This window comes from Lissotriton vulgaris, chromosome 2_1, assembly GCF_964263255.1.
Source record: "Lissotriton vulgaris chromosome 2_1, aLisVul1.2, whole genome shotgun sequence".
NCBI classification, from domain to species: domain Eukaryota; kingdom Metazoa; phylum Chordata; class Amphibia; order Caudata; family Salamandridae; genus Lissotriton; species Lissotriton vulgaris.
In genome coordinates this window covers 426,578,759-426,650,847 of record NC_141687.1, presented here as the reverse complement: position 1 = coordinate 426,650,847, position 72,089 = coordinate 426,578,759, and positions in this window count along the sequence as shown.

Sequence of the window (72,089 nt, the reverse complement as noted above, 5' to 3'; positions counted from 1 at the left end):
TTCGCCAACCGTGCAATCTTAGTTAGCTACACAGACAGACTAATAAGAATAATCTAGTAATACCACAGGGAGTCATAGTAGAGGCAGGATAAGAATGTAGATACAGTCAACAAGAAGAGCAAAGACAATTTTGAAAAAAGTCAAATGAGGAACGCTAGGAAAAATAGGTACTAGTCTAAAATGAAAACTTACTGGGGCCAGCAGAGGAGCCCTCGCCTGCCCGATCCTGGCCCTGTTGAACAGCATCCGCCGCCTGCTGCTCCTGTGTCCTCCTCTCGCCCCTGGGGGGAGCTGACGTACAACATGAAAGAAAGAACAGAAAACATGGATGATTGTTGCTTGTCAATGTCAACCAAATCAAACATTTCAAAAGAACAATAACAAAATATTTCCGCGAAATTATATTGATTAGGGTTAGTTTTCATTTATTTGCGGACCTGTGACTTCGAAAGTCACGTAACTCACTAAACAAAGTACTGAAACGTTCACCTAGGACTGGCAGGCAGCAGTCCGCAGGCAAGACGCAAAGTGACAGACAAACTCCATTGTGATTTCAGTCAGATCAGTGACAACACTAACAGTTGCCTGCTACATTACCAGTCATTTAAATAGTCTAACTATCAATCCACCGCCACTATTTTTCTTATTGTCAGGGGTACAAAGGAAGGGGCAGATTTAAGCCCCTTGCGGCTCTTTTGCACCGTTCTTGCGTGACTTTTGTGACGCAGCAGCTAAACAAAAAAGGGCGCCATGGTGCGGCGTATAATATTATAACAACGTGACGCATTTGGGAGATGCATCCCGTTATAAAGCCCTGCGCCATCAGGGGGCGTTCCGGCGCAAGGGAGGGCATTCCTGCGCTGGAACACATCCTAATAGTGGCTGAGGGAAATCTACAAAATTTCAATCAGTCACCTTTAGGACAATGATGCGTCACACAAACCCTGCACCTGCTTGAAGCAGACGTACGGCTTGACCCAGCATTGGGGAGATAGGGTACCCCAGAGCATTGCTGGAGCTGCGCCATCGTTGCGACGCAACTCCAGCAGTAAAGCTTCGGTGACGTTTTGGGCCCATGGTGCGCCGCATTTCAAATAGGGCGCACCATGCTTGGTGGTGGTAGCGGGCCGCACAATTAATGGCGCATCCCTGCTACTTTGCAGGGATGCGACGGTAATTGCAATTCTGCCCCTTAGGGGCATACTTACTTACGCGTTCTGGCGCATCTCCAGAGATGCGCCAGATCAAATGCGTCACGCAAAACTACCCTTGCGACACGGCAGATGCGCCTCATTTACAATGCGGCGCGCCCTGGCGCAAGGGTAGGCACTTGCGTGACGCATCTCGTCACGTAAGAGCGGCGCATCGCTGGAGTCACGTCGCCAACGCAATGCAACTCCAGTAATGCTCAGGGCCACCCAATACTTAACATGCTGTGTCAGTCCTTTCGCCTGCTTCGAGCAGACATAAGGAATTGAATTGACGTAGCAGCGTCGCAGAAGTGCCTGCGTTAAATCTTGTAGATTTCACGCAGGCAATTTTGCGAGGCGCACAGCCGCCGGACCGCCCACCCTGCGTACTAGGAACGCACCCATTGTGGTGCAGGCCCATGGCTTTATAACGTGACGCATCTCCCTAGATGCCTTTCCCCTCGGCAGGCGGGCTTTCGCCCCCTCCATTCCACGGAAAAGGTAGTGGTCTCAGTCATGGACAGCCTACGCGAGGGCATCGACACCAATCTCCCTCAGGCCCTCATTCTTTTAGATCTGTCCGCCGCTTTTGACACGGTGGACCATTCCACCTTACTTACCCGTGTCAAGGCGGCGGGCATAGAGGGTCTAGCCTTCGCTTGGCTTGAGTCCTTTCTAAGCGGCAGAGCTCAGGCAGTCCATCTTACCGGTTTCACTGCGGCCTCCCACAAGGTGACGTGCGGGGTCCCCCAGGGTTCCTCACTCTCCCCCCTTTTGTTTAACTTATACATTTTCCCCCTCATTTTTATGTTACAGCAGCTCGAGGTCACGGTGTACAATTACGCCGACGACCTCCAGCTTATTTTCAACCTTTCTCATTCCCCTTCATCCTTCCAGAATGTCCAATCTGTCATGTTGTTCATTCAGGATTGGATGAACTGCAACCACCTCAAACTCAATCCGGACAAGACTGAACTAGTCTTGACCGGAGGTGGTTGCAGTCCTTGGTCCCCTTCTCACTGGCCCTCCCCACTCGGTGCTCCCCCACTCCCGGTCCCCAAAGTCAAAACCCTTGGTATCTTCCTTAATCCTTCACTTTCTGTTCACTCACAGGTTAGTTCTGTTGTCTCCTCTTGTTTCTTCTCCCTCAGAACCATCAGGAAGATCTCTTGGTTCTTTTCACTCCCCGCCCTAAAGATCATAGTGCTGGCAATGGTGTTGTCGCGCCTCGACTACGGCAACATCATTTACAATGGCGCGCCTGCCTACGCCATTCACCGGCTGCAACTAGTGTAGAACCAGGCGGCCCGACTTATCTATGGCCTGCCTAAATATCATCGGGCCACCCCTTTACTGCAGGCACTGCACTGGCTGCCGGTGAAAGAGCGGGCCCTGTTCAAGCTTGGGTGCCTCACCTTTCAGGCTAGAATGGGCACTGCACCAGAGTTCATCTGCTCGGCTATCAAGCCTTACACCCCAGGGAGAGAGCTTCGCTCCTCTCACCTGGCCCTCTTAACTGTCCCCCGATTCAAAAAGAAAAAGGCTGGCGGCACCAAGTTTTCTGTTCTGGCCCCTGTGTTTTGGAACTCCCTGCCCGCGGCACTCCGCACAACACCCTCCTACACTGAATTTAGGAAAAACCTCAAAACCTTCCTTTTTTCTCGTGCTTTTGCTGCCTAATTTCTCCTCGTTTGCCATCCCCTCGCAATCTGAAGCGCCATGAAACCGCATGGTATAAGTGCGCTATATAAATGTTTTTAAATTCAAATTTAAATTCAAAATTCAAATGCTGTAAATGACTCGCAGGGATGCGGCACGTTTACGCCGCTGTTGTGTCACGCAAGGCAACGTAAACGTGGCGCAAGGGGCTTGTAAATGTAATCTGCCCCTTAGTGTCTAGCATTACGCAGTTCTGTAAAGTACACTCATACATAATAGTTACTCAGGCCAATGAGACCACGAAATAGAAAACAAATAAGCATAGTAGCAACGCCACTGAGAAGGAGAGCAGTGCACCTGAAATGCACAGAAGATTTTGAAATATAATTTAACTACAATGTAATAGTCATCAGCGGCATTATTGGCTTGCTCCATGTAAAAAACAAATATTTGCAATACAACAACACAGAGCAGGAGAAAACATCATAGTAGTGAGTGATTAAATGGCTACTACTACTCACCAAGCCCGGGGATCTCCAAGCCGAGCTGGTCCAGCAGGTCGCGCTCGCGGTCCAGGAGGTCCGTCCAGCGATGGGTGACCTGGCTGTAGGTGCGCTGGACCCCGTAGAGGTGGGATATGGCCCAGCACACCTTCTCCCACCGCTTCCGGCGCTCCCGCATGTTGTAGCCGCCGGCCGCGATCCTGCCGCCTCCCGCGATGGTCCTGGGCAGGCGGCGCTGGACGAAGTAGACCAGCGCGCCCACTTCCTCCGGGCTGAATATCTCCCGTCGCGTCACCTGCTCCCCCCTCAATCTCCCGCATGCTGTCCTGGCACTGGGTCCAGCACTACTCCCCGCCGCCGCTGCGGCCCTCAAGTGCCTGGGCAGCTTCACGGCGCCTGGCTTGACCATGGTCTGGGCAGGTAAGGTAGGAAGAAGTAGAAAATTAAGAAAGAATAGGATAGGGAAGAAGAAAAGAAAAGAGTTAAAAAAAGTAGTTTAAAAGTAAAGAAAAATAGCAGAAAAGACAAAAATATACAGCTAGGAAAAGAGAGGGATAGATAAGAAGCAAAATCGTAAAAAAAAAACTGAAAACAAGCAAAGGATGGCAAAGATACCAAGAGGATTAAACACCATGCCCAGACACAGGAAATGAATGAAAAACAAGATGGCCGGCGCCCGTTCACGAGCGCGAAAGTAAGTTCGCGCAAGATTTTCCTCGCGATCTCGTGCGAACCTCTAGATTTCCCGCGCGATCTCGTGCAGACCTCTACTCGCAATGCGCTTACTGCGCGAGATTATACATAGCGGGCGGAAACGGAAATACGTCACGCAAACAAAATGGCCGCGCCCGTACTCGACCTTGGGGTAAATTCGCGTGTTGCGCTGCAAGCGGCTCGCGAATACTGCAAAAAAACTCGCGAAACAACAAGCCGCAAAAAAATAAAATGCACATTCGCACGAATTGGCGGCTTCCGCGGTCGGTTTCGCACAACGCCGCGCCCCGCGAATAGCGCGAAAAAAACGAAAAACGATTTCAGCAAAAACAAAAGCAATGAGCAGGTGCAAAAGGTCAACCTCATGATTTGTAACGATTCTCTGTAGTGCTTCCTGAGGGGGCCCTCCAGAATTCGGTTGCCTGCTTGCAACTTTTGTGTGACCCTGCTCTGACCTTAACTGTATGCCACAAAGGTCCTGATTTACAGCTAAAGGAGCAGACAAGCAGGTGCCAGGCTGGAACTTGAAATTCTTTCAGTGACACATTAATTAGCCCCTAATTCATTATTGTCAGTTGGGGCAGGGCAGGTGTTGTTAATAAACTAACCCCAAATTAATTCATGTCAGTTCAAGCAGGGCAGGTGGGCTTGCTTTCCCCCCCCCATCTTCTACAGTGATGATGAACCAGAGGGTGGCATTGATGTAACAGAGGGTGGCATGGGTCAAAGAGAGGGTGCCAGTGGTGAAACAGAGGGTGCTGAGAGGCTGTGATGATGAACCAGACGTAGAAACAACATAGTCGCGACCGTCGCGAGCCGACAAGTAAGTTCGCAATTGCGAACTAGTACCAAATCCCCGCGAACTGGCAGAAACCCTTGCGAACACAAAAAAAAAAAATCCGCAAATTCGCGGGAATTCGCGGATTTTGCGGATTGCGAGTTCGCAAATCCGCAAAATTCGTGAACGCGAGATCCGCAAAATTCGCCCATGCTTAATCCAAACGTGGGTAAGAGTCAAACTCTCACGTGAATCAGCCACAAAAAAATATCAGCACCAACCACGGGCTAAAGCAGGGCTGCATCCTGGCCCAGCTTCTTTTTAACTTATACACGGCAGATCTGGGCAGCGCATTGCAGGGGGCAAACCTGGCGACTCCTAGGATCGGGGGAGTTAGAATCCAATTGATTCAGTACACGGATGACCTGGTCCTCTTGGACCATACCAAAGTTGGCCTTTAAAAAGGCTTAACAGCATTAGCAGTGTACAATGCTGAAAACAAGCTGGTCGCAAATCCAACAAAATCCAAGATACTTATCTTTGTCCGTTATCCAAAAAAGAAGCTAACAAAATGGAGACTGGGACCACTAGTATTATCAAGCACACAATTAAATAACTACCTTGGAGTTTGGCTCAGCGAAACTGGTCGGCCACAGGTTCATCGACACAAGCTCCAACAGTAAGCCAAAATGATTCCTTATGCCATTTGCAAACTCAACGCCACTTTGGAAAGCCCAACTACTATGGCAATCCGACGAGTTCTGAGTGCAAAATTACTACCCTCCCTCAATTATGCCACACAGCCGTTTCCAGGTAAATTGGGGTAAGACCTCGAAAAAATCAATTGTGCAGCCTACAAAAAGTTATTTTGCCTCCCGTCTTGCACAAGGAACACTCTAATACGCTTAGCATTCAATCTTAATCTGCAATCTTTGGTAGAACAAGCAAGCCTAGCAAAATATTACTACCGAACCACCATGGCACCAGAGAACTCGATGAAGTTCATTATAAACAAAATATTCAAAAAGCCTGGCAACCCGTGGTCAGCCGGCCTAGCTTCAGCCAAAGAGCTCTTGAATTTAGCGACAGAGAACTGGGACCCCAATACAATAAAACACACAACCATCAAAACAGTTATAAAAAAACAAGTAAGATCTTGCTCACGACAACTGGACATTGAAGCTTTGACAGCCAGAGGCTTCCATGAGACCCAAAGTTCTCCTCACACTTTAAACGGCCATAAACCACACCTTGTACAGCCGTTGGGCAGGCAAGCCCTTCATTGGATTCTGGCTGCAAGACTGCATGCGCTCCCCTTGAAATATCTGTATCCTTCTGTCAAATTAAGCCCAGCAATCACGCCACTACAAGCGTGAAACATTGTCTCACATCCTATTATGCTGCCCGGCCCTGTTGTTAGTCCATAGAATCCACCTAAGGCCCATTCTTCTCCAACTGGGAACACGAACCGTAAAAGAGGCAGTTTATCAACTATATTTGCTGGACACGGTGAAACACATGGGCAACTTCTCCAAATTCATCTACCATGCGCGACAAGCCCTAAGGAACAGTCCGATCGAGGTATAACTTGACTTTTAACAGGTGGTAGGTCCCATGTTGCACATGCTTTCTACACATACATTATTTTACTCAATTTTAGATATGTTTTTATACTGATTGTTCTCTTTTTGTATTCATTGTTATTAATCACTCAAAATTAAGTACTCACTCACCCATTCCATCAATTACTCAATGATGATGCTCAGTGTTGCAATATGGTCTGTACAGGATATATCTTTGCAGAAGTCAGCTTGCTGATCTCGCAACTGAGCATCGACTTGTTCCTTTATTCTGTTCAGGGTTGAAGTACTCTGTTTAACACTTTGCCTGATGTTGATAGAAGAGTTATGCCTCTGTAGTTTGTGCATTTACTCAGGTCACCTTTCTTGGGAATGTTGATGAGATATCCCTCGTTCCAGTCCTACAGCACCTTTGAGGCATGAAAAGCTGCAGACTGGAAGGAGATTGGTAGGTAGAGGAGTTAAAAAAGAAAAATGTTTTCCTAATGAAGCTTAAGTAACTAGAGCATTTAAGCTGTTTAAGCTGTTCTACAAAGCCAATGCTTGCAGGTTACTGTATTGAACTATAGATGGCTAAACCCAGTGGACATTCAAACATGAGTAAACATGTGTTGGTTAAATAAATGTGAAAATATACCCATTGCAGCTTCATTTTTTAAACTGAGCACAATATAAATATGGATAAAAACAGATAAAATGAGCAAACAAATAAATACGGATGAATACAAATGCACATGTCAAAAATATAAATAAAATAAAACCAGGAGCCCTAATTATGACTGAGGTTGATATTGCTTCCCACAAGTCTGACGAAGCTCGTGAGACACTGTCCTTACAACTAGTTTAACGCTGTGTACGGGCAAGCTGGGAAGTGCCTTTCCATACACCTCTGCCATATGCCTCGCCAGCACCCCTGCCATTCTGCTCGGAATGGACAGGTCCGTCGGCCCACTCCTATCATCACTTTCCTGTAAAGCTGTAATGTAAGTCTCGGCTTACCCTGAGCCACGCTCGTGTTGCACAGGAGATATAAGTGAAGAATGAACGCATGATGTTAATAGGCCCTTCCAAGAGATTAATTGCGTTATAAGAGCAGTCTCCTGAGCTGCAAACGCGTATAACCCGAGCTCAGAACACTTAGCATTCAAGTCCCCCCACCACGAGACCAAAGGTTTGATCCTACTTGCAATTTCCCACAGCGGGGAGAAAATCTTAATTCAATGTTTACAGCTCTTCTTTCACCAATATTCAGTACGGCCTGTGTCAGTAATGCCGGGGTGCCTTACAATACATACCAGAACCTCCACCCTTCACATCCACAAAAACATGGAAAGTGTTCATTGAGGCGCTGCTGTAATTGACAATATGAAAGACATATTTCTAACACGTTATTTTGCCTGCAGGGTTACGGTGTGGGCTATTTCATTTATTTTTATTTTTATGTCGTGCCTAGATTTAGTTGCAATTTACTGGGCTTTAAACGAATGCGGCCTTGGAAGCGAAATGATTGAGCACACAGCTTATTTTTTGCAGCGCCATCAATTGCAACATCTTACTTCCCATATGCTTTTAAATCTTTATTGGAATTTTATATTGTGCAATTACAACGTTAAAATGTATTTATTTTATTGGACATAAGCGGTAAATAATTGATGTCTGCCGGAATTCATCTTTTTCCCGATGTTGTTCTCGTGAGCATACACGGTCTCCTTGCATTCTCATTTCTCACCTGTCCTCCACGAATTTTCTATGTTATTCAAATTATTTATCCTCACTGTTCTTCAGGCTCCAACTGTCCCTCGGTCCTGTCTTGCTTTTATTCTTTTCTGCTTCTTAAAGATGCACAAAACTAATCATTAACGTACACATTTGTTGAATTCAGACACTAAAAGGACAGTGGAAATGGTACGGAGGATTAAAGGGGAAATGCAACGGATGCTACCCCTTTTCCCTAAGGAAGCTGTGACTGATTCTGGGTGTTTTTTTGTACATGTAGGTGGTTGTCCACTGGTGCCTAACGGCATCTTTAAGTATTTGGTGTTAGCATTTTCAAAGTGTGAGCCTAGCTAAAGAGCACAGTTTGATGGTCATCCCGACATACAACCTTATGATGTTACTTAATGTTTTAATGCATACATTGGCATGTCGTGTGCTTTCTACCTCCTTAGTGCCACTTGGGCTAAATTCAAGGCTTCTCCATCTTCATTCCAAGTGCAAGCTTCCATGGGCTTCTGTGGGGGCGGCCACCCCTTCATCTCAGTACTCTTGCAGAATGATGATTGACAAGATATTCACTTGGAAATGGTTTCATAGCTCTTACACCACTGGATGACAAGGACAGAAGTTACGTATCCCAAGAGACGTGGTAAGGAAGATGTGAAAAGGTGAAATAGGGTATCTGTGACGACATACCATTGATGGTTTCAGATCATGCTTAGATCGTATGTAACTGGGCACCATTACTGTGCCCGGTTCAACGAACATAAGAATAGTTCTGACATGTGGACTAGCTTCATCCTTGTCAACAAATTATCAGGGATTCTTTTGTGGCTGCACCTTAAGAGCTGGCACATTGAGGTATGGGAGTTGCTGCCATTTGGTTCCAAGTCTGGGCAGAGGCCTACCTGATCATGCAGCACATTTTGATTCATGTTTGTCTATAAACAAGATCTTCTTAGCTTGAGCTTCCTCACAAGCATTGTTGGATTGATGGGAAGCCCTACTGGAAGCGCCACATGGCTGATGATTCTCTTGCCTTGAGTGAGGTAACATGTGCTAGAGATGGATCGTCCAGACCACACACTGGAATTTGGATTATTTGCTTACAGGAGCATGTCTTTGCCAAAACTCACCTGTGGTAAATGACTACAATCGTATCATCCATTAGGGCGACCAACCGTCCGTAATTTTCATGGACTGTCCGTGAATTTACCATAATGTCCGTTGTCCGTGAAGGAAGTTTCCACGGACGGCATTTGTCCGTAATTTTAGCCTTGGTTCTAAATGACAAGTATTGAGAAGTTTAGATGGCTGAGCTGAAGCAGATCGGAGGGGGTCTCCTGTGAGGTGATTCAGAGGGAGGGGCAGCCAGGGGGCTGAGCTGCTTCAAAGAAATGGAAATGCGGGCAAGTAGTTAATCTGCGCATGTAAAGGCTGCTTGAATGTGAAATGGCTGTTCATTGCTAGAGTTCATGTTATGCTGCCTGAAGTGAATGATTTCTTCTTTCTGCTGTAACTGCAAATGCGGAAGCTTATCTCAAAATGTTTGCCAGGGTGGCTCACTCACTGCCCATGCCCCCTCTTCATTCATCTCTCCGACTTGCTTCTTGTGACTATCTTGAGTTTCTCGGTTTGTATGTCCTACTTTAAATGAGGCAATGCAGTGATATGTTGTGATGTGAATGTAAGAGACATGCTATCTCACAGATGTTTTATACTTAGTCATGCAAAAAAAAAATCTCCACTGTTTTGAAAGCAAGTCTCAAGCATAAAATTAGGACACATACACAATTTTGAAACATCTGAGATTCTATTGGTTTACAGAAGGGCTGCTTTCTTTACATATTTAGTTCTGCAACCTCAAAGTGATGAAGAAAATGTTTCACCATCAACCGCCATTTCTTTACCTGATAATCCAATATATTTTACTGCCCCAAGAGCTGCATATCCATTCTATCGTTTGTGTGCCATTTCACGATTGCATGTAAAACTACTGCCAACATTTGCTTCTTGCATTAATCTTTCCCAAGGTGTCCTATCACTGAAAGTTTCAGCAAATCCCACTCAATCAATCAATCAGGAAATTGTAAGCGTGCTACTCACCCGCGAGGGTCTCAAGGAGCTGAAGGGCCAAATAACTTCAATATCAAGGTAGTATAGCAGCGAGGTATATCCGCAATTAGGGTGAAAGAGAGAAGAAAAGGGGCTTATTTATGGGCCCTTGCATCACTTTTGCACCACTGGTGCGTCAATTTTTGTGACGTACCTGCGGTGTAAATAATGAGCCATGTTGCTCCATATTTACAAAGTGAAGCATCTAGGTAGGTGTATCACTTTGTAAACCCCTGCGCCACATTATACCTGCACCAGGTATAATGTATGGAGGGGGCGTTCCGACGCAAGAAAGGGTCGTAGAAGTGACGTAGTGAAATCTATGAGATTTCACTGCGCCACTTCTAGAATTTTTTTTGTCCTCATTTAACATAAATAAGTGAGAAATCTTTAAGCAAACCCAGGGTTTATTCAAGGATCCCCGCATATGTATGATGATACCTTCAGGTTGCTAGGCCCTCCGGGGATCTAACAAAACCAGTTGCCAAGATTCTAATAGAGATACGTATAGAGGGTGAATACCTTTCACCACCACAAAATAAATGCACTAACTCTGCACTCACTTATTTAATAATCGTTTGACTTTTATGTATGTGAAGTCAAATAGCAAAATAAATTATATCAAACCATATTCTCCCAATCAATGCCATTCCTCCATATTTTGCATATTTTCCTAGCTGAACTAGCCAGATCTAAATTATGAATGCACCTAACCCAGGCAACCCAATGTAATACTACTGGTGATTGTGGTGTGATCAGTTTTAGGCAAATTTCATGCCTGTCAAGAAGGACCAATAAAAATAAAAGAGTAGCCTGTGAATTAGACAAATTATAACTAACACACTCCTCTTGTAGGACCCCAAATATAACCAGACTGAAGCTCACGGTAATCTCTCGCCCCAGAACCTCTAAGACAGTCTTACCTATGTCTTGCCAGAAGCCCTGGATAGAAGGACGCTGCCAAAACATTTGCAAATCATCCGCATCATCAGAATCATACTTCGGACAAACCTTTCGATGAACACCTTCCAGTTTGGCCAACTTCTTTGGGGACTAGCATGCCCTATGGTGTGTGAACAAATGGTTCTTCTTAAGATAGGCAGCTTTGACCACATTCCATAAAGTGCACATTGATACTTGCCGTAGGTGTGTTACGTTGGTCGAAGGCAGGTCTCTTCTCTAGGAGTCCTTCATAGGTACTAAGGGGAGATTCACTCTTGATCAGAAGCCAATACCATTTCGAAACCTCCTTTTGTTGAAATTGGGGGCCCGCTAAGAGAAAGTGCATGTTCTACATTAGCACCTTCTCCTTGTCCAAATGTGAGGCCCAGATAGATAGCTGATAGAACTTAAATCTTGTAAGTCTTTGGTGCATAGAAATGTACAGCATGTCCCACGATAGGAGTTTATTCCCTTAAAGCAGTTGGCCACAACACAAAATACTTTCCTCCTGTAATACGGTGAATAGACTGTCTTTTAAGCAGACTGGCGTACCTGGGGCACTCTAAATGGGGGCCCCTGCACTATAATAAGAAATCTTCAGGATATTCCTGATTTGAAACCAAACTTCACAGGCCAAACTTAGAACCTTGAGTTTAATATTTTGTAGAGAATTTTGGATGTTCAAACTTAAAAAGACATCCATCGCCACCTTGTGCAGTATTTTTAGACATGGCTGGCAACAGAGGAGGAAAACAGGAAGAGTTGAATAGGAGAGGTCTTACATTCTTCAGTTTGAAAGGCAAAACAATAAAAGCGAAGGTCCGAACTAGTAATACCTCCCTCAACCTTTGAACATCTCAGCTTCCGCCATGCAATCTTCACCCCCTTATTAGCCAAAAGAAATCTATTGGCTAACCCGTGTACTTTTTTCAAAGCAGACTGATCGAAAGATAAAGAGATTGAGTTAAAAAAAAAAGAGAACTTTGGCAAGATTGATATCTTAATTAGATTGGATTGACCTAAAATAGATAATGCAAGACTGTTCCAAAAATTTATTGACAAATCCATTTCTTTGCGTTTAAGGTCTAAATTTACCAAGGCTGTCTTAATGATATCATGAGTGATTTGGATGCTGAGATAACGGATTTGCTGTTTTTGATGTAACTGTACTTACAGGTGTGTTCCAAGTCATAATCTCTGTCTTTTTAGGATTTATTAAGTACCCTGAAAATCTTCCAAAGTTCGTCAGTAGTTTCTCCAGACAGGGCAAGATAGCAGGGGAATCACTTGAGAAGATCATCAAGTCATCAGCATACCAGACTTTTTTCTCCCAACCCTCCCATCTGAAAGGCGTAAAAATATTACTAGCCCTAATGCTACAAGCCAGGAGTTCTATATATAAATTAAATAATAAATGAGATAGTGGGCATCTCTGTCTCGTCCCCCGTTCAAGCTTAATTCATTTAGAGAGATTGGCATTAATAATAAGTGGGTGTTTTATAGATGTTTTTAATGGCGCCAACAAAATAATCGTCCAACCCAAACCATCGAGTCACATAAGTTAAAAAAGGCCAGTTCACTCGATCAAAAGCTTTCGCCGCATCGAAAGCAAAAATCGAGAGGGGCTGATTATGGGCAGTGGCTATATCAATGAGCCCGATTAACTCATGCGTTAGTTTGTGAAGCTGTCCAAACGGACCAAGGATCTCATTACCAAATTCAGCCTCCCTGCTAAAATTTGTGCAAAGATTTTATAATCGCAGTTTAGTAGCGAGATAGGCCTATATGACTCACAGTTCTTTGTATTTTATTATTTGATTTAAGAATCAAAGAAACAACGGCCTCATCCCATACTTGGGGATTGGGTTTTTTTCAGAAAAAAATCCTATCGAACGGAGTCACAAGAACCGGGGCGATCTCTTCAGCCAACGGCACATAAAATTTATTCGGGATGGCATCTGTTCCCGCTGCACTACCCTTCTTTAAATATTTCAGCATGATCCTCAATTCTGTTAAATCAATATTTCGATTCAACAGACTAGTTTGACGGATCACTGACATAATATAGAATGCCAAAATTTCGACCTACCAAAATATCGAGGTAAAAATATAGAATGCCAAAATATCGACCTCCGATCTCCAAACAGGTAAAAAATATTGAATCAAAAATATCGATGTAAAAAATATAGTTAGTCAAAATATCGAATTTTTTAAAATGCTTTAAGTAAATTAAAAATTAATGAAATAATAAATATAATGAACTTAAACATACTTAAAATACTTAAATAAAAGTAAAATTAATAAAGAATTACTGTAAGTAAAAAAAAACATACAAATTAATTTGTTAATACATATGTATATATATAAACATAATATTATTAAAAAAACTTACAATATTTTTACCGTAGGATAGCGGAAAGGATAACATTTACTATCACCACTCCAGTGAGTGCAACAGTAGGGAAAGCGTTGGATAGCGTAGGGGTAAAAATTACTGTTACCACTCCAAAGAGTGCAACAGTAGGGAAAGCGTTGGATAGCATAGGGGTGAAAAGTACTATTCCAACTCCACAGAGTGCAACAGTAGGGAAAGCGCTGGATAGCGTAGAGGTAAAAATTACTATTCCCACTCCAGAGAGTGCAACAGTAGGGAAAGCGTTGGTTAGCGTAGTTGTAAAAATTACTATTCCCACTCCAGAGAGTGCAACAGTAGGGAAAGCGTTGGATAGCGTAGAGGTAAAAATTACTATTCCGACTCCAGAGAGTGAAACAGTAGGGAGAACGTTGGATAGCGTAGGGGTAAAAATTACTATTCCAACTCCAGAGAGTGCAACTGTAGGGAAAGCGTTGGATAGCATAGAGGTAAAAATTACTATTCCAACTCCAGAGAGTGCAACAGTAGGGAAAGCGTTGGATAGCGTAGGGGTAAAAATTACTATTCCAACTCCAGAGAGTGCAACAGTAGGGAAAGCAATGGATAGCGTAGAGGTAAAAAATACTATTCCCACTCCAGAGAGTGCAACAGTAGGGAAAGCGTTGGATAGCTTAGGTGTAAAAATTACTATTCCAACTCCAAAGAGTGCAACAGTAGGGAAAGCGCTGGATAGCGTAGGGGTAAAAATTAGTATTCCCACTCCACAGAGTGCAACAGTAGGGAAAGCGTTGGGTATCGTAGGAGTAAAACTGACTAATCCCACTCCAGAGAGTGCAACAGTAGGGAAAGCGTTGGATAGCGTAGAGGTAAAAATTACTATTCCCACTCCAGAGAGTGCAACAGTAGGGAAAGCGTTGGATTGCGTAGGGGTAAAAATTACAATTCCCACTCCAGAGAGTGCAACAGTAGGGAAAGAGTTGGATAGCGTAGAGGTAAAAATTACTATTCCCACTCCAGAGAGTGCAACAGTAGGGAAAGCGTTAGATAGCGTAGGGGTAAAAATTACTATTCCAACTCCAGAGAGTGCAACTGTAGGAAAAGCGTTGGATAGCATAGAGGTAAAAATTACTATTCCAACTCCAGAGAGTGCAACAGTAGGGAAAGCGCTGGATAGCGTAGGGGTAAAAATTACTATTCCAACTCCAGAGAGTGCAACAGTTGGGAAAGCGCTGGATAGCATAGGTGTAAAAATTACTATTCCCACTCCACAGAGTGCAACAGTAGGGAAAGCGTTGGATAGCGTAGGGGTAAAAATTACTATTCCCACTCCAGAGAGTGCAACAGTAGGGAAAGCGTTGGATAGCGTAGGGGTAAAAATTACTATTCCAACTCCAGAGAGTGCAACTGTAGGGAAAGCGTTGGATAGCGTAGAGGTAAAAATTACTATTCCAACTCCAGAGAGTGCAACAGTAGGGAAAGCGTTGGATAGCGTAGGGGTAAAAATTACTATTCCAACTCCAGAGAGTGCAACAGTAGGGAAAGCGCTGGATAGCGTAGGTGTAAAAATTATTATTCCCACTCCACAGAGTGCAACAGTAGGGAAAGTGTTGGATAGCGTAGGGGTAAAAATTACTATTCCCACTCCAGAGAGTGCAACAGTAGGGAAAGCGTTGGATAGCGTAGGGGTAAAAATTACTATTCCAACTCCAGAGAGTGCAACTGTAGGGAAAGCGTTGGATAGCGTAGGTGTAAAAATTACTATTCCCACTCCAGAGAGTGCAACAGTAGAGAAAGCATTGGATAGCGTAGGGATAAAAATTAGTATTCCTACTCCAGAGAGTGCAACAGTAGGGAAAGCGTTGGATAGCGTAGAGGTAAAAAATACTATTCCCACTCCAGAGAGTGCAACAGTAGGGAAATCTCTGGATAGCGTAGGGGTAAAAATTACTATTCACACTCCACAGAGTGCAACAGTAGGGAAACCGTTGGATAGCGTAGGGGTAAAAATTACTATTCCCACTCCAGAGAGTGCAATAGTAGGGAAAGCGTTGGATAGCGTAGGGGTAAAAATTACTATTCCCACTCCAGAGAGTGCAACAGTAGGGAAAGCGTTGGATAGCGTAGGGGTGAAAATTACTATTCCCACTCCAGAGAGTGCAACAGTAGGGAAAGCATTGGATAGCGTAGGGATAAAAATTACTATTCCTACTCCAGAGAGTGCAACAGTAGGGAAAGCATTGGATGGCGTAGGGGTAAAAATTACTATTCCCACTCCAGTGAATGCAACAGTAGGGAAAGCATTGGATAGCAGGAGGGTAAATATTACTATTCCCACTCCAGGGAGTGCAACAGTATGGAAAGTAAATACTTCATACTGCCTTTCTAGAGACTACTGGGAGAGCTTTGAGGCAGTGGCAGCCGTCGAAGGCAGTAGGGAAAAGATGGAGCGGGGACACTGACCGCAACACTGCTGGGGGCAAGGCAGGAGCTTACCTGCCGTGGAGAAGACCACTGCTGGGCGCTGGGCTGCTGACACCGCTGTTTCCTCCCGCCGCCGGTGCCAACCTCCATCACGGCTGCCGAGGGGAGGAACTACGGTTCCCAGCGTCCCTTGCGGTCACTCACGAACACTTCCTGTTCCGCGCACCCGGAGGCGCTTAAAACCACGGAGCTCCCTTGAAGGAGCGGGGACACTGACCGCAACACTGCTGGGGGCAAGGCAGGAGCTTACCTGCCGTGGAGAAGACCACTATTGGGTGCTGGGCTGCTGACACCGCTGTTTCCTCCCTCCGCCGGTGCCAACCTCCATCCCGGCTGCCGAGGGGAGGAACTACAGTTCCCAGCGTCCCTTGTGGTCACTCACGACCACTTCCTGTTCCGCGCGCCCAGAGGCGCTTAAAACCACGGAGCTCCCTTGAAGGAGCGGGGACACTGACCGCAACACTGCTGGGTGCAAGGCAGGAGCTTACCTGCCGTGGAGAAGACCACTGCTGGGCGCTGGGCTGCTGACACCTCTGTTTCCTCCCGCCGCCGGTGGCAACCTCCATCCCGGCCGCCGAGGAAAGGAACTACAGTTCCCAGCGTCCCTTGGGGTCACTCACGACCACTTCCTGTTCCGCGCGCCTGGAGGCGCTTAAAACCACGGAGCTTCCTCCCCATCGCGGACGCGCGCGGACGGCACCGGGCGGAGCCCGGGCAGAGGGCGGGCCGTCTGTGGCCATCTAGGGACGAAGAGGGACGGGACGGGCTCCCCCCCTAAGCCTTCTACATCATCATGGGTAAGCGCAAATTGCAAACCTCCATTACTGGTGGTGCGGGGAAAACTAAAGTTCCCCGTAAAGCCTCAACATCAGCTAACATCATGACTTACCTTACCTCTGCATCAATCAATCAATCATTGACACTTATAAAGCGCGCTACATACCCGTAGGGTCTCAAGGCGCTGGGGGGGGGGGGTTGCCGCTACTGCTCGAACAGCCAGGTCTTCAGCTTCTTCCTGAAGGAGAGGTGGTCTTGGGTCAGGCGCAGGTCGGTCGGGAGGGAGTTCCAGGTCTTGGCGGCCAGGTAGGAGAAGGACCTTCCTCCTGTAGTCGCTCTTCGGATGCGGGGGACGGCGGCGAGGGCGTGGTTGGCTGATCGGAGGTGGCGTTTGGGAGCGTAGAAGTTGACTCGGCTGTTGAGGTAGCTCGGGCCTTGGTCGTGTAGGGCTTTGTGTGCGTGGGTGAGGAGGCGGAAGGTGATTCTTTTGTTGACGGGGAGCCAGTGAAGGTCTCTCAGATGTCCGGAGATGTGACTGGTTCGTGGGATGTCGAGGATGAGTCTGGCTGAGGCGTTCTGGATCCACTGGAGTCTCTTCTGGAGCTTGGCGGTGGTACCGGCGTAGAGGGCGTTGCCGTAGTCCAGTCGGCTGGTGACGAGGGCCTGGGTGACAGTCTTCCTGGTCTCGGTGGGGATCCACCAGAAGATCTTCCTTAGCATGCGTAGGATGTTGAAGCACGCCGAGGAGACGTTGTTGACCTGCCTGGTCATGGAGAGGGAGGAGTCCAGGATGACGCCCAGGTTTCGTGCATGGTCTGTCGGTTTGGGTGCGGTGCCCAGGGCGGGAGGCCACCAGGAGTCGTCCCAGGCGGAGGGTGAGGAGCCCAGGATGAGGACCTCCGTCTTGTCCGCGTTCAGTTTCAGGCGGCTGGTCGTCATCCACTCGGCTACCTCTTTCATCCCTTCGTGCAGGTTGGCTCTGGCGGCGGCGGGGTCGTTGGTCAGGGAGAGGATCAGCTGGGTGTCGTCGGCGTAGGAGATTATGCTGAGGTTGTGTTTGCGTACGATGGCCGCGAGGGGGCTCATGTAGACGTTGAAGAGGGTGGGGCTCAGAGATGATCCTTGGGGGACGTCGCAGATGACTTCGGAGGCCTCTGACTTGTACGGTGGTAGGCGGACTCTCTGTGTTCTTCCGTCGAGGAAGGAGACGATCCATTCCAGCGCCTTGTCCTGGATGCCGATGTTGCTGAGGCGCCGTACTAGGGTGCGGTGGCAGACCGTGTCGAATGCCGCGGAGAGGTCTTGGAGGATGAGGGCCGCTGTTTCTCCATTGTCCATCAGGGCTCGGATGTCATCGGTGGCGGCGATGAGGGCGGTCTCGGTGCTGTGGTTGGCTCGGAAGCCGGACTGTGAGGGGTCGAGGGATCCGTTCGTCTCGAGGAAGGCGGCCATCTGCTTGTTGACGGTCTTCTCGATGACTTTGGCTGGAAACGGGAGGAGCGAGATGGGGCGGTAATTCTTGAGTTCGGTGGGGTCCGCTGTGGGTTTCTTGAGAAGAGCGCTGAGTTCGGCGTGCTTCCAGCTCTCGGGGAAGGTGGCGGTGTCGAAGGATGTGTTGATGATGTCTCGCAGGTGGGGTGCGATGACAGCGTCGGCCTTGTTGAAGACGTGGTGAGGGCAGGGGTCGGTCGGTGATCCGGAGTGGATGGAGTTCATCGTGCGGATGGTGTCTTCGGTGCTGATCGGGGTCCAGGCGTGGAGGGTGGTGGTGGGGGGTGGTTGTTCGGTCATGGTGTGCGTTGGTTGGTTGTTGAAGCTGTTGTGTATGTCCGCGATCTTGTTGTGGAAGTATGAAGCGAGGGAGTTGCAGAGGTCTTGCGATGGGGTGATGTCGTTGTTTCCTGCGCTGGGGTTGGAAAGCTCTTTCACGATGTTGAAGAGTTCCTTGCAGTTGTGTGCGTTGTTGTCCAACCGGTCCTTGAAAGCTGTTTTCTTGGCGGCGCGGATCAGCTGGTGGTGTTTCCGGGTGGCAAGTTTGAAGGAGGTCCTGTTGTCCGGTGTCGGTTCCCTTCTCCAGACTTTCTCGAGGGCTCGGCAGTTCTTCTTGGAGCTCTTGAGTTCGTCGGTGAACCATGGGGCCTTCTTGCTGCCGGGTCTGCTAGGCGGGGTCCTCAGTGGGGCGAGTTCGTCCGCGCAGTTGTTGATCCACTTCGTGAGGTTGTCTGCGGCCTGGCTGGGGTTCGCTGAGCTGGCAGGAGGGTGCTGGCTCAGGGAGGTGGCGAGCTGGTCTGCTGTGATCTTGTTCCAGCTTCTGCGGGCGGCCTGTTTCTGGTGGTGGTGGGTCGTCGTTCTCTTGAAGGTGAAGTGGACGCAGCTGTGGTCCGTCCATTGAAGCTCTGTGGCGTGGCTGAAGTCGATGTCTGTGCTGGAAGAGAAGACTGCGTCGAGTGTGTGTCCGGCGAGGTGGGTGGGGGTGGACACCAGTTGCTTGAGTCCCAGGTTGGCGAGGTTGTCGAGCAGGGTGCTGGTGTTGCGGTCGTTTTTGTTCTCCAGGTGAAAGTTGAGGTCTCCCAGGAGGATGTAGTCAGCAGAGGGGAGGGCGTGCGGGCTGACGAAGTCGGCGATGTCCTCGCTGAATTGCGTGCGTGGTCCAGGGGGTCGGTAGATCAGGGTGCCTCTGAGGGTGGTGTTCGGGTTGGTGTGGATCTGGAAATGCAGGTGTTCGGCGCTGGTCAGGGTGTTGTCGGTGCTGGTCGTGAGACGGATGGTGCTCCTGTGGACGATGGCGATGCCTCCTCCCATCTGGTTGGCGTTTCGGTCCCTCCGGATGATCTTGTAGCCCTCTGGGATAGCGATGGCGATGTCGGGAGCTGAAGAGGCGTTCATCCAGGTCTCCGTGAGGAAGCCAACGTCAGGGGCTGTGGCGTCTAGGAGGTTCCAGAGTTCGATGGCGTGTCTGTGGACGGAGCGGGTGTTGAGCAGGATGCACTTGAGGTGGGTGCTGCTGGTGTTCGACTTGGCGGGTGCTGGTGCGAGGCTGGTCCGGGTGCAGGAGAACTTGCAGGTGTGGCAGCTGAAAGGTCCGTGGGTACCTCGTGGAGCGGCTAGGTGGCATTCTGGGAGTCGGCCGGTGTTGAGTGCGTTGAGGGTGGCGGCGGAGTACGTCAGGCGGGTAGGTCGGGCTCTTCGGGGGCCAGGGGTCCTGGCGCTGGTCGCGATCCGGTCGCGAACGGGCGCAGACGGGCTTACCTTTGGCGCGCCTTCGGCGCACAATCGGCGCGCCCGCTGCGCGTGACCGCTGCGCGTTCGCACGGTCGCCATTTAAGGCGAAGTGCGCGGGTGGGCGGAGCAGCTGGGAGGCGGGAGCGGGGAGGGTACAGAAGAGAAAGGGGCGGGGCTAATGGCGGTGGCGGGAAGCGGGAGCGGGGAGGGAGGGCGGCGAGGTAGGCGGGCAAGCAGGAAGGAGACAGGCACAATGGAGGTCAAAAACACGAAGAGAAAACGGCACAGAAAAAACAGGCAATAATACAGGACAAAACGGGGGAAAAACAGTGGGAAAACGATCTCGGGCACAGAAAGAAAACAAGCACAAATTTCTGACAAAACGGGCAAAACCAAAGGGGAGCGCTCAAGGCGGCAGCGAGGACGGCGCTGAGGCAGAGGCAGGCACTGGGGGCACACGCAGCAGCTGGTGGCCGTGCGGCGCGGGGGTGTCCCACAAGTGGGGTATTACTTAACCAAGAGATCGCTGAGAAAGAACGGGAACTGGGGCTTGCTAAAACACTGTCAGACACACTGGTGTCCCCATTGATCGGCAGGCAAGCTAAACCTTTGGAGCCTGCGGTTCAAATCATCACAGTTAATGACATGATACCCCAAGCCCAATGCATTACAACAGGCCCCGATGAGCCTAATTGGCCGGGTATAAACATTCCTCAAGGTCCCATTCGAGAGACTGTAACCCCAGTTACCAAGCGCATTAAAAGGCTGATAAGGAGACCAAAAAAGAAGGCCACACAGTATTCTACAAAACCGCGCCCAGTTACAAGTAACTTTGAAACATGCATAAAGGACATGGTAGAAAAAGTGCTCACTGATAAAATAGAAACTACCCTTGCCCAGATCTCAAATGACATTATTGAGACTCTGAAAGAGTGTGTGGCAGAAATACTGGGGAAATGTGATCGGTTAAATATGTTGGTATCAACCAAAATGCTTGAATGTCACTTAATAAACTTGGGGCTACCGCCCAACATGACCCACCTATGGAGGGGATAGGGAATGTTATCCCATTAGTATCTATTCTGCCTTCAGTTCCACCAAAGCCAATATGTCTAATACCTCCAAAAGCAGTTACTACAATAGCTAGGAACAATGAATTAGCGGCACTGGGCCATGATGGGGGTTGTACTAATACTCCCGCTGTTAAAACTACTGTATATAAAGGAGGAGCCCCACAGAGGGAAAGGAGGCAGCCTGTGAAGCCCCGTGCAAATTTACCACCTGAGGCAACCCCTTTTGTCGCTGTTTTGGTAAACATCCCACCTTTGAGCCCAGAGGAGGAGGAGTCCCAGGGTACTCTATTAGAGAATATTAAGGCATGGTGTGATGAAAATTGCTCAGGCCCAAGGGACATATCCACTCACATCACCATGGGGAGACGAGTTGACTGGTTGGGGCACACTGTAAAAAATCTACCTGGTGATTGCATCATAGTAAATTTTAATAGACCCCATGAGGCTGCCCGTTTATTTTGGGATGCTACTGATATAAAGGTAGGAGGGATCCGAGCTGTACCTTTAGGTTTTTTTTATCCACGGCCAAACCCCCCCAAGCTGCCTCTAGGTAATGGTGGTCAACAAGGTGCACCGAGACGGAGTATCAGGTTGTCGTCTTGGGCCCAGCAAACACCAGGCTTTACCCCTAAACATACTGATCCCACTAGACCAACAAACAGGGCCACTTTGGAATTAACAAATAGATTCACTGCCCTATCAAACTTGGACAAAAATGATTGACTGACTCGTCATGCTGCCCCTAAAAGTCAGATATATTGTACCTCTACCATAGAAAGGGAAGCAGGGGACACAGTTAAAATCATGAGCTGGAACATTGCAGGACTCCGCTCCAAGAGGGATGACAGAATATGGTTGGAACAAATAAAGGATTATGAGGTAGTGGCACTTCAGGAGACCGGGGATAGGGAATGCCATTTCTGGATAGATGGGTACTTATCATACTTCCAAGCTGCTCAAGCATCAAGCTCAGGGAGAGACAGAGGGGGGCTTATGTTCCTAATTTCTGTCAAACACATGGGATCTGTGAAAACCTTAAGCATCACATCCCCCAACTTTCTAGCCTTGGAATTAACTATGCCTAATAAGCATAAAATCCTGTATGTCAACTTCTATATTGCCCCACGCGGTACGTACTGTAATGAAAATATTAATGCATTAGCAAAGTTTTTAATCAATTATAAGGAGGGTCAAACCACTTTTGTTTATCAATTCTTCTAGGGGATTTTAATATACATTTGTGTCAGCTAAATTTCCAATATAGGGTTCATACAGATATAGATTGTCTGCCCCATTCACACTTTGAACATACCACAAAGGGGGCTGCTCTAGAAGAATTACTGTCAGATGTTGATTTATCCGAGCCGGAGTTTATTGACTCCAATGACCGGGTAGCAACATATAGTGCTAGGGACAGTAATAATATTATAGACTTTATATTTGTTTCACCAGGCTTGCTACAAAATGTTATTTTTTATAATGCTATACAAACTACATTTAGTGACCATAACCCAGTGGTATTGGAATTGCGTAATAAAAACCCATCCCTACTTTCTGAAAAAATAAATACAGTAACTCCCATGGAGCTAGCCGTCCAAGACCAGGGGAGATGGGTAAAGTGGAGTAAAATCATACCAGAGGATTTCTATACTACACTTAGTGAGAAGGTTGGCAAGGAAATTAATACCTGTACAGATCCGCTAAGGCATGGAGGGGATATTATCACCTCATTTGAAATAATTAGCCAGCAAGTGGCTGTGGACCTAACATCTAAGACGACACATAAGGAGCTAAAACTGCATGGGTGGTTTGACTCAAAGTGCTCCAAAGCCCATAGAGACTTATTGGTTGAACTAAAAAAGATACCTCGAGATAACCAGGAAGTGGCCAGATTAAGAAAAAATTATAAAACTTGTTGAGTCAAGTAAGAATGACGTTAAAAAAATGCATGGGACTCACTCTATGATAGGGCTACCCTGAGGGATAGTTCCAAATTCTGGGAAATTGTCAATACTCCACTTTTTAATGATAAAGAAAATTCCCCGCTAGAACTTTACATATCAGAACGGGAATGGCTAGACCTATTTGAAAAAATTTATGGTAGCAACCTCCCAGTAGACCCCTTTGTACCTATAGTGAGCGAGCAACTAGAGCCCCCACTGAGATTTACAATCAAAGAAGTGCAAAAGGCTATAGAAGACATGGCTGGTCATAAGGCCCCTGGCCCAGATGGGGTACCAGCCGATATGTTTAAATCAAATCCTAACATATGGTCAATAGTCCTCACAAATGTTTTTAATATAGCTTGTACTGACAAAACTAGATTGCCTACATCTTGGTCACGGTCTATTATAGTCCCGATTTTTAAGAAGGGCCAGAGGGGGGACGCAAGATGCTATAGGCCTATATCATGACTGGATTCATCATTTAAAATACTAGGGAAGGTTATTCTAGCAAAGATCTCAACATGGGCATCTAATAACGACATTTTGTGTAATGCGCAGTATGGTTTCAGAATCGGGCGAGGCACCGAAGATCATTGCCTGAACTTACATCTAATAGTTAGTAAATATACTGTTGCATCAAAAGGGTCAATCTACCTGGCTTTTATGGACTTGTCCACAGCTTTTGACCTAGTTAATAGGTCAAAGCTGTGGACAATGCTCCTGGAGCTGGGTCTAGATCAGGCCTTGGTGAACTTCCCGGCAGAGCTGCACAGAGACCTGACAGCGGTTATACGTATGACACAAGAGGGTAAGTGTACTGCTGATCTTAAGTCTGGGAGGGGAGTGAGCCAGGGGTGTATTCTGGCCCCAATGCTATTTTCTTTATATATTAATTCACTGGGAGCTAACTTGGCGGCAGCATCCGTTGATGTTCCGCGCATGGGGGGAACCCCATTGCCTGTTTTATTATATGGTGACAACACGGTGCTTCTGTCAAGGACCCCTATAGGCTTACAACATCTCTTAAATTCCTTTGGGGATTTTATGCAAAATCTGGACCTCGTGATAAATGTAGAGAAATCGCATGTTATGTCCATAGGGAAAGGAAGGAATAACATTAAAACTCTCTCTTGTAATGGCTCAGTAATATCGAGAGTAAAAGTCTTCACCTATCTTGGCGTAGTGTTTGATGACACAGGGTCCTGGGAACCCCAAGTCGCTAACAAAGTAGTAGCCGTGAAAAGATCGTCGGCTGCTATATTAGGCTTTGCGAAAAAGTTGGGTGGGAAACCAGCTGAGGCCATTCTGACGATCTATAGAGCTAAAACTATAGCCATAGCTAGGTGTGGGGCAGCAATTTGGGGCCATAAAGATCTAGCTCTGATACAGAGAGAGGAAAACAAATTTCTGCGATCCCTCTTGGGCCTCCCCCAATCTACATCATCTTTTGCAGCTCACATGGAGTTAGGGATAGGGTACATTGCAGATATGTTAAATATGGCGCCGCTTTTATTATGGATCAGAACTTGGCTGAACCCCAACCTTACACTGAATCACAAGATTATTAGTGATTGTATGGGGCGGGACAGAGTGGCTGATATTCAGTGGTTGACATTTATTAAAATAACAGCAGTATATCTGGGTCGACCGGAATTATATTCGAAACCAGAAAATCTGAGCAAGGAAGATATTAACTGGGTAAAAACTAATTTTATAAAAACCCGAGAATTGGAACGAGAAGCAAGAGAAATCATTAAGCCAACAGTAAGGTCACACTATTTGTTGATCACTTCAATGTCAATACAACCTTACTTGACTACTGTTACTAGACCCTATCATCGGTGGCTTCTAACAAAATTTAGACTTAATCAGGCACATTTTCTGCTGGGTATTTATGATAAGTAGTGCACCCCAAAGGATAATGTGCCATATGAATGTGACAATTTTTCTGATCAGGATCAGATACATTTTGTGTTTTTCTGCCCTTTCTTTTTGGAAAGCAGAAAAAAATGTATCAAGTCACTGTTAAGGGAAAAGGGGTTTGTACAGTTTAAACCTGCACTGCTTTATCTTCAACTAATGGAAACCCCTTTAGTGATGTTTTGTGTAGCCAATTTTTTGATTGCATCAATCCGTGCTAGATGGAAGAGACTCCGGATGAATACAGTTGGGGTTGCGGTAAATGTTTACTCTGCACGGGATAGTATAAATTAACTTCCATGTACCAGATTAAATATTGCTGTTGTGAACTATGAAATATTTGCTACTAATTTTGATCATTCTGTGAACTATGTGATGATTTATATGTATTTGCCACTGATTTTTAGACGTACACTAAATATTATCCTTGTAAGATGTTTTTGAAAAAAAAAATTTAGGTTGCATAATATCATGAATTTGTATAGTATACTTTTATGATTTTTAAGTAATCGAATAAAGTGTTTTTGACTCTGACTCTGACTCTACTTCATATATAAAAATAATAATAATAATAATAATACCAATTACAAATTAAGTAAAATACTTAACACTTTTATATAAAATATTAATTAATCAATTAAAAATGCAAATAAAAATTAATAATTAAAATAATTGCCTACTAATACAAATTATTTACCAATTAACAATAAATTAATTTACAATTAAAAAATAATACAAAATTTGATTTAAAAAAAATGTAAAAATAGAATTACTTACAATTAAATTACTCCCCACCCTATTCCCCTATAAACCCACAACATGCTACAGAAAATAAATTACTAAAATTAACATAATTATCAATTAATCAATTAATTAAAAATAATTACCAATTATATTTTAATTAATTACCAGTTAATAATTAATTAACAAGTAATTCAAAATAAATACCAATAAATAAATTAACATACTTAATTAATTATAATTAAATTACTTCCCACCCTATTCCCCTATAAACCCACAACCCACTACAGAAAATAAATTACTAAAATTAACATAATTATCAATTAATCAATTAATTAAAAATAATTACCAATTATATTTTAATTAATTACCAATTAATCATTAATTAACAATTAATTCAAAATAAATACCAATAAATAAATTAACATATTTAATTAATTATAATTAAATTACTTCCCACCCTATTCCCCTATAAATCCACAACCCGCTACAGAATTATATTACGCAAAAATTAAATACCATCAAAACAATTAATTAAAATAAATAATAAAATAAATATACACTTTTCAAACATATACTAACATAAAAAACACTTTAAAAATTGAAATTAACTTACTTACCTCAAATTCGATATTTTTGTAGTCTATATTCTGTCCATTCTATATTTTTGTAGTCTATATTCTGTCCATTCGATATTATGTCCATTTTATATTTTTTAATTTGATATTAATGATATCATATTCGATATTTTTGTAGTCTATATTCTGTCCAGTCGATATTGTGTCCATTCTATATTTTTTAATCGATATTAATGCAAATGGATAATAAAAAATCGATATCTTGACTGTATACCGTCTTCTCTATACAAGTCCTGGAAAAAAACCTTGAATGCCTGTTTTATTTTCAGATTATATGAGGAAGTCTTTCCTGAGTCTAGTGTAATTGCTTTAATTAAATTCCTAGATTGATTTATCCTGGACTTCCAAGCGAGCAGATTCTCGCATCCCTCACCACACTCGTAATTGGCTAGCTTACTGACCTCCCATTTTTTCCTAATTATATCGTCAAGGTGGTCTTTTAATAACTGCTTCTTAGCAGTTAACTCTCTACCTTCCTCCCCATCCAATTGCCCTTTCTAGTGGTATTTACACTCAAGTCTTGCTCTAAAGATATCTTCCTCCAACTTCCGAACTTCTCCTATTCTCCTTATGTTTCTTAGGAGCCAAACGTATCACAACTTCTTTAATAAATGCTTTATATGCATCCCAAATAATTTCCAATGAGGCAGAGTTTAAGTTAATGTCGAAGAAAGTTTATGTTTCTTTCTTCAACTGTGCAATTGCCAGGGGATCCAGGAGGAATGTTCTATCAAAGGTCCTTAGGAATTAATGAGAAGGTATTCCTTATTTGCAAATCTCAATTTGCGATTCGCAAATGAGGAATATATAGGATTCGCAAAAAAAATTGTAAATCCTACATACATTGCATTTTGTGATTCTCTAATTGCGATTCGCAACAAATTGCAATTAGAGATTCGCAAAATTCGTTTTTGATACATATGGCACTTGGCGAACTAACGCAACAGTAGAATGGTCAGACAGGTATCCCGGGACGTGCCTAATTAATGACGTACAATTCCGTAATATTAAATCAATCAGAAAGAAATCAATACAGGAACAATGTCCGTATTTTTTACTATGGAATGTAAAATCCGATGGTGCACCCAAACCCATGTATTTTTCCCTCCAAATATCTATCAGACCTAGGCCCCTCATCAATACTTTTATAATGAACCCATTTTTGAAGAGACTACTTTACCCCCGCTAGACCTGTCTAGAACTGTGTTCAAAAGAATGTTAAAATCTCCCCCTATTAGGAGAGGATAGTTAGATTGAATCAAATGACTATAGATTATGTTTAAACGTGTTTCATCTTCTATATTGAGTCCATACTAGCCAACCATGGTATACCACTCCTTTTAAATTCTAACACCACAAATGACCCAACGCCCTTTAGAGCCCACCTTAACCTGACCTAAAGTAGCTCTAGCTGCATGCTTAATAATAGCAGCTACACCTTTAGTATAACAAGAATGTGTTGTGTGACAGGAGAAATCAATTCATCTCTGCTTATCACAGATGCATTTCTATTCCGCACATGTTAGGTGAGTCTCTTGAAGGATGATAATTCCAAACTCAGATTGGTGCAGACTGTTATAATGTTATTTGCTATATTTATATTTAATTCTTCTATTCAACTTTTTAATATGTGCTCAAATGTAATTTAACATTTTTATTAATTGCAATAATTTAAGAATTTCATAATTTAACAATTATATTCAGTTCTGTATTTGACTTTTGGATTTCATTACTCAGCTTTTTACTATCTTAGTCCTTCATTTGAATTTTGTAAATGTATTTATCTTAAGTACTCTCTGTATTGTCTTGCACTTAGATCTATATTTTCCATTTACATTTCCATTAATGTATCAATTATCTTATGCTTCGCTGAATTGCTTGTTCACCTTTTTATATCCCAAAGATGTAAGGGTTATTTATATATTTATATATCTGATAATATATAATGTTAGCTACTGTTTTAAGTTATTTATGTATCGTACTTATAAAATGCTAATAAAAAATGTCAACACAAAAAAAACATTCCAAGGTAGGAGTTTAAGTGAAGTTAAAGAAAGAGTGCCAGTAGGATAAGTTGTTTACAGATCCATCCACTTTTATTTTGCTATTTTGCTCCTCACCCGGTGAAAAAAAGACATAAAGAATTAGCTTCCTCAAGCTGTGCCCTCCCCTCCCTCCCAGGGTAACCCTTTTGCGCCTACAGATACGTCAGAAATACTGACGTGTCTGTAACTCCTTGTGACATAATGCGTCATACTGTAAATATGACGCATCATTGGTGTCGCAAGGAAGACGCAATGAAAAGTGGCATATTGCTTTTCCTCACAGCGATGCGTCACTTTTCATAAATGAGGGCCAAAATGTCTTGATTTACTGGAGTACTGTAGGTGGAATTCCTCGGGGAAATGGTGTAAGGTCGGTTGCAAGAAGATGTTTGTAAAAGTTTCATTGCAAAATAATGAGGATGCTTTTATCAATTGTTTTATTTTTATAACCACAGTTACCTTAAAAGTGCTAGCTTTGCCATTTCCTAGAGCTTCAACGTTCTTAAATCATATGAAATGCCAAGAAAGGCCCTGAACAGTTGCTCAAAGCTGCGCGCATACCGAAAAACGTGAAGTGCACGGCGACTCAACCTAATATAAACTTATTTTGACTTGTACTTATGTTGGTTGCCTAGTTACTTACTTGTATACTTTGCGCGACTTCCTCTGATCTGTCTATAAACTGTTCCCTTTGTTGCCAATTTTTGTCCTGAATTTTTACCCTTCGTCCTGAATGTTTGCACTCACCGTCCTGAATTTGCACCCATGCCACCTAGTCACCCTATCATCCATTGTGTCCTCCAACACAGAGAGCCATGGTATCTTTTTAGCCGTTAGCTTCTACACCTGGGTTACATATTATTGTCATATGAGGCTCCATAAGTGTTCCTCGTCTGTCTGGACTCGTCTGCCATTTCTAATTTACAAATCTTGCCGGTTTCATCTTCGGCAGGGTCTCTCTGGCTCGGAGTGCACGAGCCAGCAGTGCATTTAGCAGTGCCTTTGTTCATCCCAGTACATTGTCTTTATTACACCTCATTTGACTTCTGGTTTTGCTCGTGCATCAAATCAGAGGCCATCACCAACGTTTACGGGTGCCATTCGCAGAGGCATATAACAGTACGCCTGAAGTTCTCTTTTACATATTCTTACATGCCTTTGTGAACTACCCCAAAACATCTAATATGGAATTAAAATGTCAAAAAACAGGAATTTTCATAGACAGTAAACACTGAAAGTACGGGGGCAGATTTATGAGGCCGTTGCGCCTCTTTGCGCCGCAATTGCGTCACTTTATTTGACGCAACTGCGGCGCAAACAATGCGCCCCATTTACAATGTGACGCATCTAGGAGATGCGTCACGTTGTAAAGCACTGCGCCATAAGGAGGCGTTCCTGCGCAGGAGGGTGGGGGCGTTCCTGCACAGGAACGCCTCCTGAAAGTGGCTGAGTGAAATCTATGAGATTTCACTCAGTCACTTTCAGGGCAATGCTGCGTCAAAACCCTGCGCCTGCTTGAAGCAGGCGTAGGTCTTGACGCAGCATGGTGCACATGGTGTACCCCCAAGCCTTGCTGGAGCTGCGTCGCGCTTGCGACGCAACTCCAGCAATGCGCCACATTTCCGGCACAGATGCGTCACGCATCTGTGCCGTTTTTGCACCATGGTGCTCCGCATTATAAATGCGGCGCACCATAGGTGGCGGAGCTGTGGCGCACTGTAGCGCACGTTAACTGGCGCATCCCTGGGGATGCGCCAGTTAACATAAATCTGCCCCACGTTCTCCCTATTGCGATTTTACCACTAGGGAGATAAATTTCTCGGAACTGATTCACAAAGGCATGTAAGTGTGTGAAAGGCTGTTTCTGTTGTACTACTTCCCTTACTCATAAATGCTTTTGTGTTTTTTTGCATGTTGTCTGTTGTATCAATCTCGTGTTTTTTCGTTGTTTTCTGTGTGCTCGGTGTTTACAAATGTAATTTATTTTGAGCTTTGATTAGTGCTATGAAGGTACTTTGTGTTCTTTGGTATGGCAAAGACGCTCTGGGGGAAGTACATCTCATTATGTTGTTATCCCATCTAGATGCGTATTCTTTAAATATTTGCTTGAAAGTGATTGCTAGTAATATTGTGGAAAGGGGCGACCACACGGTCCCCCCGAACGTATGGTGGAGTACCCCGATCCCCCCGGGAAGCCATTTTGGGCGGGAGGCGCGTCTCGGCTGGTATGCCCAAAGCGGCGTAGCCGGGGCGCGCTTTTTCCCGCCCAAGAGTGGGTTGTCCTAGACACTGAAGCCGTCAGCCACGCCCCTGGAGGCAGGAGGAGGCGGGTTTACGCCCGCCCAAAGAAGAATAAAAGGAGCGACAATCCAAGGAAGCATCCTCTTGTTCCTGTGCTCTGAAGCTGCACCTCCTCGCTGCACGTGAGCTCGAGACGGAACGAAGAGCCAATTTTGAAATTTGTAATTTCTCTCTTTTCTCTGCTAGCACTGCAAATCGCGTCCAGGACCTTTCACCTACGTGGGGAAAATGCCGGGCAAGAGAGTCGCAAAGAAGGTCAGCACCGACCAAATGCTCCGGATGTTGGTGAAAGACATGGCAGAGATGAAGAGAAAAATGGCGGCCAGGGACGGTGCGGGAAGGCCGAAAAGATCCAACCCGGCGGAGGTCCCGGCCGGAAGAAGGAAGAGGGCCAGGAATGGGGCAAATGAGGACGAGGTCCCAGTTCCGGAGGCTCCCCCGGCGAGCCCTCCTAGACCAGCGGAAATTCCCGCGCCGGCTCCCGCCGAGGGCCAGCGGATCCCTGTGGTGGTTACCCCAGTGAACGATGGGGACATGCCCCCGGAGTTGGCCGCCCAGCTGGCGGCATGGTTGGGTAATAGCAGCGGGGGTTCCGTGGCTCCGGGGGACACGGCCGAGGAGGCCAAGCAATTAATGCGGCAGTTGCGGCAGTCACGGGAGGCCGTGAAACCACCTTGTCCGTTTGTTTCCCCGCAGGCTCCAGTAGGCCAACCCGCAGCTGGCACGAGTTCGGCAGCAACGGCGGTTACAGCTTCTAGCTCAGGTAAGCAGCTAATGCCGATTGCGGGGAAGGGGTCTGTACCCTCGAGAAGGGAGAAATTGGCTCAGCATATCCCGATGGAAATCAAAGAACGGATATGGGCTGAGAAATATGTAAACAAGTTTTCCTTGCTAACTGATCATTACGAGATTGAGCATGTGAAAGTCCAGAAAGAGCTTATGCATCCGAGTGTTTGGCGCGCCAAAATGGCCGCTTTTAGAGTCGATGAGACGATAGGTAATTGGGGCAGAGCATTTGGCATATTCACTTCAATTATGGGGGAACGGAGACCTGAACTGTTGGCCGAGTTACCTGTGTACCAGACACGTATTATGGAATTCTCCCAGACATATGCGGGCAATGAGTGGTTTTGCTATGATAATATTTTTCGCAAGGCCAAGGAGTTCGACACGTGCCTGACGTGGGATTGTTACGACTCCATTTCTTGGCAAAAAATGGAGAACTCAGGCATGTTAAAGGCGCCATTGTTGGGGGGGGGGCGGGGGTGAGTTTTCCCGCCATTCATCTGGGGCGCCCTTTCGGGCGGGGGCAAGTAATGAGCATCACCCAAGGTCGAATCGCAATACAGGTAAGAAAGGGGTATGCTGGAACTTTAACAGGGGAAAGTGTACGAGGCCCCAGGGGTCATGCAAGTTTAGGCACGACTGTGGGGGGTGTGGACAGTCCTCGCATCCCGAGACCATGTGCAGAGCCAAAACGGGTGATAACGGAAGTAGGGGAAGTGCCAAACAGGTCTGACATAGTCCGAGGGGCGCCTTTACCTACACCAGTTGATACCATGGCAATGATTCCTTGGCTCAGTGAATACCCGGATCATGTCTCCGCTGGGGTGTTGCGAGACGGTTTTTACTATGGTTTCCGCATCCCGGTGGGGAATTTTCAGGGTAAAGCGCAGTGTAGGAACCAACTATCGGTCCTGCATAATACGGCGGTGGTGCAAGCGAAGATTGGGAAAGAGGTGGCCCGGGGTCGGGTTGCGGGACCATTCGACATGCCACCAGTTCCTAATTTTGTTTGTTCACCCTTGGGAGTGGTCCCCAAGAAGGACCCGGGCGAGTTTAGACTGATACATAATTTGTCAGCTCCGAGAGGTCTGTCAGTTAATGATGCGATAGACCCGGAGGTTTGTTCGGTGCGGTACGCATCCTTCGATGATGCAGTCGCCATGTTGAATCGCCTGGGGCCCGGAGCGCTGATGGCCAAATCAGACATCGAGTCAGCGTTCCGGTTGCTCCCGGTACACCCAGACGATCAGCGTCTCCTGGGCTTTATGTTTCAGGGGCGCTATTACATGGATAAATGTATGCCAATGGGCTGTTCCATATCTTGTGCTTATTTTGAGAAATTCAGTTGTTTCCTGCAATGGGCATTCACAAGAATGACGGGGTTTCAGCATGTTATGCATTATCTTGACGATTTTCTGTTCCTGGGGGCTGCCGGGGATACAGAATGTGCACAGGCTTTAAAAGAATTTTGTGATCTGATGAGGCAGTTTGGGGTGCCATTGGCGCCATGTAAGACTGTGGGGCCATCAACTTCGCTCGAGTTTCTTGGAATAGAGCTCGATTCCGAGGAAGGTTGCTTCCGGTTGCCAGAAGAAAAGGTGCGGAAATTCAGGGCCTCGCTTGAGGCATGCATTAGGGAAACTAAGGTAAACTTGCATCAATTGCAACAGACTGTGGGTCAGTTGAATTTTGCCCTTAGGATAATGCCAATGGCCCGCCCTTTTTCCCGCTCGATTGCACAAGCCATGGTCGGTCTTAAAGAGGGGCACCACCGCACGAGGCTCTCGGCAGAGATTCGCCAGGACATGCGCATTTGGTTGGCATTCCTGGCGGATTTCAATGGTCGGGTTGTCTGGACCAAGCCGGCGGTGTCCTCCGAGGAGTTGGGGCTGTGGACAGATTCGGCGGGCAGTATAGGCTTTGGCGCCATATTTGGCAATCACTGGACGGCTCAAAGGTGGCCGCCATGGTGGCACAAGTGTGGGCTTACAAGTAACATTGCTTTTCTCGAACTGTTCCCTATTCTGGTGGCTTTGAAAACATGGCCTGAGGGGTTTAGGGATCACTCTGTGGTGTTCTGGTCTGATAACATGACCGTGGTTGAGTGTATCAATAGTCAGGCAGCACGATGTAAATGGATTCTGAGATTGCTCAAAGAAATTGTTTTACTATGTATGCAATTGAACGTGCTCTTTAGAGCGAGGCATGTGCCAGGGGTGCTGAATCAGGCTGCTGATGCGCTTTCTCGTTTCCGTATGCAGGCCTTTTGGGGTTTTCTGCCCACAGCGGACCCGGTGGCGGCACCATTTCCCGAAGCTCTCTGGTCTCTCGGTGCCCTGAACTACAAAACCTCGTGGGAGAGAGTTTAGCACCCAGGACAAGGAAGGCATATGAAGGGGCGTTCCGTTCCTATTGGTCCTTTTTGGGTTCTGCTAGGAGGGAGCTTTGGGGCCAGGAAGAATTTGTCATAGAGTTTTTACTGTCATTACGCAGGGCAGGCAAATCGGTGGCTACGGCCCAGAGGCATCGGGCCGCCATTTCCTTCATGGCGCGGGCCCATGGTATCCAGGATCCTACAGCGTCTTTCGTAGTACAGAAAGCGCTGCGTGGGTGGCAACGCCTTGAGGGTCGCAGGATAGATGAAAGGCACCCGATAGGTCTGGATAGGTTGGCCCTGTTACTGTCCGTACTCCCTGCAACATGTTCATCCCAGTCGGAAACAGTGTTATTCCGGGCCGCTTTTGCATTAGCATTCCATGGGGCTATGCGGGTAAGCAAACTGGTGGCAAGAAACAAGCAGGATACGGGGGGTGGTTTGTGCCGAGAGCACATTCAAGTTAAAGGGGAGACGATGATTGTCTCGTTTGTCAGGTCCAAGACCGATCAGGGGGCGATCGGGGACAGTGTAGTAGTCCAGCGGATTCCCGGATCTCCCATGTGTCCGGTTGCATGCGTTGAGGAGTATTTGGCGCAGAGGGCGGCATCATGGGGGGGGACATTGCTGAGGCACGCAGATGCCACCCCACTGACAAGGTTTCAGTTCCAGCGGGTGCTTGCAATGGCAATTTCGGCTGCGGGCTTGAACCCAGGCGAGTTTGGGACTCATTCCTTCCGGATAGGGGCTGCTACAGAGGCTACAGCCAGGGGTCTGAGTGTGGAAAAAGTGAAACAGTTGGGGCGTTGGTCCTCGAATTGTTACAAAAGGTATGTGCGGTTGCACATGTTGTGAAGCTGATATCATGTACTCACGCTTCTTGTCTTTGTTTGGTTACAGTTTCGCAAACCTACGAGGCAGGGCGGACTGTGCAGTCGACCCGACACCTGGGAACCAGCGGTCAGAGATCACCGGCTGAGGAAAGAGTGGTGTGGGTCGTGGGCCACTCATACGTGAGGCGTGCCGCGGACGTGTTCAAAGCAGGTGACATAATTCACACAGCTGGGGAATACGGGTACAGGGTGACCTTCTACGGAAGGGGCGGGCTCTGTATTGACCAGTTTCAACATTTTCTCGAGGGTTTGTTAGGGCGGACAAGGTCACCGCCATCTATACTCATAGTACATCTTGGGGGCAATGATTTGGTGACCACTGGTAGACGACTACTTCTCGAGGCGATACTATCCACAGTAGGTTGGTTGGCGAGAAGAGTTCCAGGGTGCACGATTGCATGGTCCCATATGATTCCACGAAAAGTGTGGCGGGGGGCTAATTCAGTGTCTGCATTAAATCATTCTGTGAAAAAGGTGAATAACAAGCTGGGTAGACTGTTCCGTACCAGTACATTGCATTCGATTCCTCATGGTTGTATCAGGGGGGACAATATGTATCTGGAAGATGGGGTCCATTTGTCCCGGGTGGGAAATTCCTTACTCATAGGAGACCTCGTAGCCTGGTTAAGGAGTTTACAGCATGACCTTTAGGTAGGAGTTTTTTGTGGGGGGTCCGGATAGCCGGTCAACTATCCGGCCAGTGGCGGTAAGGTCATGATCGGTGAGCAGTCATTGGAAGATCCCTAGGGGGGGGCGTCACCCATTACGGATGGGAGCGCCCGGGGGGAGCCGGCCATTGGCCCCTCAACGGGGAGGCGGTCCCTTCTAAAGGACGGGACGCCTAAAGGAAAGGGAAGGCGGTCAAGGCCCCTCCCTGGATAGGAGGGGCTACGGGCCCCTCCTGGGAATTTCCCGGGGCCAGGACATCTGCGACGGCAGATGTGGTAAGTTGTGTGGGGTGGGGAGGGGGTCTACGCTACCTTCTAGACACCTCACACGAGTCCTCGGACGACCACGTAGATGGCGTCGAGTTAACAGGGGCCCCCGTCAAGACAAGGGAAATTGGTATGGCACATGAGGTGCAGTCCTCTGTGCGGCCGCCCCTCACAAGTGAGGGGGGAGTTCTGGTTTAGGGATCTGACACCGGTTACGACCTTGCCGTTGGCCCTTAACGTTAGGATGTACAATTTCAATTTGAAATGCATTTTGTAAGGATGTTAGTATCGGCTAGGAGAACCTTTGTATTAGATATGTGTTAAGGTTAGCCAAACATCGTAATGTGGATATGAAATTGTACATGATATGAAACCGTTATTTTAATGTTTTTGATTTTGTTTCATATTTTAATAAATACGGCCGGGAGGGTAACTCCCTCCCGCCTTCCAAAAGTTCAGAACTGTTTCCGGTTTCCCAATTCTTGGGGATTGTGTTGAGAGGGGGTGGCGGGTATCTCAGCCATATGGAAAGGGGCAACCACTCGGTCCCCCCGAACGTATGGTGGAGTACCCCGATCCCCCCGGGAAGCCATTTTGGGCGGGAGGCGCGTCTCGGCTGGTATGGCCAAAGCGGCGTAGCCTAGCGCGCTTTTTCCCGCCCAAGAGTGGGTTGTCCTAGACACTGAAGCCGTCAGCCACGCCCCTGGAGGCAGGAGGAGGCGGGTTTACGCCCGCCCAAAGAAGAATAAAAGGAGCGACAATCCAAGGAAGCATCCTCTTGTTCCTGTGCTCTGAAGCTGCACCTCCTCGCTGCACGTGAGCTCGAGACGGAACGAAGAGCCAATTTTCAACCCACCCACCATCCCCTGAAGACAGCAAGTTGTTTTGGTATAAAGTCATTTTACGTAGTAGTTGTTTTCTTGCAGGTTGTTTCTGAATAAAGTTTGTGCTTCGGTCGCAATAAAGTGGATAATTCTTTGCAGTATGCTTTATTAAAGACTTGCATCAGAGTGATTAGTAATGTTTTTAGAGGGTTTATACTTGATCTGTTTAAAGTAGGAATGTCTTTTTCTCTTTAGTAATTAATCTTGTCGTATTTATTGTTTGGTCGGGCGGTAAGGTCATGGTCGGTGAGCAGTCATTGGAAGATCCCTAGGGGGGGGCGTCACCCATTACGGATGGGAGCGCCCGGGGGGAGGTGGCCATTGGCCCCTCAACGGGGAGGCGGTCCCTTCTAAAGGACGGGACGCCTAAAGGAAAGGGAAGGCGGTCAAGGCCCCTCCCTGGATAGGAGGGGCTACGGGCCCCTCCTGGGAATTTCCCGGGGCCAGGACATCTGCGACGGCAGATGTGGTAAGTTGTGTGGGGTGGGGAGGGGGGTCTACGCTACCTTCTAGACACCTCACACGAGTCCTCGGACGACCACGTAGATGGCGTCGAGTTAACAGGGGCCCCCGTCAAGACAAGGGAAATTGGTATGGCACATGAGGTGCAGTCCTCTGTGCGGCCGCCCCTCACAAGTGAGGGGGGAGTTCTGGTTTAGGGATCTGACACCGGTTACGACCTTGCCGTTGGCCCTTAACGTTAGGATGTACAATTTCAATTTGAAATGCATTTTGTAAGGATGTTAGTATCGGCTAGGAGAACCTTTGTATTAGATATGTGTTAAGGTTAGCCAAACATCGTAATGTGGATATGAAATTGTACATGATATGAAACCGTTATTTTAATGTTTTTGATTTTGTTTCATATTTTAATAAATACGGCCGGGAGGGTAACTCCCTCCCGCCTTCCAAAAGTTCAGAACTGTTTCCGGTTTCCCAATTCTTGGGGATTGTGTTGAGAGGGGGTGGCGGGTATCTCAGCCATATAGGCTTTATACATTCTGCTATCTTTTGCTGTTGGCAAGGTGAGCCTGAGTGTACCTGGGAATGTATATCGTTAAGTGCCCCAGGGCAACAGAACTACGAGGGGTGCACTGAACGTGCACCCCATAGAGTTGGTCCACAGTCAGTAAGCCTTCTAAGGGCGCTAGTGGGTATGCTGATAAGACGGGGGCTCCATAGACCCCTAAGACATCGCCCTGCAGGCAGGTGTAGTCACTTGCTGCATCCACCTGCAGTAGTATCTCTTCCCCTGTTGCAAATGCAGGCCACTTTGCCAACTGCAGGATGAAACGCAGACAGGCTACTTCAAACAGTCTTTAACTAATAAATTCCCCCCAAGGCAAGCTTAAGTTTGCCGCTGTGCTGAGGACAGCACTTTCATGGAGTCTGTTTACACCTACTGCACATAATTAAAGATGGGCAGTGCTGCAAACAGGGACAATGTGTCCTATACGTAATGCAGGCCCTGGTGTTTTGTTTGCCATAGCTACTTCACGTGCCTGTTGTAGATTTTGTTGATCCTATTGTTTTTTTACAGGGGACAGAGGTTAGGCATTCAGTCATAGTGGGTTTTACTGTGCTGTGATTTGAGTATAATGCTGAATTAATTTCGCCCACTTTGCTGAGTGAATAGTGGAACCGTCCTGTATACAACGTTTGTTTTGTTGGTTGAGTATATTGCAATGTGCGTTCAACATATTATGACCTGTTTATAGTGGCACGGTTGTGTGTGTGTGAATAAATGGTTATACATGTTGTGTGGTTGTGTTTATGGTTTTTCGGGATGGGTAATGCTACCTGCTTTCAACTCGTCCGGGTGTAGACATAGTCACACTAGTGTGTTCACCACTGCTGAAACTTTGGCTTTCCTTTGAACTGTGTTTACTGTAGTTAGATTGAGTTCATGCTTCAATGATGTTACCTATCATGCTCTTTACTGGCTCTATATGGTATACGTGTATGTAAGCCAAAACACTAACACTCTTTGTTGATGTGTGCATGGTGTTCTTCATTGTAGGTGAGCTTTTTGATAGGATTTTATTGCATGCATGCACTCCTGACTGCACTGCAGCTGTTACAGTGTTGCTACATTGGCACATGTTTGTGCTGTTTTCTTTGTCGTTTATGTGTTGACCACATGTGTGAGTGTCTGGACTTCCATAGTATGTTCATATGTCTATCTAGTTTATAAAGCATTGTTTTGTAAAGGCTAAGACATTCAGTGTATGTCTAATATTTTTTGTTGTTGCCCTGCTCTAAATGCCTTGCTATTAAATGTCTTCCAGGCACAAAATGTTCTGATGTCATGGAATGCTCTCTTGTGGAATGTGTGACACGTTAATTCTACCTTAGTATTGTCATGAAAGTTGAGAAGAATTTGATTCTTTGACAATTGTCTCCTACCATGTTCCTACTCTTTCATTTAAGCTAAGATTTAGCTACTAGCTCCAGATTTAAAATAAAGAGATCTATTTGGCTAACTGGTGATCTGTTCTACCCAGAAGTGTAGAGGCTATTTACATCTCTCGCTAACACACAAATGCATATGGCAGAGTACAGGAGAACTCAACATCTTCTAAATTAGGAATGGGGATACAATATAATATGGGGGAGTTACTGGTGGAGCATGGCTGTTGATTCACCAAAATTACGGGGTTAGTGGAAGTGACATCACATGACCTTTGACCCTAAATGTTTCCAGGAAGTGGTGTCACATGACCTTAACCCTGAAGACATTGCAATAACTAACATCACTGAAATTCTGTAAAATCTGTAAAATCGGCATGATTAATCAATCAATCAATCACATCATTTGTATAGCGCACTACTCACCCGGGAGGGTCTCAAGGCGCTGGGGGAGGGGAAAGTTACTGCTCGAACAGCCAGGTCTTGAGCTGCTTCCTGAAGGCGAGATGGTCTTGGGTTCGCCAAAGGTGGGTGGGGAGGGAGTTCCACGTCTTGGCTGCCAGGTAGGAGAAGGATCTTCCTCCGGCGGTGGCTCTGCGGATGCGTGGTACGGTGGCGAGTGCGTGGCCGGTCGATCGTAGCTGGTGGGTGGGCGTGTAGAAGGTCATGCGGTCGTTGAGGTACTTGGCCCAGGTCGTGGAGAGCCTTGTGTGTATAACACAACACAGACAAATGACCATTTTAGAAACCATCTATATTAGGGTGCCTACCCAATCTTTGAAAGTTGTGGGATGTAATACCTACCCTGAATTGTAGTGTGCCAGACCTCTTCTAGGCTGGCTCGGGGAGAGGTCTCCCAACAGACTTTTCCCATAAATTTGAAAAAAGTCATAGGCTCTGAAAGGCCACTCATTCATATTTAAGTTCTTTCAAGGTGTGTTAAGACAATGAAACCTGATGCTATCGAGGAGTTTATCCCATTTCTTTTAGAAGGTGCTATGGATGCCACCTTGTGTTGAACATTACCTATATTTTGCCAGTGCAAGCATTTTGTCAGAGGTGCCCCTCATATGCCATGCCCCCCCACCTCCAGGCCAAAATGTACCTACAATATCTTAGTGTCAGACATATGCAATGCATTCCATCATATATCTTATGTTACCCTTATGTCAAATTACCTGTAATACGTCAGGGCCAGCATTTAGCAAAGGCTGCCCGTATCCCATATGTCATGGTTTTCTTCCCTTAAGCCAAGAAATATGTCCATTGAACCAGCACCAGCATTTTTCCATGCGTGCCCATTATGCCAAGAATTACCTCCAGCATGCCACAGGGTTCTGTCATGCCAACCATGTGCCTCCAGTATGCCAGTATTTTCCCATGAGTGCCTCTATCAGCTAAGAATTACCTTCAGTATACCAGGGCCAGTGGAAGGCTAGTAAGCATAACAGTGTCATTCACACTCACATACATTCACTCACACTCATTCTCACTCACACTTCATCATTAATTCTCACTTGCACTCATTTATTCTCTCACTCACATTCACTCAAACTCTCATTTACTCATACTTTCTCACTTATGTGCACTCACTCTTATTGTCACTCATTCTGACTCACTCATACTCACTGACACTGAACCTCATTTATTTTCACTTACCTGTCATTGGCTCTTACTCACTACCTGCCATTGGCTTTCATACACTTTAACTCACACACACCCTGCTTACACATAGATACACCTGCTCACAAACATGCCCGCTCTCTTTCAGACAAACACACTCTCACCCTCAAGCAGGCACACTACATACATTCAAAAAAAAATAATTTACTTTCAGCATATGACTCTGACTGTCTTTTTACAGCCTCTGGTGTTCAATTTTTTATTACACTTACAGTGAATAATAAATACATAGTATTCACTATTAGTTTATGGGTAAAAAACGAAGGTGAAGCAGGATGCCCATAAGGGTGAGCTGTCTCTGTCTTCTTTGCATTGATTTTGCTACCTCTGAGCCAGGGGTCGGAAATGCAGTGCCAAGGGTTGCAAGGTCCAATCCAGAGGTCACAGCTGCGACCTCTGGTGACCCCTAAATGGCGTCCATGTGGTGGAGTGGTAGCATCTGCAATTGCACCCATGGGTCCAGGAATCTGTGGGTTCCTTTTCCACTTCTAGGTTTCCAGATACTAAATGAGGAGATGCCCGTCTGGGGGCATTTGAGAAGCCTTTAGAGGGCTTGTGACAGAAATGCCGCAACGGGCTTCTTTTTGGGGCAGGAGATTAACACATTAATTATATCAAATGTTTTAGGGACTAAATCAACAGAATATCAAAGAACCCATGACCCTCCCCATCCTGCAACCCCCAAAAGGGCAGTACGTCCTGGGATGAAGGTTGGAATAATCAAAAGACTAGAGAGAGTCTCTGTCTGCTGTGGCATGGATATAGTGGTCTTTAAATAATATCTGTAAATTAGAAATGTATAGCTAAATTAACACCTAAATCAATATATACATTTGAAAACATTTCCCTTGGTCATTCACAACCACCATGCCAGGGCTATATGTTCTTTCGTGTGCTCCAAAGTACTGTGTGATATTGAAAACTCACAAAAGTGAATTTATGTATCCACAAGAAGAAATACACACTGTTGCCATACGGTCGTCACAGGATTATGCTATCTCAGCGGGTAACGATTGTCAGGTATTGTTCTTCACAGACAGAAAAACTTGTGTTAAAGTCAAGCAATAAAGCCAGACACATGTGTTGTCTTTTTTAGAAGTCAGCAGAGTAACTACCCACCTGTAGAGTTTTGGGAGCAATGACCAAATATCACATTGATTTATAAAAATATGAGTGTCGGTGCCCTTGTCGGGAGGCCACTGCAGCTTTCACCACCCATTGACTCTACTAGTTCTGCCAATGACAGTACCATCACAACTAACCATCACGCTCATACAAGGTGTGACAATTCAGATTTTAAATATACATTAACAAGCATTTGCAATGCAATAGGTCTTGCGTTTACAAGAGTTTTAGCTATTGGCATTGTAAATGACAATGCATTTTGTTTATGTGTTTTTAAAACAGATAAGTAAAAGGCATTGTCATTTACAATAACAATAGTTTAAACTTTCGCAAATGCGAGACGTATTGTATTGCAAATGCAGGCTTTAATTATTTTTAAAAGGTGTTAGGAGAGAGCGTGTCCTGCCTGCAACAGCAGGCAGGACAAAGCTATTTGAGAAAATAGTGCTCGGAGGCTGTACTTTAAGCTTATCGAGAAACAACACATTTAACAGGGGGTATCACCATGGGAGGTTACAAAATGAAAAAAGGGGTACTAAGTAGGGACTACTAAGCCTTTTGACCTATGATCAGCCACAGTTTACAGTGGACAATGACACAAGACAATGAAAAATATGGGTGTAGAGTGGGAGGTGCTTCAAGTCCCTACCTCGCAGAGCGTGCGCTGCCCAGGCTCGCCCTAAAAAAGTAGCTCCAAAAGCACGAGCAGTGGAAGGACACTGAGCACGGAAAGAGTACTTGAGGCGCCATGCTCCAGGGAGGGCCAAACACAAGAAGAGGCTGTCAAGTCAGTACGAATTGGGTGAAGAGGTGCGAGCAAATGAGTGCTTGTTTTTTCTTGCATCCACTCAAGGTTTATTTACCAAATCGTGTCTTTAGTTTATCAATGCTGTTATGTGTTGTGAAAGAACCTGCTTCTTCCTTAACCTAATGGTGTAGGCAGAAACAGACAAGCATTTGCAATGCAATAGGTCTAGCATTTGCTAGAGTTTGAGCTATTGGAACTGTAAATGACAATGACTTTTCTTTATGTGTTTTCAAAACCAGCAAGCGGTGGGTAAACAATTACTTTGTACTTATAGCCGTTGCTTGTGAGAAGCAAGGCTAGCAGTAACTGCTCCTCCTTTACTGCCGGACTTGCTTCTCGTAAGGTAAAAAGCACAAGCATTCCAAAGATCTGCCAACCGACAACGAGCACAGAGTAAAAACAGAAATATTGCGCTGATACCAGCATTAAGTGGCAAGAGAGATCGAGTACATGTAAGAGGGCCAGTCGCTGTGGGAGGCAACTAAGCACACAAAGGAGGGACAAATTCAACAAATACACCAATGAAATGCCAGAATTTTACCTCATCCAAAATAATGAATAGAAAGCATGGACGGCCAAAAAGTTGACATAAGAGATTACAGCATGTCTCGCAGAGCAGCGCATGCGCACTGTCTCTAGGCATGACATAAAAATGACTAATGGATGCCGCAAAAGCTTTGGGTGGCAGGTAGAAGTGATTTCAATGTATATTTAATTATCAAACAACTGTTGTTTGCTCCTCACAAAATCAGACAAACAGATATGGCATGCCGTCATAAGAGCCGGTGTTGACAATAAAGTGCAGTGTTGAGTGCTGCAAACCCTGGACTCAAATTAAGCACTACATATTTGCTACCAAGTACATAGAAGTTATGCAAAAACTTAATGAAATCAGATGTTACTCAATGCCCGTTAATGAGAAGACTATATTTCAGACACAATTTACAAACATTAGCATTGATGTAATTTGGAAGCACATTCATTGGTATTACATACTACCTCTCCTAAGATAACAGGTTGCAAATGCGTTAATAAGTATTACTCTACTGAAGAATAACATGTCTATCCTTGCTTTTTTATTGTATGACTCTTTCACAGAGGGCCCAACCCAATCTTCAACGTACAGGCCTCTCAGTACAATGCACTTGGTGTTGACACAGAATATTGAGTTGGAAATGTCGACTTACACAAATATCAAGTTGGAAATATTGTGATTCAGAAATATTGACAGCAAGAACATTGTGATCAAGAATATCGAATTTAAGGTAAGAAATATTGTTTTTTTAAAATATTAAAGTCATTAATAATGTTTGCAAAAATATAGTTTAAAATATCGATTTTCTAATTAGTGTTATGTATTTTAGTTTATATTTAAAATGTATGTGATTTGTGTTTTTTTGTGTAAGTATTGTACATGTTTTTTAATATGCGTGTTACATTTTTAGTAGTTATAAATTTGATTTTAATAAAATGTTGGACTTTTTTTGTTCCATAGTGGGTCGTGGGTTTATAGGGGAATAGGGTGGGAAGTAATTTAATTATAATAATTCATGATTATTTTTAATTTATTTAATTTAGATTTTATAGTGTTGATATAATATTTTTTATGATATTATAGTTTAAATATTATATTTTATAATATTATAGTGTTGATATAATATTTGTAGACATTTTTCATATGTATTTAACATAATATGTTTTTAAATAATTTTTAATATTAAATATATTTGTATTTTTGTAATATTTAACATATTTATGAATTTTTTAATGTATTTTGTTTTTTACATGTTTTTGTTGTCAAAATTGTGTTTGTTTTTAATTTTGAACTGACTGGAGTGGGAATATTAATTGTTACTCCTCTGCAATCCAACTCTTTCCCTACTATTGCTCTCACTGGAGTGGGAATAGTATTGTTTACCCCTCTGGTAGCCAACACTTTTCCTACTGTTGCACTCTCTGGAGTGGGAATAGTAAGTTTTACCCCTACGCTATCCAGAGCTTTCCCTACAGTTGCATTCTCTGGAGTTGGAATAGTAATTTTTACCCCTACGCTATCCAACGTTCTCCCTACTGTTGCACTCTCTGGAGTCGGAATAGTAATTTTTACCTCTACGCTATCCAACGCTTTCCCTACTGTTGCACTATCTGGAGTGGGAATAGTAATTTTTACCACTACGCTATCCAACGCTTTCCCTACTTTTACAATTATTGGAGTGGGTATAGTAATGTTTACACCTCCGCTATCTAACATTTTTCCCACTGTTGCACTCACTGGATTTGGAATAGTAATTTTTACCCCTCCGCTATCCAACACTTTCTCTACTCTTGCACTCCCTGGAGTGGGAATATTAATTTTTACCCCTTTGCTATCCAACACTTTCCCCACTGTTACACTCACTAGAGGGGGAATAGAATTTTTTAACCCTCTGCTGTCCAAAACTTTCCCTACTGTTACACCTACTGGAGTGTGGAATAGTAATTTGTATCCCTTCGCTATCCAACACTTTCCCTACTGTTGCACTCACTGTAGTGGGAAAGTTAGATTTGAAGATTTTTAAATAGTTTAATGTTTTAATTTATAATAGAATGTTTTTTTTAGATTTTATTTTATTGGTACATATATATATATTTGTACATTTTTATATAATTTTAAAATGATAAAATAAATTAAAATTAATAGTTAATTAATTGTTTTAAAGTAAATATGTATTAATTATTATGTATGTGTGTTTAACTTTTTGAATTAAGTTTATTTATTATATTTTTTTAACTTATATTAAATATACTTTTTTATATTAATGTAATAATTTAACACATTAAGGGGCAGATTTACAAGCACCTTGTGCCACTTTTGCATCACTTTATAACATAGGAAAAAGCGACACAAAATTGGTGCAAGGGGCTTGTAACTCTGCCCCTTAATATTTAAATTTTTATTTTTTACATTTAAAAAATTCGATATTTTGTACAACTATATTTTTTACATCGATATTTTTGGGGGGATATTTTTGTACTTACCTGTTTAAGTATAGGGAGTTGATATTTTTGCATTCTATATTTTTTCATTGATATTTTTGCATTCTATATTTTTTCATTGATATTTTTTAGTTCTATATTTTTTACCTCAATATTTTGTCAGTGAACCGCAAAGCACTCTACAAGTAACTATGCATATATACAAGTGGCTGACATACACTTGCCACCAAGAGTGCATTGGTTCACTGACTAAATATCGAGGTAAAAAATGCTGATGGGGATGTTGTTCCAGTTCATGAGATAAAAGGTGGAGCATGCTTGATTTCTGGTTTTCTCTTTTTTTGCAGTTTTTTGTTTTCAGTCTGGTGATGTGCTGGAGTCTGCTGCGCATCTACCAGGGTTGGATTGGGATCAAAAATCATCCCGGGCACCCAAAATAAAATGTCCCACATCTGCGTATTGCCTTTCCGCAAAACATTGCTTCAGCAAAGTATTATGAAAAGAAAGTGGTGGAGGAGCATGTTTAATTAACTTCACTTACATAAAAAATGCACTAATTAGTACACACTGCTGAGCCACACATGAATGCAAGTGAGACCACTTCTGCTCAGGCCCATTGCCCCTGCTCAATCAGCATACATTAATGGGCCAGCCATGCGAGAGAAAGGGAGTGATACCTCGGGCCCATCTGCCTCTAGAAAGGCCACTCAGGCACCCACTGGGCTGCTGGCGGCATTCTAACCGCACAGAGAGACCCCAGGCTGCTCAAAAAATGCAGCCCGCAGCTAGAATATGGCCACTAGCCCTTCGACCATTTCCCGAGTGCCCATGTCACCAATCCGAACCTGGCCTCTACCCACTTGAAACACTTCATTTAGTTGCCAATTATGGAGGTGATGGTTCTGGTTGGTCTTGTTTGTGATGCAGCTCATCTTGAAGATGATGCTGACTTGGAGTGGGAGCAAGTATAGCTCCATCAGGGTTGAGCTATGCACTCAAACTTCTTAATGTATTTGAATTGAAGGCCTGTCACGTTCAGGATGCTATCTCAGATGACAACTATGTCCAATTATCTGATTCATTGTGGACGGCAGAAGTGATAATCGCAATTTACGGAGCATATGCTTCGTAAAAGTTCGCGCTATATAAAATCGCATAAATAAAATAAATAAATAAATAAATAAATAAAATAAACAATGGAAAAGTACATTTATTTGAAGTCATGTCTTTTAATCTTTGCCGTTTGCGGCTATCTTGATAATAATGATTGTTTGCACGGATTTCACTCATCTGAGTGATTATGTGTTAGGAAACTGTAAACACCCAGAGTCTGGATTAGATGAAGATTGCCAAGGCTGCTATTGACAGCCTCACTCCGTTCCAAGGTCGGACTCACAGCACAACTGAGTTCTCCGCAATAGAGGGTCAGATCAGGGCGTTCTTTCACAGCAAGTGCAGCAGGGACCCCAGTTGCAGAAGAAGAGCCCAGGGAGTGCGGAGCACCTACCATGAAGTGTCACAGTATTGGTGGAAAAGCTGATTTGCGAAGGACAGGTAGAAAGGTCTGGTATCCTGATTTGCAGACGTTTATAGCTCCACACCAGCTTCGAAATGACCCTCATCCTATGATTGCAGTGAGGTTTCATGGCCCGCAGTATTGGAATGTGCCAGAGATTAACGGCCAGATTCATCAATGTGAAGTTTTGCGAGCCTGAAATAGCGATTCATAAGGAATCGCTATTCCAGACTCGCAAAACGGGATTCATGTAGGATTCGCAATATTTTTTGCGAGTCCTACTGATTCCTTATTTGCGATTAGCTAATTGCTAATCGCAAATAAGGAATGACTCCCCATGCATTCCTATGGGCCTTAGGCCATAGGAATGCATGGGGAGTAATTCCTTATTTGCGATTAGCAATTAGCTAATCGCAAATGAGATTGCGATTTCAAGGGTGCAGGGGTGTCCAAAGGACACCCTGTAACACCCCTGAAATGTTAAATTACACAGATGTTGCACACACACATGTCCACAGGACATGTGTGTGTGTAACATGCAACTTAGAAAAATGCTTTTAAAAGCATTTTTCTAAGTTTTCGCTATTTACCACGAGGTTTGACCTCGCGGTAAATAGTGGCCCAAAATTGCGAAATCGCAATTTTTAAATGTTTCAAGAATAGCATTTAAGGAATCTCTAATAGAGATTCCTTAAATGCTATTCCTCGCAAATTTGCGAGTTCTTAAAAAGAAACATTTGCTTTTGGGATGATGAATTCCAAAAGCAAAAATTGCACTTGCAAAGAGCCAGATTCTCAGAATCTGGCCCTTTGCGAGCGCAATTATGCTTGATGAATCAGTCTGTAAGAATCTTCAATAACAAGATTACCAGACGGTGCTCCTGCTCCGCTGGGTTCGAATGATCCCCATTGTCTGACTGTACTTGGGGAATGGCATGCCAGCTGCTACCACGCCAAGGTCATTGTATGGGCCCTGTACTTAATATGAGCCAGTGGTTGCCGGTGGGGTCCACCAACACTCATTTTTGGGGATGACATTCATGTTTCATTACCTGACATTTTTCGAGAGCGTCGGAGGGAAAAACAAACACAGGGGAGAGAAAGAGAGAGCATGAAAATCCTCATAAAGAATAAATAAGGAACCTACAAGAGTGAGTTAAAGAGGTAGGGGGTAGTCGAATAAAGAGGCTTGCAGTGGATTTCAAACTCGGCAGCTTTGGTATAGGGCGCTCGGACATGTAATAGTGCCGGCCGCATTCTTCTGAGCAGAGCTCTGGGCACCAGCACTCATCCTTTTACAAGTTAAGCATTGGTGGCCCCTCCCTCTTGCTGCCATACTGTTGCTTCCTCTGCAGTGCTGAGCTACAATGCACCCCAGCCCCGGCCTCTGGCTCAACCCAAGGGCCAGATACTAAGTTTATCACCAACAACAGTGATCATCTGCGACATGTTGTAACTTTACAAAACGAATAATAAATATAGGCATGAAAATTCTAATCCTTCCAACATGTCTGATACATAAATAGGGATATATTCAACGAGACATACAATTTGGAATCAATGCACGGATTAGAGAGATAACAGTATTACAACCATAAAAGGATTATTATCACCCAGGGGCTGAAGAGAGCACTAAATCCAGCAGTACAGGATATGTATTGATTTTAAGGCCCTGCCTTTTCTTATCATATGAGGTTTGTAAAAACAAGCCCTCTGTCAGTACGATAGCAGAAGGGATTGTTTATTTAATCCTATCACCAGGCGAATAGCCTGCCAGAACAATATTAATGGATTTTTTCTTAGATTCTTATTAAATGTGGTTAACGGTTCAGAATGAAGGGTAGACTGCAGTTTAAATTTACACTTTATGTAAGGCTTTTATTCTAATGGCTGCAATACTTTCCATCTAAATGAAGGCAGTGTACTTCCATTTCTCTAAATTGTGTTTTATTTCCTCTAGGAGTGGAGCCAATTTCAAATGAAAATTTCAGCTTCAGGCTTTTGAAACGTGCGCTATTTAGAAGGGCGAGTCTGTCACATACAGAGAAGAGAGATCATTGAATGGCCCAGCAATTTTCCAAGAAGGTTGATTAAATTTGTTGGTGCACCATTCATCATAATATTGCAGGTGCTTTACTTATAACGATGGCAGCGGTGGTTACAAGGAAGTCCAGTTTTGCATTCAGCAGTCCACTTGAGGTGGAAACAATATGCAGGCAAGTGTATGTTGTGATTGACTGTATAATCTGTGTGCCTGTCTGACACTGCATGTTGGACTTCATGTTTGTATGGCATCCCAAAATCATGGTGGGCTTTGTTGAACGCTATGCAAGTCTCTGCTGACCCTTTTACATTTCTTTCCTTCCTTCTCGGAGTACAGGGTCCCTGTGAGCAGGTATGTTAGCCACCAGCCATGTGCAGTTGCTTGAGTGCCTCTGCAAGAAGCTCCATGCGCCTCCCCTCTTCTGGCCTCAATTCACATACATAAAGGATCTGACCACCGTCCCACAGATCCACAAGACCAGAACCGGAGAAAGAGCCTTCTCCTACCTTGCTGCCAAGACCTGGAACACCATGCCTCTCCAGCTCAGGCAATCATTGTGACTGACCCAATCCAGGAAGAATCTCAGGACCTGTCTCTTTGATTGAACCCCAGCGCCGAGGCGGATCAGCGGCCACCCACCTCCCGCCTCAGCGCCTTGAGACTCTCACTGGTGAGTAGCTGCGCTTTATCAACTCCTTATTAATTGATTGAATCCCTTTTCTGGATTGGATACAATTTGTAGTCCTGTTGTGTATGATCCTTGCATGTGCTGATGATTTAGTGTCAATGTTCCATGTAATTTGAGGAACCCCCTACCCCTATCAAATTCAAATTAATTAGAAGAGCTGATTGGACTGTCTTTACTAGTGATATGCCCTGTTTGCTCAATACTGTGTTCCACACTTTTCTTCCAAAGTGAAGATACATGTAAGTCTATCAGCGAAGACTTACAGTCTGATTTAGAATATGGCAGATGGGCACTCCATCACAAATGTGATGAATATCTGGCCCACTTTTTTACATGTGCCATAAAATAGAAGTATGAACTTGTATTGAGCAGGATGGAATATCCATCTTTTTTGTGACAGAGTAATCAGTCCAACAAACTAAATCAGGCCCTTGATTTCCAGAGTTGCTCACTACATTCCTTCCAAGCTAGGGGATAAGCTTCAACTTGGACCCAAGATCCAGACAAAGTGCTGCTGCAGCATCCTATGTGTTGATTGATTGCTGTCTGAAGATTAGACACTGGACTGTCCCCGTAGATATCCTCTTGCCTGGATATCCAGAGCAAGCTCTTGTAGGAGCAATCCTGGAAAGTGCCCGCTTCAAGACATGCAGTAACTTGGAGTCAGCTGCTTGAGTTCTGCACTTGAAACACACAAAAGGTGATGGGAGGATGATTGCAATAAGTCTAACCACTTGCAATCACTCGGGGTAGCACTCCAACCCATTGTTCTTTTTCCTCACCATGCCACCTCAGTTTAGACCCAGCCATATGTAAATCAGTCTTGACCCTGCTCTAATTGGAGCAGTCAAGCAGACTGGAATGGTATGGTGAGCAAAAAAATGATGGATTTAGGCCCACATCATTCGGGCCTAAGCTTACATCATTCAGGCCTAAGCTGTATTACATAATTCGGGCCTGAGCTGTATTATTTGATGAACATTCTGAATATATGACTTTTCCCTGATATTACTCTAAAATGTACGTTTAAGAATATGTATTGTATACTGTTTTTTCTATGACTTGCTTGCCAAATAACAAAATAAAAAAAATAAAAAAGGATTTAGGCCCAGATCGCTGTACTGGGGTGAATGCATGACATTGTTCTGCATTCTGTCCATCAATAGTTCTTTTTGCATTTGTCACCCTGAGTGAGACGGGTATGCTCAGACATGAGTCCTGTGCTCTCCATGCCACTGGAATCAATATATCCTGGCTGAAGAGGGGTGAACCCCCGAAACCGGTCCTAGGATGCTTGTTTCCAGTCCAGGGAGGACCTGGCTTGGCAGTTCGGGTTGGACTGTTCCCATGAGGCACAGGGTAAGACTGATTTGCATATGGGTGGGTTTAAACTGGAATGGCATGGTGAGCAAACAAACAATGGATTTAGGCCCAGATCTCCGTACTGGGGTGAAAGTATGACATTGCTCTGCATTCTGTCCATCAATAGTTCTTTTTGCATTTGTCACCCCGAGTTAGACAGGTATGCTCAGATGTGAGTCCTGTGCTCTCCATGCCACTAGAATCAAGCTATCCTGGCTGCATCAGGGTGAAACTCCGAAACCGGTCCTAGGATGCTTGTTTCCATTCCAGGGAGGACCTGGTTTGGCAGTTCGGGCTGGAATGTTCCCATGAGGCACAGGGTCAAGACTGATTTGCATATGGCTGGGTTCAAACTGGAATGGTATGGTGAGCAAAAAACGATGTATTTAGGCTCAGATCTCTGTACTGGGGTGAATGTAGGACATTGTTCTGCATTATGTCCATCAATAGTTCTTTTTGCATTATTTATACGAAGGCCCAAGAAGAAGATTTATGTTACTTGGGGAGCAAATTGTCCTCCCTGTTCTTAACAAACAGGTGGGCTAATGATCATATCTTCCCCTATATAGAGACCATCCCTAACCCAAAGCTCAGAAATGTAATACAGAAATTTAGAGTCAGCTTGTAACATTAATCGCAAGATAAAATCCTTAATGATGAACTAACAAGGTCTGTGCTCTTGTGGCCTTTAAGTAAAATATAGTAGCCCACATATCTTGGTGAATTGTTTTGTGGTTTTTAGAAGAACGGAAAAAAATTAAAACCCATTTTTATTGCTTATAAAACTATTAGGAGGGACCAAACACGTAGTCTATTGATAATTATAAGATTTTTAAAGGTGTCATGTGCAATAGGAACATTTTTAACTGCAATACAGGAGTTGTTGAAGGAAATGGTAATATATTTTGAAATTAGCATGTGATAGAAACTCGATTTCAACCATGACCTGTGTATTATCCCTAATTCTAGGAAACTTGTACGGATGTATAAATGTAAAGCTAATGTATAAGTGACCTTTTTTCTATTTTGGTGACGAACTAGGAGCGCCTTATTGGTGGGTTGAGTTCCCATTGTATGTTTTATCAGGTTTTTACTGTATTTTATATTGTTCTTACAGTTACAGTGTTTGTACGATTTACTTCTTATTTGTTTGTAATGTGGCACTTTTTTATGGCTAAACATGTCAAATAAAAATATATATAACAACACCACTCAAACTTTGCATTCTTTGTCATTAGGTTCCTCATATTCATTGTCTTGTCCCCAAAATGTGGTATAAACCTTGAATAATATTTGGCTAACCCTAAAAAGTATCGTTATTGGTAATTAGTCCTTGTCTTTAGGGACTGGGGCATCTTTTATGACTTTTGCTAACTTCACTTTGTAAGACACATCATGCTCATCCAATCAGTGCTCCAAATATTTCTCCAATTTGATTGTCAAACCGCTTTCATACAATTTTGACAAAACACAAAGCACGCTTTTGTCATGCATCTCCTAGTCCTTACAAATATCAGAATGTCATCCTGGATATAAATTATTAATATTTTGAGTTTTATATATTGCTAGCTAGACCCGAAGGTATGAGAGCGCTTTACATGCCATGTTTTGCATACCTTGGAACAGATGGCACGTTGCCCTTTGGAAAACCGCAGATGCCAATCCAAAGGACATGCACTCAAACCTGTATACCCCCTCTGTTGTTACAAATGTGGTCAAATGTCTCAACTCAGGATGTAAAAGGAATTGGTGATACACAGATGATAAGTCTAAGGTAGAAAACACCTTAGCTCCATTGACCAACATCAACATATCACCTATGTTGGGCAAAGGATGCCTGTCTACCCATATCTCCACATTGAGATCTTGGAGTATGACACACATTTTTAGATCACCATTAGCCTTCTTTGCTAGCACACTGGAGCTAGCCACTCTAATGGTTCTATTTCCTTGATAACATTCTCTTAACACAACCTGTGCAACTCCTTCCTCAAAGGCTCGCACTGGGTGCGCCTTGTGTACTTTGGGTGTAGCACTGTCCTTCAATCTCATTTTATGCATGAGTCCTTTTAACAATTCCAAATTGTCAATGAAGACTTTGGGATACTTCTCTTTCCAACTGTTCTGCAATACTGCATTGAAACTGGGCTTCTAACTGGATTCCGCCTCAATTACTTGGTCCGGGTAATTAGGGTTCAATGTTATTTGCTATTCCCTTTGTTGAAGCCAACCCAACAGACAAAATCCATCTTTCGGGAGCTTCACCTTCAATATGGTTGAGACATTTCAAAGTATCATTGAAGTACCCCGCCAGATCGATTGGCTTATTTCCATACACCACCAAACTGACATCTGATGGTTTCATATCCTTTACAGGAAATTTGCTCAAGTTTTGCTCTCCAATGAATCGACTATTATCTGCACCGCCACACTGGCCACAGTCATTGTTCAAAATAGGTTAGATTCCAATAGGCGCCGGTGTTGCAAATAAAGATAGCTCCTTAGTAGGCAGGTCATGGAGGTTTTAAGATGTTCATCAGAACGGACTCAGCACTGTCCATAAAACATAATGGTTTCCTCTCCAACAAAAGGATGACAACGCCTTGTGAGGACTTGAATTTGTATTGACGTGCTACATCGAACGCGATTTGACTGAAACCAGCCTTGTTCACCGATATGGAGGCGCTATATATTTTCCTTATTTACAACGAGAAACTGTGACATGTGCAGAAAAAAGTGAAAAAATACTTTGATTTCTCGCCAAACATAACCAGCAGTTAACATATTTAATGCTCTATATTATAAACACAGCCATATTTGGTAAGATGTAATTAAAGCGTTTCTATGACCCTAGATATAAAAATTTGGATTTCCTTTAATTTTTCACAACCTACTGAATGGATTTACACCAAATAACAAAAAGCATTTTCTGGGACCCAAAACCTACCTTTCTGCCAACTTTGTGTAATTCTGTCCAGCAGCTCAGGCTGCAGGCGTGTCTTAAGGCTCGGTGGGAATTAACATGGGAAATATACTTTTTTGACCCCATGCTTTTTATCGGCCCTCGCTAGACGGATCACCCCAAAACCCTTCATGCACAAAAGAATCACCAGCACACCTTTGAAAACAAATGTTTATGAAGATTTGGCAAATGCCGCAAAAGTTATAGGCAAGTGAAAAAAAAGCTTTTCCTATGGAAATATGGTCCTAACTATAACTACCTACTGGTGACCAGTAGGTAATGTGTATATATATATAGATATATATTACCTACTGGCGATAGCCAGTAGGTATATATAGTTAGGACCTAGCTATCATAGTAAATCCGCAACATTCTATTGGGAATAACTTTGGCGCCGGTTTAGGAATTTGCGTGTAATTTTCCACAATTTAGGCCAGCTCCGCTCCGCTTCTACCCTGGAAGTTTCGGGGGGGATTCGTCATGCGGGGGCCGAGAAAAAAGGGGTGGTCCCAAAACGTGTTTTCCCCATGTTAATTTCCATAGGACGAATAGGCAAGGCAACAGCCCGAGCCGCTGAATGGAATTACACCAAACTTTGCAAAATTGTAGGGACTGGTACGCAGAAGTGCCTTTTCTATATTTGGTGAAAATTGCTCAAGTGGTTTTTATGAAAATTAACTTCAAAAACACATATATATCTGGGCGGAGCCTAACCACACATCTCATCGTGAGATCTGATTGGCTGTCAGCACTTCATCCAAGAAGTGTTGGCAGCCATCTTGGGACCAATATACATGATAGCACCTCATTAAAAAGCATTGCAGTTAATAGTTACATTATAAATCATTTGTTGATGGTACCATACTCATTTTAGAAATTGTGGTGTGTTCTAAGATGATTTTACCATGTGAAAAAGCCTTCTGCTTGGATATCATGAATCATGTTTGAAAGAAATCTATTACATCATGCTTTTCCCACAGTGGTTTGGAAGGGGATCTATAAGCTAAACTGAAAGCATATTTTCTGTAAATTCACATTATCTTTCTCAGTCTTGTGAGAATGAAGTCTGACATTCTCAGTAAAACATGCACATACAACAAGGACAGAGACTGTCGGTTGATTCCTTTGTGTTCTACTGCAGCCTCCTAGAGTGTTCTAAAGAACAACTAGAGCGCTAACAGTCCTACTTATTACAAAGGTATGGCACACCTGAAGCCATCTTGATTGGAATAAAGTGGTAACTCTTAAAACATTTAATTTAAAAATGAACAAAATGAGGGGGTATATTTTGCCATAGAAAGCATGATTAGTGCTGCAGAAAAAAATGTGGGCACATTTTGAGTGACTTCTCAAATCCTCTTCTATTTCATTAAAAAATTCTGACATGCAGTCTCCCAAGATGGCCACCATAGACAAAAGAGCCCAAATGTAGCCTAAATATCACCCAGATGTAGCCCAAGTATAGCCCAATTACAGAATGTCCCAGAGTGTTCTAAAGAACAACTAGAGAGCTAACAGTCTTACTTATGACAAAAGTATGGCACACCAGAAGCCATCTTGATTGGAATGAAGTGGTAAGTCTGAAAACATTTAATTTAAAAAGGAACAAAATGAGGGGGTTCATTTTGCCATAGAAAGTATGATTAGTGCTTCAGAAAGAAAAATTAGGGCACATGTTGAGTGACTTCTCAAATCCTCTTCTATTTCATTAAAACAATTCTGACATGCAGTCTCCCAAGATGGCCACCAGAGACAAAAGAGTCCAAATGAAGCCCAAATATCACCCAGATGTAGCCCAAGTATAGTCCCAATGACAGAATGTCCCCAGAGTGTTCTAAAGAACAACTAGAGCGCTACCAGTCTTACTTATGACAAAAGTATGGCACACCAGAAGCCATCTTGATTGGAATGAAGTGGTAAGTCTGAAAACATTTAATTTAAAAAGGAACAAAATGAGGGGGTTCATTTTGCCATAGAAAGTATGATTAGTGCTGCAGAAAGAAAAATTAGGGCACATTTTGAGTGACTTCTCAAATCCTCTTCTATTTCATTAAAAGAATTCTGACATGCAGTCTCCCAAGATGGCCACCAGAGACAAAAGAGCCCAAATGTAGTCCAAATATCACCCAGATGTAGCCCTAGTATAGCCCAATGACAGAATGTCCCAGAGTGTTCTAAAGAAGGACTAGAGCGCTAACAGTCCTACTTATTACAAAGGTATGGCACACCTGAAGCCATCTTGATTGGAATAAAGTGGTAACTCTTAAAACATTTAATTTAAAATGGAACAAAATGAGGGGGTATATTTTGCCATAGAAAGTATGATTAGTGCTGCAGAAAGAAAAATTAGGGCACATTTTGAGTGACTTCTCAAATCCCAATGACAGAATGTCCCAGAGTGTTCTAAAGAACAACTAGAGATTACCTCCCACAGACTCCAGAGGCCGCATTACGAGCAGTCATTCATTTTAGAGCTTTTAAAATTGCTTTCTGATCGTTTTTTGTATCCCTTGTGTCCGACCCCCCCCGAGCTGGAATTTGCACAAATACAGGGGCTAAATTAAAAAAACATTGCAGACTTGAACTTTAGTACTCTTTCCCCGCTCCCCAGGTGGTGCTTGGCCGATCGCAGGGCTAAGCTCACCGGGTCCCGGATGCTAGCAGTTTGGCGGCCATCTTGAGTAGGGCTGACATTGGTGGAGCGCTCTAGTCGCTCTATTTAAACGGTCAACCATGTCTCCGCGCAGCAGACGCGTGCAGCGGACGCGCCGGACCTACGTCGGAGTCACACCTGAGTCCAGCCCGTCTGCGCCCGTCGGGCTGGACCGCAGCAGGTGAGGACAGGATACAAAATTATAGCAGAGAGGCACTACTCGCCCTACGGCCAGCTTACAATGATTGTCACAGGTTAGACCCCGCCTCAGGGACTGGCCCAGAGTCCTGCCTATACTGTGGCCATACCTTCCTTTGGCCACAGATTATTCCCAGACCTGCACTAAATGATACTTTTAAAGGAGGTCTTCTTAATGCTAGGTCTCTACCTAGACACGCCCAGCATGTCTTCGATCTATTGGCTGAGGACAACTTGGACTGTTTATTTATTACGGATACCTGGCTAAATCCGTGCTGTGTCCCAGATATGGTACATTCCTTGCCACCAGGTTTCAGTATGCAAAGGAGAGACAGAGGAGGAGATAAACGAAGAGGAGGAATAGCTATAATTCACAAGGAGGCATATATATGTTCGGTGATTGAACTCCCTGAATTAAAGGAGGGGGAGGGGATGGGTTTTTGCATTAAAATCAGCGAGACCATGACATTTGCGGGGGCCCTCATTTACCGCCCACCAGGTACATGTAAAGACTTCCTGGAAAATATAGGAGAGGCACTGAGTCCTCTGGTGCTCAGATACTCCAATTTTACATTATTGGGAGATGTGAATATACACTTGGAGTCTACCACCGATACCGCAGCTGTCTCTTTTAAAGAATTAATGGAAGTCCTCGGACTAGAGATTGGGACAGTTCAAGCTACCCATGACTGCATAGCCACCAATCTGCAATCGCTTAAGACAAACTGCCCAATACCTCAAACATGGACAGACCATGCTCTAGTACCATTCATGTTCCCTTTTCAGAGCCCTAAGGAATGTAATAATAAGGTTAAGTACGACCAGGCTGACCTACAAGAATGGAGGGCCTTAATGGCAAATCCAAATCTGATTGAGATGGCTAGGGATTGTAAGCCTACCGGGTCAGACTCAGGGTTCTCAGACCCCATCACTTTCAGAGAATGGATGGTTGAATTAAAAAATATGACAGGGCGGCCAAACAGGACTCGAAAACAGAATACTAAGAAAAAATCAGCTCCATGGTACAATCAAGAATTAAAAATAGCACAGGGGGAGCTCCGTAGAGCAGAACGCAGATGGAGAAAAAACTATAGCACGGGAGAGCGGGGTAAATATAAAAGGGCTATAAGCACCTACCATGCGCGAATTAAATCAACAAAAAGGAAATTCTACGAATCTGCAATAGTCGCTGCAAAAAACAAACAAAAATTTATTTTTAACATTGTAAATGATTTTAATAAACCCACATTTTTAACACAGGAAATTCCACCCTCAAAAGACCTCTGCGAAAATATAGCTGATTATTTTGAGGACAAAGTACAGGGTCTAACTAAAGATTTTGAAATTCCCTCTCTGGAACCCAGTAGAGAAGGTGGAAGTGCTGATTAAATTATGAACCAGTTAGCAACCTTCCCCCCAATTAGCCTGGAAGAAACAAGGCAGTCAATCTTAACCACAAAATCTGGGTCCCCATTTGACCCCTGTCCCATAAGACTCTTGCATCTCATGGTAGATGAAGTAAACCCTATGATTAACGAAATTGTAAATCATTCACTTTCCACGGCCAATGTGCCACTGGAATGGAAACATGCGGCAGTGAAACCCTTACAGAAAAAACCCCTTCCTGACCCTGCGACTCTTTCCAATCTGCGACCTATCTCACTTCTCCCAGCATTATGTAAGATCGCTGAATCACTGGTTAACAAACAGATGACCATGTTCTTAGAAGTCAACGAGATATGGCATCCCAATCAGGCGGGGTTTAGAGCCCAGCATTCAACAGAATCGGCTCTACTGTACACGACAGACACCATTCGTACTGCCCTAGACCAAGGAAAGAAGGCCGTCCTGATTTTATTAGACCTGTCGGCGGCCTTCGACACGGTCTCCCATGCCATCCTATTAGATCGGCTAAAAACATCGGGCGTGAAGGGGACGGTTCTAGAGTGGTTGGAAAACTACCTAAGGGACAGGAGACAGGTGGTAACCCTGGGGGAATTTACCTCCACGGAAAAACATCAGACGATGGGAGTACCCCAGGGGTCCAGCCTTAGCCCGACATTATTCAATGTCTACACTGCGCCTCTGATTAAACTAATATCATCCTTTGGCATAGAGGTAGTAGCATATGCCGATGATACGCAGTTAATACTGGTTACGGATAGGGACAACCAGTCATGGGAAGAAACATTCAAGGAATGTTTAACTGCCACCTTCGATTGGATGCGGAAGAATCACCTAAAATGTAATACAGGAAAAACAGAGATCATTCCACTAGGCCCAAATAATGACTTTATTCCCAGGCAATGGTGGCCAGAAAGGGCAGAAATACCGCCTCATACAACCATAGTTGCTCGGAACCTGGGGGTCACGTTTGATTCCAATCTTGCCTTCAAGCAGCAGGCAATAAAAGTGGCAGGAATGTGCTTTGGCTTAATCAAAAGCCTGAGGAAATTCTTTGATATACTCCCTTTGGAGGCGAGGAAAACTGTTGCAGTAGCGTTGGTAACATCGCGCTTAGATTATTGCAACAGTTTGTATGCTGGCACAAATAAAGAAGTAACTTACAGGCTTCAGCTAGTGCAAAACGCTGCTGCCAGATTGGTGCTAAAATGGCCAAAAAGATCGTCAGCCTCAGGGGCATTAAAAGCTCTTCATTGGCTTCCCATTGTAAAAAGGATCCTGTTCAAGGTTTTGATTATAACATTTCGAGCAATGCACAAAACAGGACCACTATATCTACAGAAAAAAATCAAGAGATACTGCCCAACCAGAAGCCTACGATCATCAAATTCCAATACTCTGGTGGTTCCTAGGTTTCGTTTAAAAACCTGTGGAGGAAAGTCCCTGGCAGTACTGGGTGCAAAGGCTTGGAATACTCTGCCTCCTGCCCTGAGAACTCTTGATAAAGAAACAGAGTTCCGCAAATAATTAAAAACTTGGATATTTAAACTGCAAGATAGCATGGCTAGAACTCTAGTTTGATGCTTGCCTTTGTTTTTGGTCCAACTCTGAGTCACTTTGTCATCTGGTATTTTGCCGGAGATAGCGCCTAGATGCTCCATTGGAGCGATTGCTGCGCTATATAAATAAAATTTTACATTACATTACATTACATAGAGCGCTAACAGTCTTACTTATGACAAAAGTATGGCACACCAGAAGCCATCTTGATTGGAGTGAAGTGGTAAGTCTGAAAACATTTAATTTAAAAAGGAACAAAATGAGGGGGCTTATTTTGCCTTAGAAAGTATGAGTAGTGCTTCAAAAAGAAAAAATAGGGCACATTTTGAGTGACTTCTCAAATCCTCTTTTATTTCATTAAAAAAATTCTGACATGCAGACTGAAACATGCACTTTAAACACCAGCAGCCGACTTCCCTGGAGAGTAGTAGCTTTACTACAGTGATCTAATGAGAAACTAGAGTGCTAACATTCAGAATTTATGGCAAATGTGTGACACATCTGAATGCCTTCTTGATGGAACTAAAGTAAACAAGCATTGAAAATGCAATAGATCTCGCCCTCGTTTAAGTTAAAGCCCTTCTGTTTGTAATGAGGTGGCTTTTTTGCTTTGCTTTTATTAGTGTTTTTAAAAATTTCATGTAAATAACATGCATATGTATGCATATATGTATATGTATGCATGCATTTATATTTGTATTTATATAGATATGCAGAATCTATATGTTTATATATGTATGTATATATATATATATGTATATATATATACACATACATATATATAAATGCATCCGTTTAACAGCGCTTTTGTCTCCATAGGTCTGGGGTCCCCCTCTCACCAGAGATTTACGCAGACACGGTCCAGGTTCGTGCAAAAATTATTTAATCAGTGCAAGCACATCGCATGACGTTTCGGCTCCGAGGAGCCTTGTTCACATGACAGTGTCTAACATAGTGAGCCATTCTTTTAAAGAGATATGGTCCGTTGTAAAAAACGGGTCACATGTTTGTTTTAAAAATGGACATAAAGAAAATACTTATAACTTGTGGATAGTTACCCAAACAAGCATAGCAAGTTCATAAAGGCATAACATTCAATGCGTTTTCTTTCACATATTATTTAAAAAATATATATATAAATGCATATGCATACATATGCATATATATATGTGTAAATGTGTGCGTGTAGAGAGAGGTAGAGAGGTAGAGGTGTAGAGGTAGAGAGGTAGAGGTAGAGGTAGAGAGGTAGAGACTAGTAGAGAGAGAAGTAGAGAGAGGTAGAGAGTAGAGAGTGAGTAATAGAGAGCAGAGAGTGAGTATTAGAGAGCAGTAGAGTCAATAGTAGAGTGAGTAGTAGAGAGTGAGTAGTAGAGAGTGAGTAGTAGAGAGTAAGTAGTAGAGAGCAGTAGAGAGTGAGTAGTAGAGAGTAGTAAAGAGTGAGTAGTAGAGAGTAGTAGAGAGTGAGTAGTAGAGAGTGAGTAGTAGAGAGTAGTAGAGAGTGAGTAGCAGAGAGAGAGAATAGTAGAGAGTAGTAGAGAGTGAGTAGTAGAGTGATGTCACTGACCATGTCATGAATGATGTAATATGTGACATCATCAGCAGTGGATTGCGGGTGCGCGAAATATAGTTAGTGCAACTAACTATTTAGGAGCAATTTCAATGGTTTTGTATGAGTGAAATGTCCAGCTAACTATAACACTCCTAAAACTTATAGTTTTTTGAGTGAATTTTAAAGGTTTTTTAAATCCTAATTCCTAACTATATAGGGCCTGAAACCTATGTTTTTTTCAGTGAATATATATATATATTACATACTGGCGGTCGCCAGTAGGTAGTTATAGTTAGCTCTGCTGCGCTCCTTCCCTGAAAGTTTCGGGGGGATTCGTTAAGTGGGGGCTGAGAAAAAAGGGGGGTCCCAAAACGTGTTTTCCCCATGTTAATTTCCATAGGACGGTCTAACAAGTCTACAGCCCGAACCGCTGAACGGAATTACGCCAAACTTGGCAAAATTGTAGGGACTGGTACGCACATGTGCCTTTGCTATATTTGGTGAAAATTGCTCCAGTGGTTTTTACGACGCGCTACGGGAGTGCGTGAGCGGAAAGCTGATTGGCTGTCGGGTGACTGTCAACATTCTAAACAGTCTGGAGAGTCTGCCATTTTGTGTCTCGGTAGAATCGAGACACAAGAGGTGAAAAAGAAAGGGGGAAATAATTAAAAGGGGGCAGAGTAGACACCCCCTGACCCCCTAGGTTTTCTGAGGGGGGCCTAGAAGGACCTTGAAGGGCTAAAAAACTTTTTTTTTTAATTTCGCGGGGTAAGCTCTGGCAGCGCTCCCCGGTACGCTCTCCGGTACGCGCACCCTAAGTGCACCACAGGGAAAAACAGTGTAAAAAAATAGAGTAAATAAATAATGTTGAGTGTTTAGAGGAAAGTGATGCATTGCTGGAGTGTGTCACAAAAATGATGCAACTCCAGCAATGCATCCTTTCACATGGGGCCAGTCCCATGTGAAAGGGCCTGCGTCAGTCTTATGGCTGCTGTTAAGCAGGCGCAAGATTTGGACGCAACAGCGTCATAAAAGTGGCGCAGTGATCTCTCTTAGATTTCACTGCGTTACCTCTACGACCCATTCTTGCGTCAATACACCCCTTTTGCATACATTACACCTGACGTAGGTATAATGTGGCGTAGGGGTTTACAAAGTGACGCATCTATCTAGATGTTTCACTTTGTAAATATGACTCAATAAGGTGCATTTTTAACAGCACTGATGCGTCACAAAAAGTGACGCACCGGTGGCGTAAAAGTGATGCATGGCCTCATAAATGAAGCCTTCAGTCTTCTACTCATGCGTCATATTTAATATATGGCGCATTATGTCGCAAGTACTTACAGATACGTCAGTATTTCAGACTATCTGTAAGCGCAAAAGTGATGCATTGCTGGAGTGTGTCACAAAAGTGACACAACTCCAGCAATGAATCCTTTCACATGGGGCAAGTCCCATGTGAAAGGGCCTGCATCAGTCTTACGCCTGCTGTGAGACAGGCGCAAGATTTTGACACAACGGCGTCCTAAAAGTGACACAGTGAAATCTCATAGATTTCACTGCGTCACCTCTACGACCCTTTCTTGCGTCAATACGCCCCTTTTGCATACATTACACCTGACGTAGGTATAATGTGGCGCAGGGGTTTGCAAAGTGACGCATCTACCTAGATGCGTCACTTTGTAAATATGACTCAACAAGGTGCATTTTTTTACAGCACAGGTGAGTCACAAAAAGTGACGCACCGGTGGCGTAAAAGTGACGCATGGCCTCATAAATGAGACCTTCAGTCTTCTACTAATGTGTCATATTTAATTTATAACGCATTATGTCGCAAGTACTTACAGATACGTCAGTATTTCTGATGTATCTGTAAGCGCAAAAGTGATGCATTGCTGGAGTGTGTCACAAAAGTGACACAACTCCAGCAATGCATCCTTTCACATGGGGCAAGTCCCATGTGAAACGGCCTGCATCAGTCTTACGCCTGCTGTGAGACAGGCGCAAGATTTTGACACAACGGAGTCCTAAAAGTGACGCAGTGAAATCTCATAGATTTCACTGCGTCACCTCTACGACCCTTTCTTGCGTCAATACGCCCCTTTTGCATACATTACACCTGACGTGGGTATAATGTGGCGCAGGGGTTTACAAAGTGATGCATCTACCTAGATGCGTCACTTTGTAGATATGACTGAACTAGGTGCATTTTTTACAGCACTGGTGCATCGCAAAAAGTGATACACCGGTGGCATAAAAGTGATGCATGGCCTCATAAATGAGGCCTTCAGTCTTCTACTCATGCGTCATATTTAATTTATGACGCATTATGTCGCAAGTACTTAAAGATACGTCAGTATTTCAGACGTATCTGTAAGCGCAAAAGTGATGCATTGCTGGAGTGTGTCACAAAAGTGACACAACTCCAGCAATGCATCCTTTCACATGGGGCAAGTCCCATGTGAAAGGGCCTGCATCAGTCTTACGCCTGCTGTGAGACAGGCGCAAGATTTTGACACAGCGGCGTTCTAAAAGAGACGCAGTGAAATCTCATAGATTTCACTGCGTCACCTCTACGACCCTTTCTTGCGTTAATACGCCCCTTATGCATACATTACACCTGACGTATGTATAATGTGGCACAGGGGTTTACAAAGTGACGCATCTACCTAGATGCGTCACTTTGTAAATATGACTCAACAAGGTGCATTTTTTTACAGCACAGGTGAGTCACAAAAAGTGACGCACCGGTGGCGTAAAAGTGACGCATGGCCTCATAAATGAGGCCTTCAGTCTTCTACTAATGTGTCATATTTAATTTATAACGCATTATGTCGCAAGTACTTACAGATACGTCAGTATTTCTGATGTATCTGTAAGCACAAAAGTGATGCATTGCTGGAGTGTGTCACAAAAGTGACACAACTCCAGCAATGCATCCTTTCACATGGGGCAAGTCCAATGTGAAACGGCCTGCATCAGTCTTACGCCTGCTGTGAGACAGGCGCAAGATTTTGACACAACGGGGTCCTAAAAGTGACGCAGTGAAATCTCATAGATTTCACTGCGTCACCTCTACGACCCTTTCTTGCGTCAATACGCCCCTTTTGCATACATTACACCTGACGTAGGTATAATGCGGCGCAGGGGTTTACAAAGTGACGCATCTACCTAGATGCGTCACTTTGTAAATATAACTGAACAAGGTGCATTTTTTACAGCACTGGTGATCACAAAAAGTGACACACCGGTGGCGTAAAAGTGACACATGGCCTCATAAACGAGGCCTTCAGTCTTCTACTCATGCGTCATATTTAATTTATGACGCATTATGTCGCAAGTACTTACAGATATGTCAGTATTTCAGACGTATCTGTAAGCGCAAAAGTGATGCATTGCTGGAGTGTGTCACAAAAGTGACACAACTCCAGCAATGCATCCTTTCACATGGGGCAAGTCCCATGTGAAAGGGCCTGCATCAGTCTTACGCCTGCTGTGAGACAGGCGCAAGATTTTGACACAACGTCGTCCTAAAAGTGACGCAGTGAAATCTCATAGATTTCACTGCGTCACCTCTACGACCCTTTCTTGCGTCAATACGCCCCTTTTGCATACATTACACCTGACGTGGGTATAATGTGGCGCAGGGGTTTACAAAGTGACGCATCTACCTAGATGCGTAACTTTGTAAATATGACTGAACTAGGTGCATTTTTTACAGCACTGGTGCGTCGCACAAAGTCATACACCGGCGGCATAAAAGTGATGCATGGCCTCATAAATGAGGCCTTCAGTCTTCTACTCATGCGTCATATTTAATTTATGACGCATTATGTCGCAAGTACTTAAAGATACGTCAGTATTTCAGACATATCTGTAAGCGCAAAAGTGATGCATTGCTGGAGTGTGTCACAAAAGTGACACAACTCCAGCAATGCATCCTTTCACATGGGGCAAGTCCCATGTGAAAGGGCCTGCATCAGTCTTACGCCTGCTGTGAGACAGGCGCAAGATTTTGACACAACGGCGTCCTAAAAGAGACGCAGTGAAATCTCATAGATTTCACTGCGTCACCTCTACGACCCTTTCTTGCGTCAATACGCCCCTTATGCATACATTACACCTGACGTATGTATAATGTGGCACAGGGGTTTACAAAGTGATGCATCTACCTAGATGCGTCACTTTGTAAATATGACTCAACAAGGTGCATTTTTTTACAGCACAGGTGAGTCACAAAAAGTGACGCACCGGTGGCGTAAAAGTGACGCATGGCCTCATAAATGAGGCCTTCAGCCTTCTACTAATGTGTCATATTTAATTTATAACGCATTATGTCGCAAGTACTTACAGATACGTCAGTATTTCTGATGTATCTGTAAGCACAAAAGTGATGCATTGCTGGTGTGTGTCACAAAAGTGACACAACTCCAGCAATGCATCCTTTCACATGGGGCAAGTCCCATGTGAAACGGCCTGCATCAGTCTTACGCCTGCTGTGAGACAGGCGCAAGATTTTGACACAACGGGATCCTAAAAGTGACGCAGTGAAATCTCATAGATTTCACTGCGTCACCTCTACGACCCTTTCTTGCGTCAATATGCCCCTTTTGCATACATTACACCTGACGTAGGTATAATGCGGCGCAGGGGTTTACAAAGTGACGCATCTACCTAGATGCGTCACTTTGTAAATATAACTGAACAAGGTGCATTTTTTACAGCACTGGTGCATCACAAAAAGTGACACACCGGTGGCGTAAAAGTGACACATGGCCTCATAAACGAGGCCTTCAGTCTTCTACTCATGCGTCATATTTAATTTATGACGCATTATGTCGCAAGTACTTACAGATATGTCAGTATTTCAGACGTATCTGTAAGCGTAAAAGTGATGCATTGCTGGAGTGTGTCACAAAAGTGACACAACTCCAGCAATGCATCCTTTCACATGGGGCAAGTCCCATGTGAAAGGGCCTGCATCAGTCTTACGCCTGCTGTGAGACAGGCGCAAGATTTTGACACAACGTCGTCCTAAAATTGACGCAGTGAAATCTCATAGATTTCACTGCGTCACCTCTACGACCCTTTCTTGCATCAATACGCCCCTTTTGCATACATTACACCTGACGTGGGTGTAATGTGGCGCAGGGGTTTACAAAGTGACACATCTACCTAGATGCGTCACTTTGTAAATATGACTGAACTAGGTGCATTTTTTACAGCACTGGTGCGTCGCACAAAGTGATACACCGGTGGCATAAAAGTGACGCATGGCCTCTTAAATGAGGGCTTCAGTCTTCTACTCATGCGTCATATTTAATATATGACGCATTATGTCGCAAGTACTTACAGATACCTCAGTATTTCAGACGTATCTGTAAGCGCAAAAGTGATGCATTGCTGGAGTGTGTCACAAAAGTGACACAACTCCAGCAATGCATCCTTTCACATGGGGCAAGTCCCATGTGAAAGGGCCTGCATCAGTCTTAGGCCTGCTGTGAGACAGGCGCAAGATTTTGACACAACGGCGTCCTAAAAGTGACGCCGTGAAATCTCATAGATTTCACTGCGTCACCTCTACGACCCTTTCTTGCATCAATACACCCCTTTTGCATACATTACACCTGACGTAGGTATAATTTGGCGCAGGGGTTTACAAAGTGACGCATCTACCTAGATACGTCACTTTGTAAATATGACTGAACACGGAGCATTTTTTTACAGCACTGGTGCGTCACAAAAAGAGTGGCGTAAAAGTGATGCATGGCCTCATAAATGAGGCCTTCAGTCTTCTACTCATGCGTCATATTTAATTTATGACGCATTATGTCGCAAGTACTTAAAGATACGTCAGTATTTCAGACGTATCTGTAAGCGCAAAAGTGATGCATTGCTGGAGTGTGTCACAAAAGTGACACAACTCCAGCAATGCATCCTTTCACATGGGGCAAGTCCCATGTGAAAGGGCCTGCATCAGTCTTGCGCCTGCTGTGAGACAGGCGCAAGATTTTGACACAACGGCGTCCTAAAAGGGACGCAGTGAAATCTCATAGATTGTTGTGAGGCAGGTGCAAAAATGAGCCCTTCAGTCTTCTACTCTTATTTTTTCTTTCACTTTCTCTGTTTCTTCACTACCTTACTTACCTGGTCTCTCACTTACTTGTCTTTATCCAGTCTGTATCTCCACTCTTTCCAAAACATCACTCCTCTTTTCTTACCCTTCCACACCCCGTTCCTTTACTACATTTTCTCCGCATATCCACATTCCCCATGTTCACTCTCCTTCTCCTCACTCTCCTTCCCCACACTCACCTTCTTTCAGCTCCCCTACTTCACTTCCCTACTCCTCTCGTCCCTTTCTGTGCTTTCTTACTCATTTTCCTCTCCTTTATCAATGCACTCCACTTCACTTACTCTTTTTCATTTTTTTAAGAACACAGCTCTTTGATGAGAATTGGAGGTAGTTCTGAAAAGAACTTTTTTTCCTTCTTTTTTCCTTTTTTAGAACAAAAACAAAAACAGGGAATGGGAAACTGCTCAACAGGAGCAAAAAACAAAAACAAATTTAGGGCTGGGAACGGCAGCGATGGTTCTCCAATGCTCGAACCATGAGCAGAACACTTTGTTCCCCATAGCAAAGTAGCTGATCACAGTCCTGCATTTAATAACGCCTTTATTAAAAGCAGGCTGGATGTTAGGAATCAGCTCTTGCGATCTCCCCCTCACTGAAGTAGTTGCTCCTCCATTTGAAGTAGAGGCCCCATCACAGGGAACCTCTCGTGCCAGAGCCCTGACACTCTCACGGGGAAAATTCTGGGGGTGCCGCCTCTCGACATGGCGAATCATAGTGGAGTTTCCAAAAGAATATTTCTTGGTGGGGCCACCCCGTGACAGGACAGTGTGACAAATCCTACACTCCACCTTTGGAGCATTTACTTTTTTTCTGGTCATTTGGAATGGAAAAAAACTTCCATATGAAGTGTTCTTTTATTTTCGGCTGAGGAACCTCTTCATCAAGAAATTCATTTGAGTCATCTTCACTGCTGGATGATCTGGCAGCCATGGTAATCCAAGATATTAATCACACAAAGATCCAACAGCAAAAAGAAAGGTCTTGCAGTCACAAAAGTGAAAGAAGAAGTGAAGGAAATGGGTTGGGATTTCATTCTTTGTAAAAAAAACTGTTAGCAACCAATGAAAAGAGTTATTTTAAGGTCACATGACTTGACGCGCTTACGCTGCGCGCACCGAAGCGCTTCCGGGGCCGCTTACGCGGCCCGAACGTAGGCGCTTCCGGGGGCGCATACGCGGCGTGAACGTAGGCGCTTCCGGGGGCGCTTACGCGGTGCACCTAAGTGACGTTTCGATAGCTTTACGGAAATGCAAAATCATTTTCATTTCGTAAATCAAAAATACTGCTTTTATAAGTATGGTACTAAATGTCTTCCGTTATTATTTACTTTTCATACATATTTTTTTTTTACGAACGCAGAAATAGCGCTGTTGTTGCGCTCTCGGGAGAGCCTACCGGTGCGCGCAAGCTGAGCGCAATGGGAACAAATGTAAAAAAAATATATATACATTTAACAAATGTTTTTTAAAAAAATATATATAATTAATTGTTGTAAAAACAGCTAACAAAAAAAATAATCGTAGGTTACAAAGTCGATATACAAATTAATTAGCCTTTAAAAAAACAATGAAATTCACTGAAAAAACCATAGGTTTCACAAACGTTATAGTTAGGAATTAGCTTTTATAAAACCTTTGAAATTCACAAAAAAAAGCAGAGGTTTCACAATCGTTATAGTTAGGAATTAGCTTTTAAAGAACCTTTGAAATTCACTGAAAAAACCATAGGTTTCACACCAGTTATAGTTAGCTGAACAGTTTACTCATACAAAACCATTGACATTCCCACGTTATAGTTAGTTGGACTCACTACAACTCGCGCGCCCGCAATCCACTGCTGATGATGTCACATATTACATCATTCATGACATGGTCAGTGACATCACTGATGACATCACTGATGACATCTCAAATGACATCACCGATGACATCACTGATGACATCATTCATGTGATAATACGATGCATCTCCTCACACTCTAATCTAACCTTTGATACACCCAGTGTTAAATACAAACTACTATTCCTGAAATAATGACACACCAATACCAGTAACTACATACCCACTCACTGATTCCTAGGTCTACACACACATCCACTCATTCACCCATACAATCACTCATACATACAGACACTCATCAATACAACACTATCATATCCACTCATACACCTATACAGACACTTACATGCTGACACTCATCCACAAAAATACTCAAACACCTAGTCAGTTATGCAAAGAATCAATCACACTCCCATTTCCTCAACTACAAACTTATACACACTAAACCTTACTTATTCAAACATATACTAACACATACTTACTCTCTTTTACAATCACTAATACAAGTACACATTGATCCATACAGTCACTTACGCAATCACAGGCTCTGATGTTTAGTCATTTATATATGCCAACTCTCACATGCACTGTGTTTTATATATGTACTTACATGGATATGTAGCACTGATATATCCATTCACTCAGCAACACACCCATGCACACGGTCAACCGCCCATACAGCTGTTTCTACATTCACTCTTGAACCCATATACCTAGTGAATGAACTGGTCACACATCTATGCACAGAGTCACACACCTCTCAGCCACCCACACACATACTCACCCTCATATTCAAATACTTAGACAACCAATCAATAACCCATATAGCTACTCATATAGCTACTGATCAACACATGCAGCAGCTTACACAACGACATAATGATGCACACATTCAGAGAGTTTTAGTCACTAACCAATGCATTCAGTAAGACACATTTAATCACTCACTCATAGTCAGTCACGCACCTACTAAATCCTTCATCCAGACACTCATACATACACTCATTCTTCAATATGTTAGACAGATTTTAACTTTACAGGAACACACATTCATTGTATGATGTCATCAGTTATGTCATCAGTGATGTCATCAGTGACGTCATTTGAGATGTCATCAGTGATGTCATCAGTGATGTCACTGACCATGTCATGAATGATGTAATATGTGACATCATCAGCAGTGGATTGCGGGCGCGCGAGTTATAGTGAGTCCAACTAACTATAACATGGGAATTTCAATGGTTTTGTATGAGTAAACTGTTCAGCTAACTATAACTGGTGTGAAACCTATGGTTTTTTAAGTGAATATATATATATATATATATATATATATATGTATATATATATATATATATATATATATATAGATATAGATATATATATTCACTTAAAAAACCATAGGTTATAGACCATATATAGTTAGGAATTAGCATTTACAAAACCTTGAAAATTCACTGAAAAAACCATAGGTTATAGACCATATATAGTTAGGAATTAGCATTTACAAAACCTTATTTTACTCACACAAAACCATTGAAATTCCATATATAGTTAGTTGCACTAACTATATATCGCGCACCCGCAATCCACTGCTGATGATGTCACATATTACATCATTCATGATGTGAGGTCAGTGATATCCTAAAGATATATATTTTAAACAAACAGTATCTTGATGCTGAAAAAGTGAGGCCTATTTTGGAACATGGTGCATCTTTTGCACTGCTGATGTCTCACAATAGTGATGCAATAGCAGCGCAAGAGATGTAAAGCCATCATAAAATTGTGTCTAACATTTTAAATGATTGTTTCAGGATGCAAATAAGATGTGTCCTTTCAAGAGGTTTCTTTGAGGTGAGGCCTATTCAGTTTTAAAAAAAAAACAGTACCCAGAAGTCAGGCACTGTAAGCATTAACTTTGACACTTACAGAAGCCTCAGTTTCTCCATATCTACCTCACATTTCTAAATGTATATCATAAGTACAAAAAGTAGAACATTAATTATATCACTTAAATCAGTGACTTGAAGGTATTCATCATGTAACAGCGGGGAAAAAAAAACACAATCAAAGTGATTGTGTTTAAAAAACCCATACAATCTAAGAAATCTGAATTCAAAACTCCTTAAAATTAACTTACTTTCCATAACGTCGAAGGATGTCCTATGAACAGCGTACACTCTGTTGTGCTATAAATATTTTCAGCCCGCCACTTTCTGAAAGAAAACCTCCATCGTTTTGAAAAATATGTTACATACAATAAAAGACTTCTCACATTCTACCACATGTTTCCACTTGGCCAAATCATGTTGCAGCGTTTTACAACTCTTGTAATTCTTATAATGAAATCCCGTCATTTTCTATTTTCGCAACTTTCAAAAAGAAAACATTTAAGATTACTTTCACAATCCTGGACTACTAATATCTTACCCTTCTTTCTCACTCATGTTCTACTTTTCCTATGACACTGATACTGCTTACTATGAAGCAGACTTACTTGCATCAGGTTTATATAGTTGGATTTTTAAATTGACATTATAATTAAAAGTTTTGGACCAATAATCTAGACAGCATTGCAGACTTACATT